Consider the following 72,089-nt stretch of genomic DNA (forward strand, 5'->3'; position numbering starts at 1 on the left):
AAACTCGAGAACGCGATCGGCCGAGCGCGTGTCATCTGCTAAAAAGGACGATATATCAGGCGACAGCTGTAGACGGGCGCGAAACGGAGTAAAATAGGGGCACTCAATTAAAAGGTGTCTGACCGTCCACAGCTGAGAACAGTGGGAACAGAGTGGGGGAGGATCGCCGCTTAAAAGATGTCGATGGCTAAAAAGACAGTGCCCTATCCGAAGTCTAGTTAAAATTACCGCCTCCCGACGACGGGTCCGAGAGGAAGAGGTCCAAGCACAGGGAAGAGTTTTCACGTCCCGCAATTTATTATGGGGAAGTGTCGACCAATGTGCGTACCATAAAAGAACAACACGAAGACATAAAACGCTCCGTAGATCGGCGAAGGGAATCGATCGAATAGCTGGCCGAAGAAGAGGGACTGCAGCCTTGGCCGCTATATCGGCCGCCTCATTTCCACAGATACCAACGTGTCCTGGGAGCCAGAGGAACGCCACCGAGACGCCTCCCAGGTGGAGCAAGCGCAGACAGTCCTGAATCCGGTGGACCAGAGGGTGGACAGGGTAGAGAGCTTGGAGACTGAGGAAAGAGCCGAGAGAATCTGAGCAGATAACGTACTGTATCCGCTGATGGCGGCAGATGTAGTGGACAGCCTGGAGAACAGCGTAAAGCTCCGCAGTATACACCGAACACTGGTCGGGAAGCCGAAATTGATTTGGGGTGTCGCCAACAATATAGGCACTCCCTCCACCTAACGATGTTTTCGAGCCATCAGTGTAAATAAATGTGGCTACCTTCATTTGTGCACATAGAGCAGCAAATGCCCGACGATAAACAAGTGAAGGGGTACCATCCTTGGGAAATTGACAAAGGTGACGGAGCAGGCAGATCCGGGGACGGAGCCAAGGCGGTGCTGTACCACAAGTTGTCAAGAAGGTTTTAGGAAAGCGGAAGGAAAGAGAATGGAGCAGTTGACGGAAGCGGACTCCCGCTGGTGGTAGGGAGAAAGGGCGGCCTGCATACCCTACATCCAAGGAGGCGTCGAAAAAAATGTCAGGGGCTGGATTAGCAGGCATGGAAGACAGATGGATAGCATAACAGAAGGACTGCTCGCCGATTGGACAGCGGAGGTTCAGCAATCTCAGCATAAAGGCTTTCCACAGGGCTGGTGTAAAAAGCTCCAGACACTAAACGTAATCCACGGTGGTGGATACAGTCGAGGTGCCGAAGAATAGACGGCCGAGCAGAGGAGTAGACTATGCTTCCATAGTCCAATTTCGAGCGCACTAAGGCGTGATAGAGGTGGAGAAGGACCACTCAAAATGGTTCAAATGGCTCTGAGCACTATGGGACTCAACTGCTGCGGTCATAAGTCCCCTAGAACTTAGAACTACTTAAACCTAACTAACCTAAGGACAGCACACAACACCCAGCCATCACGAGGCAGAGAAAATCCCTGACCCCGCCGGGAATCGAACCCGGGAACCCGGGCGTGGGAAGCGAGAACGCTACCGCACGACCACGAGATGCGGGCAAGGACCACTCGGTCCGCTCCCCAGGAGGTACCATTCAGGACACTGAGGGTGTTGAGGGACCGCAGACAGCGAGCCGAAAGATAGGAAACGTGGGAGGACCAGCACAGTTTTCTGTCAAACGTAAGACCCAAGAATTTAGCGACGTCCGAAAACGGAAGGTTGACAGGTCCTAGATGTAAGGAGGGTGGAAGAAACTCCTTACGTCGCCAAAAATTAACACAAACGGTCTTACTGGGAGAAAAACGGAAGCCGGTTTCGGTGCTCCAAGAGTGGAGGCGATCGAGACATCCTTGAAGACGTCGTTCAAGAAGGCTGGTCCGTTGAGAGCTGTAGTAGATCGCAAAATCGTCCACAAAGAGGGAGCCCGAGACATCAGGAAGGAGACAATCCATAATTGGATTTATGGCAATGGCAAACAGTACAACACTTAGCACGGAGCCCTGGGGTACCCCGTTTTCTTGGGAGATAGTACGGGAGAGAGTAGTGTTCACCCGCACTCTAAATGTGCGCTCTGTCATAAATTCGCGAAGAAAAAGGGGCAGCCGACCTCGAAAGCCCCAAGAGAACAGTGTGCGGAGGATGCCTGTCCTCCAACAGGTATCGTATGCTCTCTCCAGATCAAAAAATATTACTACTGTTTGCCGTTTCCGGAGAAAATTGTTCATGATATAAGTGGAGAGAGCAACAAGATGGTCAACTGCAGAACGATGCTTTCGGAAACAGCATTGGGCAGGTGTTAAAAGACTGCGGGACTCCAGCCACCAAGCTAAACGGCAATTCACCATACGCTCCAAAACCCTACACACACACTACTCGTGAGAGAAATGGGGCGATAGCTAGAGAGGAGATGTTTGTCCTTTCCAGGTTTCGGAACAGGAACGACGATAGCTTCCCGCCATCGTCTGGGAAAAGTACTGTCGGTCCAAATTCGATTATAAAGGCGAAATAGGTAACGCAGACTATGGGTTGATAAATGCAGCAACATTTGGACATGGATACCATCCGGTCGTGGGGCGGAGGAGCGAGAAGAAGAGAGTGCATGTTGGAGATCCCGCATGGAGAAAACAGTATTGTAGCTTTCGCGATTTTGAGAGGAGAAAGCAAGAGGTCGCACTTCCGCTGCACGTTTCTTCGGGAGAAACGCTGGCGGGTAATTTGAAGAGCTCGAAATCTCAGCAAAGTGTTAACCCAATGAGTTAGAAATTGCGACGGGGTCCACTAACGTATCAAGCGCGACAGTGAGCCCAGAGACCGGGGAGAAACTAGGCGCGCCTGATAACCGTCGAATCCGACTCCAAACTTCCGAGGAGGGAGTGAAGTTGTTAAATGAGCTAGTACAGAATTACCAGCTTGCCTTCTTGCTATCGCGGATGACGCGACGGCATCGCGTACAGAACTGCTTATAGCGGATACAGCTGGCCAAAGTAGGATGGTGGCGGAAAACGCGAAGAGCACGTCGACGCTCACGTATTGCGTCACGGCATGCCTCGTTCCACCAAGGAACTGGGGGGCGCTGGGGCAATGCGGAGGTGCGTGGTATTGAACGTTCCGCAGCTGTAAGAATAACGTCTGTAATATGTGTGACCTCATCGTCGACGCTAGGAAAGTGACGGTCATCGAATGTCGCTAGAGACGAAAAAAGTGTCCAATCGGCTTGGGCAAACTTCCAGCGTCGCGGGCGCATATATGGCAGTTGAGGCTGCAGTCTAAGGACACATAGAAAGTGGTCACTCGAGTATGTATCAAGGGCGAACCTTTCGAAGCGCCGAGCTAGCGGAACAGTACCGACCGAAAGGTCCAAATGAGAGAAATTTGTCGTGGAGGCAGACAAAAATGTAGGGACCCCAGTGTTGAGGCAAACTAGATCCGCTTGGTGGAAGACGTCTAGCAATAGTGAGCCACGTGGACAAGGATGTGGAGATCTCCAAAGCGGGTGGTGGGCATTGAAGTCCCCAACCAGCAAATAGGGGGGTGGAAGCTGACCAAGAAGATGAAGGAGATCAGCTCGTGCCATTGGTGTGGACGATGGAATGTATACAGTACAAAGAGGAAAGTTATATCCCAAAAGGGAAATACGGACAGCGATAGCTTGGAAGGAAGTGTTTAAGGGGATTGGGCGATAATGCAGAGTATCATGGAGAAGAATCCTCCATAGGCTGGAGTGCCTTCAACAGAAGGGAGATCAAATTGGACTGAAAATGGGGGAGAACAAAGGGGTCATGGGGACGCAGCTTTGTTTCCTGAAGACAGAAGATGACCGGCGAGTAGGATCGTAAGAGGATCGATAATTCATCCCGATTGGCTCGAATGCCGTGGATATTCCAGTGGATAATGGACACAGGGTGAACAGAAAATGGAGGAATGTGACCAAGGTTGCCGTCAACTCAACGACTGCTCAGAGCTTGCGACCGACAGCATGGAATGGCATTCAGCCGAAGGCAGAAGATCCTGATCCATAGGTTGTTCAGGAGGAGCTCCTGCCACCAGCGATCGGCTGGTTGATCGGCCGCCAGCAGTGCGCCTTGGAAAGACGGCCGAGGGCGATTTCCGCCAGGTGGTGCTGTACATGAGACACGCCTTGGCGGAGAAGGAGATGAACTGGGTTTCTTATTAGCCTTCTTGGAAACATGATGTTTAGATGAAGGAGGAACCGATGGCTGTGAAGTTGGGGTACGTAAAAAATCTTCACGAGTATGATCTTTTTTCGAAGTCTTGGTGTCTGACTTTTGGACTCGAGATTTAGAAGAACCTGATGAAGGGTGAGCCATAGAGTGGGCAGGCGAAAGTGGTGAGGTTGAACGGGCGATCTTTGCGCTGGCCGATCTGACGACCATGGCACTAAAGGTGAGGTCGCAAGTCTGCGTGGTCGCCTCCTTTGTTGGCCGAGGAGAAGCAAGGACAGTGCTGTATTTTCCTGTCTGAGGCACGGTGGGCTGTCGACTGGCGAATAACTTTCGAGCAGCGAAGGTCGACACCTTTTCCTTCACTGGAATTTCCTGGATGAGCTTTTCGTCTTTAAAAATGGGGCAATCTCGAGAGGAAGCAGCGTAGTCACCCATACAGTTGATGCAACGAGGGGATGGAGGTGGACAAGCACCCTCATGGGCATCCTTGCCACACATAACACATTTGGCCGGATTGGAACAGGACTGGCTGGTGTGATTGAACCGCTGACACAGATAGCAATGCGTAGGGTTTGGGACATAAGGGCGAACGGAAATTATCTCATAGCCTGCTTTGATTTTGGATGGGAGTTGAACTTTGTCAAATGTCAAGAAGAGACTGCGGGTTGGAATGATGTTCGTGTCAACCCTTTTCATAACTCTATGAACAGCCGTTACGCCCTGGTCAGACAGGTAGTGCTGAATTTCTTCGTCAGACAATCCATCGAGGGAGCGTGTATAAACGATTCCACATGAGGAATTCAAAGTGCGGTGCGATTCAACCCGGACTGGGAAGGTGTGGAACAGTGAAGTACGCAGCAATTTTTGTGCCTGGAGGGCACTGACTGTTTCTAACAACAAGGTGCCATTCCGTAATCTGGAACAAGACTTTACAGGATCTACAATTGCGTCGACACCTTTCTGAATGATGAAAGGGTTGACCGTGGAGAAGTCGTGACCTTCGTCAGACCGAGAAACAACAAGGAACTGTGGCAACGATGGAAGAACTGTCTGTGGCTGAGACTCAGTGAACTTACGCATGTGAGTAGACATAGTGGAAGATGAGGAAACCATTGCGGAAGAATACCCCATGATTACCGGCGTCTCCGATGGCGCGTTCCTCCCTTGTGGGGGCCCTCTCTGAGGGCACTCCCGCCTTAGGTGATTGTTCACATCTCAGGTCACAACTCTCGACAAACGGACGGAGGGACCAATCGGCACTTTCGGAAGGTATCAGCTCGGGTAATCACCCCTCCCTGGGCCTGGCCGTTACCTGGGGGTACGTACTTGTCCTACCTGTCTACCCGGGGCGGGGAATTAAGCGTTACCCCGTCACCGGCTACGCACGAAAATGCGTGGGTCGGCCTTCAGACATGCTCAGGGAGGAAGAAAGAGAAAGGGAAAAACAAAGAAAGGGAAAGGAAAGAAGAGAGGTCTCAAACGCTGCAGCGGAGAAAAGGGTAAAGAGAAGAGGTAAGGAAAAGAGGAGGACAAAGGAAGGATGAAGACATACAAGAAGGCGAAGAATGCGTTACATTTACGAGCGTCCGTCTCCGGATGTAGGCACAAACCATACTCCCAGAGGGGGCAAAGGGAAGGAAAGAGCCAGAGGTGAGGGGAGGGGGGGGCGAAGATCGGGGATAGGGAAGGATGCGGAAAAAGGAAGGTATGCAGCCCGAAAAGGAAGGAGGGCCACATTAGCTCGGGGTCCCGTGCTCGCTATGCACATATCCACAAAAGAGTTGTGGACCCCCTGGCGGGGGATCTTTGTCGGTGTTGGTCTGCCGTCGATTCTGATGAGAATAACTCTTTCACTGAACAGTTCACAGCCCTACTTTCCTATTCATAACAAATCCTGCTCCTATTAGATCATTTTCTGTTGCTGTTGATACGACGCTATACTCATCTAATCAGATTTTCTTGTCCTTTCTATTTCACTTACTGACCTCTATTATATCTAGACTGAGCCTTTGCATTTCCCTTTTCAGTTTTTCTAGGTTCCCTATCATGTTCAGGCTTCTGATATTCCACGCTCCGACTCTTAGAACGTTACTCTTTCGTTGGTTATTCAGTCTTTTCCTCGTGGTCACCTCCCCCTTCGCAGTCCCTTCTGCAGATCCGAAAGGGAGACTTTTCCGGAATCTTTTACAATGGAGAGATCATCATGATCCTGTTTTAGTTACAGGCCATATGGCCTGTAGATTGTATGCGTCTGTAATGCAGCGGTATTCATTGCCTTCCGCATCCTTATGCCGTTTCTCATTGCTGATTCTTCCGCCTTTAGGGGCAGTTTCCCACCCCTAAGGACAACACAGTGCCCTGAACCTCTTCCCTTCCTCCGCCCTCGTTGACAAGGTAGTCGGCAGAAGGAGGATGACTTTTTTAAGCCTAATGTCTTCGGCCGCCACTGTTGATTTAAGCTGTGTCTGGTTTTGAACCCGTGATCGAAGACGTTTTGATTACTAATCAATGGCGCTACCCCTATACCATGGGGTATACAGAACATAAAATAACTTGTCGGTGTTTAATAATTCAGAAGGTAATTGCAGGTAATTTGTGCCTATACATGCATTAAAGTACACATGTTTGCGAACAAGCCTAAAATCGTGGTACACTTCTAAGGTGGCTAACAGTTCCACGAGAAACACGCTGAGCCACAATTAAATACAATGTATGCCATCATGGAATATATTGCATTTAATTAATAACTAACAGCTACATGGCCTAACAAGTCCTATTGCTCCTAATGAGGCGGCCCCACATGGAATACAAATCGCCCACGGAATCCAAAACTCACCCACCAGCGCGTGAAGCACAAATTATACGTCACCCCATACCTACCTGAGGAAGACCCCTAGTACCTCACCGAAGACATCTAGAAGTAGAGTGGAACTGCCAGCACGTTTGCCTACCTGTAATCTCCCAACTTAGAACCTCTCACCACCAGACAAATTCTGTCCTACCATTTTGCGGTCCTTGAGTAACAGTAAATTTTCCTTCTGTAAGTATGTAACTTACTCGCTTTGTACTGAGACGGATTCCGGTAATTATCTGTTGTGGTCCTGGTATTATACCAACACACTTTATAGTATTTCCACAATAATAAGTTATATAATCTGATACTGATGTTTTCTAGGTGTGTATGTAACTGAGAATGGAATTCTGGAAAGTCTTTGACGTATGTTAAATATCGCGATTGAAAGCAACCTTTGTTCTAGGAATTTTATCATTCAGTTTGATAAATTACCACTGAAATCTCATTCTGTGAAATCTAATTTGAATATCTTCTCAAGGCGAATGTGATTTCATATGTTTACCGAAGTTGTGCTGCATCAGAACTGAAATGCGCTAATCACAGTACACTTACAAAAGCGTTCACACTTCCGTTCTCCCTCGTGACTGTAAGTAGCAGGGAATCCGCATTTGTGCCATTGCGGCGCTCTGTGTGCAGAATGAACAGGTTGTTAATTAGTGGTACTTATGAGATTAAATTACGTAATCAAATGAGTTGCTAGAAAGCCAACGACCCTACTGCAGCGTCTATTTAACACATCGTCCCTCACAATTCCCCAAAACTTGCGTAGAAATAAATCTTTAAACATGAAAACTGAGATTCAGACAGTTGCAAGAAAAACACTGAACGCGAACCTGAAACCTAAAAGCATGTGTTCTTAAAATCAGTTGTAACAATCCCTAACATTATTAGTCACAATCACAGTTAAAAACTCGTCGACAATCGGATGTAATCTAGCAAGATGTCTTCGGACAATAATATATTCTAGAAACGGCATTCAGTATCTCTACAAAATATCAGACCACATTAGCCTCAATTCCTTATAATTCTCTCCCTCCTAACATGAACAAATTACAAAGAGACTAGCCTTTCCACTTTGTAGACACCCCAACTCTTTGTTGCAGTAGTATTTGGTATGTTATCTCTGGTTGCTCTCTGTCTCGCAGCGTATCATCACGTAAATACATACATAAGTAATACTTGTTCCATAGATCAAGAATACACTTCGTAATGATGTGGAAGGTGTCACTTTAACATAAGTTTTCTTTGCACATATTTTTTTTTGTTACTACTTCATATCTAAAAATTCATCTATTGAGTAGAAGGAGTTGTCATTCAGAAATTCTTTTAATTTGTTTTTGAATGTTGGTTGGCTATCTGTCAGACTTTTAATGTTATTTGGCAAATGACCAAAGATTTTTGTGGCAGCGTAACTCGCCGCTTTTTGTGCCAAAGTAAGGTTTAACTCAGAATAGTGAAGATCATCCTTTCTTCTAGTGTTGTAGCTATTCACTTCGCTGTTATTTTTGAATTGGGATGGGTTATTAACAACAAATTTCATAAGAGAATATATGTATTGCGAAGGTTCTCTGAATATCCCATGTTCCTTAAATAAATGTCTGCAAGTTGCTCGTGGGTGGGCTCCAGCTATTATTCTGATTACACACTTTTGTGCAATGAATAGTTTTTCTATTAATGATAAATTACCCCAAAATACGATGTCATATGAAAGCAGTGACTGAAAATAGGCATAGTAGGCTAATTTACTGAAATTTTTATCACCAAAATTTGCAATAACCATAATAGCATAAGTAGCTCAACCTAACCATTTCAGCAGATCATCGATACATTTCTTCCAATACAATTTCTCATCAGTACACACAGCCAGAAATTTATAATATTTTGCCTTAGCAACAGACTTAGTTCATGGTCTATATCTATCAATGGTGTTATACCATTTACTGTACAGAATTGTATATACTGTGATTTCTCAAAATTTACAGAGAATCCATTTGCAGAGAACCACTTAATAATTTTCTGAAAGACATTATTTACAATTTCATCAGCTGATTCTTGTTTTTGGGTGTGATTACTATACTTGTATGATCAGCAAAAAGAACGAGCTTCGCATCTTCATGAATATAGAGTGGCAAGTCATCAATATTATTTTAAGAACAATAAGGGACCCAAGACTGAACCCTGTGGAACACCATTCTTGATACCTTCCCAGTCAGAGGACTCTACTGATTTTTTAAGACTATCTGTACTGTTAATCTCAGCCTTATGCATTCTTCCAGTTAAATATGAATTAAACCTTTTGTGCACTGTCCTACTCATAGCACAATACTTAAGCTTATCTAGAAGAATTTTATGACTCACACAATCAAAGGCTTTTGAGAGATCAAAACATATCCCAGTGGGTGATGTCCGATTATTGAATCCATTTAATATTTGATCAGTAAAAGCACATTCAGTATTTTCTGATGAAAATCCTTTCTCAAAACCAAACTGACATTTTGTCAGTACTTCATTTTTACAAATATTTGATGCTACTCTTGAATATATTACATTTTCTAGAATTTTGGATCAAGCTTTTAGAAGTGAGATTGGCTGGTAGTTGTTAGCATCAGACATATCCCCTTTCTTATGAAATGGTTTAACAATAGTGTATTTCAGTATACCTGGTAAAATGCCCTGTTTCAGTGAGCTACTACATATGTGACTGATAATTCTACTTATCTGTTGGGAATAAGCTTTTAGTATTCTGCTGGAAATGCCATCAATTTCATGTAAGCTAGTACTTTTTAGTGAATTTATTATTTTCCTAATTTCAGTAGGAATGGTGGGTTGAATTTCAATTTTATCAAATTGCATAGATATTGCCTCTTCCATATACTGCCTTGCATTTTCTAATGAGTAGCTGGATCCTATTTTCTCTACAACAACTACAAAATGATTATTACAAATGTTTTCTACTGTGACTTCTTATTAAGAAACTTTTCATTGAGGTTGTTAGAAATACGTCTTCCTGTGCTCTCGGTAGTGCTGTTTCCCTTTTAACAGCATTCTAATTTGTTTGAATTTTATATCATATGTACTAATCTCAGACATAATACACATAGTTCTGGACTTTATGATAAGTTTTCTCAATATAGCGCAGCAGTTTTTAAATGTTTCTCTGTTTCTGGATCATTACTCCTCCTAGCTATACGATAGATTTCCATTCTGTGTTTTCAAGATACTTTTATCCCTTTAGTAATCTATGGCTTTTTAGATGGTTTCTTACAACTACATTTCACTGTTTTCTTTTTGACAATGTTTTCAAATATACTCACAAAGGCATCATAAAATAGGTTAAATTTTAAATTAGCATCTGGTTCCCTGTGCGCTTCATCCCAATCTAACTGTTGCAAGCTTTCCCTAAAATTTTCAGTTCTTAAATCTGTAGGGCGCTATGTCATGTACTGTAACTAGCTGTGCATCATGATCAGACAGACCATTCGTAATAGGAAATGTTTATTTGATTAAATTTATCTTGGTCTACAAAAATTATCTATCAGTGTGCTTAATTCCTCTTCCACCCAAGTAGGAACATCAATAACTGATGTCAAATTGAAAGAACCAAGTAATACTTCAAGGTCAAACATTCTATCGAACTCTTTCAGTAAATCTACACTGAAATCCCCACAAACATTAATTTGCTTCCCTCCGTCTGACAGGTAGCACAACAAAGAATCAAAGTTTTTCAAAAATAGCTGAAAATTTCCAAATGGGTACTTATATACAGCTACAATTATAAAGGTACCATTATTTAGTTTAAGCTCACATACTTGTATTTTTTGCTCTACATAAATTGTTTTGTTTCCAAATTTTTCACACTATGACAGATTTTAATATATATGGCAACTCCTCCTCTCTCCATAGTGTCTCTACTTACATGTGCTGAAAGCTTATACCCACTACATTTTCCATTTCCATACTTGTGCCTATATGATGTTCAGACAGGCATAGTACATCTATTCAACCCTCAGTTTCTAAATCTTATAAACAAACAAGAAGCTCAACTACTTTGTTTTTAATCCCCTGATATTCTGACGCAATATACTAACACTATTTTTCACTGTGCTTTTATGAGAATATTGTGATATACTAACATTATTTTTCACTGTACTGTTATGAGAATTTTGTGATCTTTTAACATCCCTAGTACCCGTCTGTATGAGCTTCTCATTAAGCTTAATTTCAATCAATTTCGGCTGATTGGACACTTATCGTAGCCTAAAAACGAAGTACTCCCGTAAGCTTCAGTGGCCCCCCTTGAAGATTATGCCATCATCCCAGCCAATTTACCCTTCCTGTTCCTACTGAGATGCAGGCATTGTCTTGTGAATTCCCGCCTACCATTATCATCAATAGGAACCAACCCTATGCCTGACAAAGTAGCTGCCCGAAGCCTAAAGCTAAATGTTTTCACATTTTCAACATCATTCATGGTTTCATTGTATACATAATAAAACTCGAAATTAAATATGGTGGAAAACAGGTCACAGAAAAGGGGATAGCGTAGCTTGGGTGATATTACCTCAGTCTCTATCCAAACCAAAAATTTATATTGACAGTGTCATACGCGGGTGTTGCTGTCACGGAACCAATGAGGCCTGGCAATGGGCCAGCCCTAGCTCTCACTGAAGAGATTGCTGATGGTCGTGACTGCGGTGTCAGCTGCCTGATACGACTGTTGATGGAATATCGATATTTCGATTTAATGCAGCGTAAGGTATCGGTATATATTTACGTAGGCGGTATGTATTTCCTTGATATATCGAATCCAAATGGCGATATCGAGAGCCGATTTATTTTATGTTATACTTTTTCGCTATTTTCTAGTAAGTATTTGAAATTTTAGTTGAACATAATTTTACTTTCACTGTGTGAAGGATCTTTCATCACGTCCAGGCTTTCTGTTTGACTGTGTGAAGCAAGTATAGGTAGCACAAAGAAGAGGTTCGATTGCACCGAGGGGTGGTGATGTGAATGGAATAACAATATTTCCAGTATGAAGGAACAGCACACCAGTTGCGTTTTAAAAAAAAAATGCTTGGCGCAACTAGTGTGCTGTTTCTTCACATCAGCATTTTTCGAAAACGGCTGCTGAAAATGATGAACAAAAATTTAAATGACAAGATTGGACATTGGTGGAGACGTGTGAAGTGAAATGCTGACGTAATCGGCGCTCGGTGCTACCAAGAGAAATTACAAAGTTTAGCTTCACCACGTACTTTTCCTACTTCACCACGAAAAAAGGTTTATTTCAACATGAAGCCAATGACAAATAGAGAAAATAAGGTATATGAGCTTAACTGAAATGTAAGACTGCATGACAATGCACCATGCACACAGCTGTTAATTAACAACACAACAATCGGCCAGAAAAATATTCTAATATGAGCTTTCCATCTAAGTCCAATTATTATCCTACAAAATTTCAAACTGAGTATTTTCCTTTCAATTCTTGCTCTGTGGAGGGTAGGCAGGCTGCTAGCTCGTTGATTTACAGACTATATAATAATAAATCAATGCTTAAATTTATAACTCTAAAATCGGCAGTGTAGTTACAATGGCCATTCCATTTTTTTTTTTTTTCCTTTAATATATCGGTTACTTCAGCGGTATATCTAGGGTTGAAAATGGTATTTCCTTAAACATCGATAAATCGGATTCCCGATATTTTTAAAAATATCAACTGACCTACTGTCTGATACCCACCAGGCCAGAGGAAGGCACTACCGCGATAGAGGTATCACCCACTGTGCGCCAACGTATTCGTATTTTTTCGTCAATTACGGTCTATGCTGTTGTTCAGACTATCAAGTCTAAGCAGGGCTCTTCCAACTGCTGTTCTGTGTTATTTCCCGAATGTGCTCTCAAGATTATCTTCCCCGACACATTCATTCACGGTGTATGATGCTGATTTATATGCAAACTTCTGAGCGCTGGAGAAAATAATGTGTAGGTTTGCCTCCATCGCAGGTATTAAGCATAAAAACATATTCAGACGATCAGTAACTCACCTTTTCAGCATTCAGAGACAGGACAAGGTGGTTTCCTCGTGCTGTGTACCAGGGAAAGTGGGAATTCAAGATAATGAAATAACATCGCAATCTCAAAGAAGAAAAAGCAATCGGTGTTGATAATATGCCTGCAGAATGACTGAAAAATTTAGGTAGCAAAATGTAAGACAGAGTAATACTTGTAAATCACTACTATGAAAGAGGAATCACGTCAGAAGACTTCGCACAACAATAACCATTACAATTCTTAAAATAGGAAAGGCAGCTAAATGCACCAAATACACGACACTACCAGTGTTATTGCATACCTCCAAAATATTAATTAATATAGTTAAGGGCAGTGTAAAAGGAAAGGTAGACAAGTACACTATAAGACAAGAAAACGACGCACCACGAGGGAATATCCGAAATGGACGGCAATCACTAGAATTGATATTCGTGTACAAACTAAACAGATGATTATAATTTCAGAAAAAGAACTTCACAAGTTACTAAAAAAATATTCAACAGCCTACAAAATGGAATATGTCCAGCTGGAATATGTTCAGCTTATGCAAACAGGTGTACTACAGCGAACGAAGTTTCTGTAATGTAACAAGCACCCGTGAGCGACATAAATGAGGATGTGGCCTTTTGCACAAGGTGCTCTACGTTTTTAAATATTTTAGTTATGACAAACCTGTTATAATGTGCTGATTTTTATCCACTTAGCGTGAGGTTCGACGTAAAATCAACATGTTTCACAAGAGAAAGATTTTTAAGACCTGAAGATGATAGCAAAGTCTGTCGAAACCGTTGTCTTAATTAAAGAAGTATTTTATTGCGACAAAATAAAATAAAATCATAAGGACGGCTGTAGATGTTTTTATTTGCTGTCACGATACCCAGTATCGTGTAGGGCCCCCGTGAGCTCGTAGAAATGCCGCAACACGACGTGGCATGGACTCGACTAATGCCTAGAAATAGTGCTGGAGGGGACTAACACCATGAATCCTGCAGTGCTGTCCATAAATCCGTAGAGTACAGGAGGTGGAGATCTCTTCTGAACAGCACGTCACAAGGCATCCGATATCAATAATGTTCATGTCTGTGGAGTTTGGTAGCCAGTGGAACTGTTTAAACCCCGCAGAGTGTTCGTGGAGACACTCTGTAGCAATTCTGGACATGTCGTGTGTCGCATTGTCTTGCTGGAAATGCTCAAGTGCGTCGGAATTCACAATGGTCATGAATGAATGTAGGTGATCAGACAGGATGTTTATGTACGTGTCACCCGTCATGATCGTATCTAGACGTATCACGGGTCCCATATCAATCCAACTGCACACGTCCAACACTATTACAGAGCTTCCAACAGCTTGAACGAACAGTACCGTGTTGACATTCAGGGCCCATAGATTCATGAGGTTGTCTCCAAACCCACACACGTCCATCTGCTCGATACAATTTGAAATGAGACTCATCCGATCAGGCAACATGTTTCCAGTCATCAACAGCCCATTGTCGGTGTTGGCGGTCCCGGGTGGGGCGTAAAGTTCTGTGTCGTGCAGTCATGAAGGGTACATGAGTGGGCCTTCGGCTCCAAAAGACCATGTCGATGATGTTTCGTTGAATGGTTCGCACGCTAACACTTGCTGATAGCCCATCACTGAAATCTGCAGCAATTTGTGGAAGGGTTACACTTGTGTGACGTTGAACGATTCTCCTCAGTCGTCGTTGGTCCCTTTCTTACAGGATATTTTCCCGACCGCAACGATGTCTGAGACTTTATGTTTTACCGGATTCCTGATATTCATGGAACATTCGTGAAATGGTCGTACAGGAAAATGCCCACTCGGAGATGCGTCCCATCGCTCGTGCGCCGGCTGTAACACCACTTTCAAACTCACTTAAATCTTGATGACCTGCCATTGTAGAAGCAGCGGCCGATCTAATAACTGCGCCAGACACTTACTGTAGGCGTTGCCGACAGCGGCGTCGTATTCTGCCTATTTACGTATCTCTGTATTTGAACGCGCAAGCCTATAAAAGTTTCTTCGGCGCTTCAGTGCATTACAGAGCACTTAAACGGGTAGAGCTTGTAATAATTACTACGCTGCATAGATCGCTACCTCATGCCTCGCAGCAACAAAAACAGTAGAAAATTCCGAAAACCGCTGATGGAGGATTCTACAGTTGAGACGGCCTAAGAACATCTCTGTCAACTCGCATAGCTGTTGCAAGGTTCCAACTGCGAAGTGCTAACGGCTCCAGGCGAAAATTGTACCCGTATATAGACCCGTGAAAACACAGGAGCGCTGCCATAGGGACGTTTACAAATTTGCGTTACAGCTTTCGCAGAGGTAATCCCATGATCAATAAGAGTGGAAAACCAAGAACGAACTGCTTGGATTAAAAAGTGTGTAAGACACGGATGTAGTCTTTTGCTCCTACTGTTCAGTCTGTTCATCGAAGAAGCAATGACGAAAAGAAAAGAAACGTCAAGACTGGGATTCTGTTTGAATGTGACAGAATATCAACGATAAGATTCACTGATGAGATTCATGTCTTGAGCGATAATGAAGAATTCCAGGATATGTTGAATGGAATGGTCTAATGAGCACAGAATATGGATTGACAGTAAATCGAAGAAAGACATAGCTAATGAGAACAGCGAGAAATGTAACATCAGGATTTATGACCACAAAGTAGATGAAGTTAAGGAACATTGCTACCTAGGCAGGAAAATAAGCCATGACGGATGGAGCTAGAAGGACTTAAAAAGCAGACTAGCACTGGCACAAAGGACATCCCTGGCCAAGAGAAATGTACTAGTATGAAACATAGCAGACGTAGGCCTTAATTTAAGCAAGAAATTTCAGACACTCTACGTTTGATGCACTGCATTGCATTGTATGGCAGAGAAACATGGACGTGGAAAGCCGAAAATGGGGTGCTACAGAAGAATACTGAAAATCAGGGGGACTGATAAGGTAATGAACGAGGAGGTTCTCCAGAGTATCAACGAGGAAAAGAATGTATTGGAAACTCTGACAAAAAGAGCTGCATCACACCGATCAGGAAACTGATGAAGCTGCCGCGCCCAGTGTAGTTTCCTATGACCGGCAGGAAAGAACGAACGATCAAGTTTGAACACACTTTGTTATAAATAAAACACCTTCTTGGCGTGCACTAATTTCCAAATGCTAGAACAACAAGAAGCACAACAATCCTTGTGGTGGCAAAATCACGAGAGTACAAGACAAAGAAAAGAAAATAATAACCGAAATATAATAGTCTACACGATTTCTACTGAATGCTGCAGTGAGTGTCTACTATGCTAGACGAGGCGTAGATATCGGCTGGAGCTGTTCACTGTAGGTACACGCTGCCTGTCTGACACTGCTGGCGTGCTTATAACATCGATTCGGCAGAATGCTACACATAGTCAATTAGTTCCAATTGGTGGATCTCTGTCACATGGCATTTCACAAATTAGTTCCATGTGTATCCGGAAAGTCTGCTGTTGTTTTGTCAATATCTATGTACCTTTTCTTTCTTTTTTGAAGAGGTAGGCCAATGAAATCTTTTTTAATTTCAAAATAGCATTCACTGCCTCCTCCTTCAGCTTTTGAATCAGAAAGTATACATTTGGATGTTTCTGATTTATTGAGGAGTTCAGTTTTCTATGCCAACCTTCGGCAGCATTCGTCGTTCTGAGCTCTTGAAGGGAGATCGGCAGCCTACCTTGCTTGTCTGTTGTGCGGACCCTCTAACTGATAAGGGGTCGCTACATCACCCAGCCCACTGCAACTGTTACGGACCAACTAGCAAATTACGACGATGAAATGGAATTGCGATTTCGGTTTCTATTGGAGAAATCGTTTAAGGGCTCCCTTATAGCTCTTCAGAATCTGTAAATGTTGGAACAAGAAACGAATACAATATGCTCGTACTGGGGAAGGAAGTCGGCTGTGTCCTGTTGATAAAGAACCATTCCGTCATTTGCCTTTTACCATTTAGGAAAACTATGGAAAACCTAAATGTGGATATCCACAAGGAGATCAGAACCTCGGTTCTCCTGAAAGGAACCTGGAACTGAATTCTTTGCGATGAAAAAAATAGTATTCCCTTATGCTACATTCATGATTTATGTATGTCGATCCATGTGAGAAGAAACGTTCTCTTGGATGCCAAAGGTTGCCGTATATTGTATTTACAGTCTTGACCCCTTACCCCTCCCGCAAACAACTATACCGAGTTGCCAGCAATAGTCACTGTCCTCCCTCTGTTACAATCATTTGTGTCAGCTTTGCTGCATAAACTAAACTTTCGTTATGAAATGCCTAAACGGAAACATATTGCCCTATCTATAAGAGATAAATACGAGATTAATCAAAAGGTTAGAGGGAAGAGCATCTGCGACCAAATTCGCTAATGATTAAAACATTCTTAGGTCAACAATTATGAAAAAAAGACGAGAATCAGGAATTTAAGTCGTAATGCTGTGAAACTCGCCACATCCACGGATCTAGACGAAGCTGTTAACAGGTGGTTTATGCAAAATAGACCATAAAGAGAACCTGCCTCTGGTCCCATGTTATGTGAAAAGGAAGTTTTTATTAATGAATATTTTGGAGAGCAGTCGAATTTTAAAGCAAGAATGGGCTGGTTAAAACGCTGTAAGTCAAGAGCTGGCATTCAAGAACCTCAGCTACAAGGAGGAAACTGTCTACTGATTTTGCAGCAGCTGATTCTTTCAAAATCAAACTAAAGGACATATTGAGGCAAGAAGAAAGTCCGGCTTCACGTCGTGAATTAGCAACAACTGATCTTAAAATAAGTAAGAAAGTGGTACTGCTTTAACTTCTGCTAATGCTACTGGTGCGCTCGACACGAATAAAAGTAAGAAACTGCGTTGTTTGAAACAGATTAATATATCTGTGATGCCTATCGTTTACACCTCACAAAAGAGTGCCTGGATGAAAAATCCGCTTTTCACGGAGCGGTTTGTGGAAGTTTTTGTACTCTCTGTAAAAGTTAATCAGTTAAATAATGGCAAAAAGGAGAAAACATTACTGCTCCTTGACAACGCACCAACTCATCCACCACGTGATAACGGAAACGGAAAGGATGAGTTCATAGAAGTGATTTTTCTTCAACCTTACATTACTTCCTTATTATAGCCCACGGATCACAGCGTTATTGGCAGTTTCAAATCGTATTACAGAAACTAATTGTTATGTGAATTATTGTTGGAAAGAAGAGGAGGTATAAGAATGACTTAAGAAATTATAGAAATATCGATCTGACAGGAACACCATAGATGATCGGAGCTGTATGAGGTAGTGTAAAGAAAGAGAAATAGAAAGAAGCTTCGCGTAAAATTTTGTGTACAGTGAAAAATTCTCGAGGTCTAATTGAAAATGACGAACAGAATGGTATGTCCGAAATACTCATATGCTAAAAGAGTGTGACGAGTGTCGACAATGCAGACCCAAGGTACCAAAACATGCAAGATAGTGAAATTGTAAACGCCGTCATCGATAAAGCTGATGACGTCTGCGTCGTGTCAACTTGTGATCCAGGAAATGAAGACGAAAATATACACGATGGTTCCAAGAATTTGCCTTACGTTGTTTTGAAGCTCAAGATGTAAGCAGCCAATATCATACATCTGTCCTGAAAATAAAAGAGCGTGACCTAACTGCTCGTAAACCGGTAAGTTTGCTTAAGCTACATCCACACCGTACGTGCCGAGCCGCGCAGCGCCGCGTCGTGCACAAACGCGATATGCAGAATAGCGTACAACAGCGCAGACGAAGACAGAACAGCACAGAATGGAGCAGAGTGTTCGTAGGCTCACGGCAATGTTCCGGTGTGCGTACGCATACGTCAGTAAAAATGCAAAATGAGAAACTTCGTCCAAGCAGAGCGCGCACGAACGAACCACTTCCTTTGATGCACCGACAGTGCGTACAGCTAATACGTTGTTGCTGAGAGCGGCGCGGTTTGATGTCCACACACCGGCCGCGCCGCACTACGCCGAACCACTTTTCTTGGTTTTGCGCAGCGCGGAGTGGCCGGTGTTCATGCGGCTTTAGACAGCCAAATGAAAGATTTTTTTAAGCGTTAATTCTATACGTATATACTGTACATGTAAAATACATGTATTACATTTTTTGTTTAGTAGGCTGCGCTGCAGACCTTCCTACTGTACTTTCCTCTGTAATAATAAAAGAGATTCATGTTATTATAAAAATATGTAACTTTTATTGATAAACTGTTAAAAAAGTATATGGTTCAGTTATCCAAATAAACGAGTTTTCCGAACACCTCTGCCCCCTAATTAATACAGATAACCGACGCTCTACTGTACTTTATCACTCTATACCCTGTATCATTGCCTCTAAATGGAAAAAGCGCGCTAAATAAATATTTTGTTGTGTGTGAAAAGACACGAAGTGACAAAAACACAAAATCCAGTAAACTAAGATAATTGTCGTGTCTACGATGCAACAAAATCAAAGAAAATCAATGTTCACTGTTAAGAATAATTGTGTAAAGACTGTGACACTGCTGTTCGAGTCCTTGGAAGAATAAGACTCAGAATTGTATGCTAACATTTTACTACAGGAATGGAAAGTTCTGTGATGCGATAATTTCCGTTTGTTATCTGAGAATATAATAATTCTTCGTTAACATAAAATAACTGATTTTATTTAATGTTCATATGTGTGTAAAGCACCTTTCCTCCGAGTTATTGCCATTTTCATTATAGCAGATGAATCTTAATTTTGGGCGTTACGGCCGCTGCTAATAATGCCAACGCACTCTTTCAGGGAGAACGCACGAACTTCATCTGCCAAATTTCATTCATATTGACTTTGCGTGTAGGGCACGACCAGGACTTCAACGTATGTAAACAGGAAGAGGCTACTGTCAATCGTTTCCGAGAAAATCGAGTTTGAAAATTTTGGGTGGCCTACATACATACTCTGAATGGTTGCTAGCATTCTTGAAGCCCGGGCTAAGCTAATACGTGGTTAGTTTCATGTGCATACAACATCGAGCAGAATAGAGAGATAACTTCTACACAAGACTGCACAACAATTCAATCAATCGTACGCTATGAGTTGTCCGGTACGCACAGTACGCCGCTAGAGTGATCATCGAGTACAGTTTTTTAATGCAAACTAAGTTCGTTGTGCAACAGACAAATTGGAAAACTTCGTATACGTAAAAAAAACTATCATCACACTTTCTGTGTGTTGCAATAACAATTATTGTATTCCATGTTTCTATGATCAACATGATTACATGTAATAGTTGTGACAAATTTAGATGCAATTATGTAAATGAAAGTCCTATATTAATTTGATTGGCAGTTCTCGTGTATCCTTTTTTATTTACAATCTCCTTACGAAAAACTATTCCTTTTTTCAGGACAAATGTGCTGCAAATGATAAAAGAACTACTAAATATTAATAATTTGTACAGTCACAATAAAACTTGTTAGAGTTACGTGGGAATGAAAGAAAGTACCATCAGCGAAATTCGATCCAGGGACCTCGCGTTTATTAGACTAAGAGTTTACTGTCCTTTTTTGCCTCGCGTTCCTGAAACTTACCACTTGATGAGTTTTTTGTTTTGTTTTTTTTTTCCTTCTTCTTTGACAGCAAATTTACCAGTGACGAATTGGTATCACCTATAAGAGGTCAAGCATGTACATAAAATTCATTGGAAATATCGTCTAGTACCGGGGAGTTTTGCGATCGTGAACCAACAATGAAGCGATATATATCATGGCGAGAAGAGACTGAAGTTCGTCTTAAATGCAGGAGTAAACATGTAGTCCAGGAGAGGAGTAAATGCATCAGGGACGATCGTATCAGTAACAGGTACATTAGAGAGGTCGGCAGAGTAGTTATGGAACTCTCTGAATGTGTCACGTTGGGACATCAGTACGGGACCATCAATGTGAGTGAGGGATGCGATACATGCTCTTCTTCAGAGCGTCCCCAAACGGGATAAAGTGATATAAGGAGGTTAGTTCATCCTGTAGAAAGGAGCAGGATTTTGATCGTACTTTTAAATCCTTCCATTTGTTGTCTCTCTAACTGAATAAGCTTCGTCTTAACGTAGCGGACATCCATAATACGTAAGGGAGCTTCTCTGGCAGCGTCGTAAAGTTGTCGCGAGACGTAACAATAAAATTCCTGGGTCCGACGGAGAAGCCTTGCCCTCCCAGGGCCGGAACGGATCAAAGCTTTTTGGAGCAAAGGTTTGGCATGCCCTGAGCGCCATTGCATAAGAGAAGGATAACGGTCCCGTGAATACGAGCTAAGGGCTCAAACCTCTAGAACGAATATCTCAAGGGAAGTATCCTTTAAGAGGGATGTTCAACATCCAGGGGAGGCGAGCACTATGGGACTGAACTTCGGAGGTCATCAGTCCCCTAGAACTTAGAACTACTTAAACCGAACTAACCTAACCTAAGAACATCACCCACATTCATGCCCGAGGCAGGATTCGAACCTGCGACCGTAGCGGTCGCGCGGATCTAGACTGAAGCGCCTAGAACCGCTCGGCCACACCGGCCAACGATTTATAGTTACAACCAAGGAACAGTGATCAGTGAAACAAATGGGTATCACGTCTATCGCTAAGAGCTGCCCACATAAATAATCGGAAAGATAAAAGCTATCGAGTCTGCTGCTGGAAGTAGTTGTGAAATACATATACCCATTGCGTATTTGCGAAGAGCGCAACAAATCATCCAGTTCCTTACTTAAATTAAAATTAGGTGTTCGATCCACAGCACACAACTAAAATCTCCGTCTAACAGAAGTTCCTGCGGTGTTTTATGAAATAAACTATATTCTCCCTATAAAAACTTGCATGATCTGTGGAAGGTCATAAAGTGGAATTAAGAAGCCTATTCCTCAGCCGTTACCGAGAACTTCGAAATCAGTCAGCGGTATTACCTCTCTCTAAGATAACACGGTACCAGTAGACATTTCGGGAAACACATTAAAGAAAGCAGAAAAGGCGGAAGTAGAGAAATGGTCAAATAACTCTTCTTCCAAAAATATCACATTTGCACTTGAATCGTACATAAATTGTTGGAGCGCCGTAAGTCTAAGCTCGGAACTAATTCTGTTCACATTCAAGGTGAGAAACGTATGAACTGGCATCTATTTATCACCGAAACGCAGCAACTGATAACTTACAAGTGACGTTTAAAGTCATGTATCACAGTTCATGGCAGAATCAACGGCTGAATCTGAATGTAAAGAGGAGGAGCCTTCTCTTTCATATTCTTTCTATGTTTTTCTTTTTAGCGATGCTGCGCACTCCGGCTGAAAGCACTGTGTTTGCGGCTGTGCGGGAAGGCGACTGCCGCAAGGAGCAATGTGGTGGCGAAGGGGGGGGGGGGGGGGAGGGGTCATGCGGAAATTCGTATCAAGTTCAGAGAATATGCCCCACTCATCCATAGGTGGAGAGTGTGGCTCCTGGAAATCAACGGAAACGAAAACTGACGGTACATCATGTATCGCCGCCGCGTGTTCCATTGGCACACTTGTGCCGATCTGGTTCTGATCAGCAGCGGCTTTTGACGTGCTTTCCCCACCTGTGGGAGCAGAAGAAGGGTGGGAGTATGTTACAGACTCAGGGATGTCTGGCAAGTGCTTCGATACAGTACGGAGCTATGAAAGAGGTCTTCCTCATGTGATTCCGAAAAAGCAGTCGCGGTCTCGGTCTCGGGAATCATATCGGAGGGGTGCTGGATGCTTTCGAAACTTGAACAGCAACCGACATGTTATCATCCGGTCTGAATTCGGTGATGCGAGAGGCCCCCTCCAACGGAATCTTTCCAGTAGAACGGAGAAGAGAAATCGTCTGACGGCTCACCATCTTGCTCCCGTTTACACAAGTTTTGAGACGGAGGTGGTGGCGGGACGGAAGCTACTAAGGCAAAGTCCCTTCACGAGGTTAGCAGTAGAAATGTGAGCCATCACACGAGGGTTCGCGTTAGCCCTCAGAGACTTGGTTGGGCACAATGGCTGTCACTGGGGGAACCAGGTCCGCTAAAGTTAGCTATGTTGTTCACAAGCAGATTTCAAGATGCAAGCAATTTGAGCAGAGGTGTCCACTCTCGTTACATACGGAACAGGTCCCTTCTTGTCCCGTGTTATTAGATGTACCCGGTATCAATACACCTGCAAATGAGACCACCATGTCCACGGATCGAACTCCATTAAAATCTGTAAACAATGCTGAGCGGACCAGCGTTTCCTACTACATTCCGTCCGTCCCCAGATTGTAGCAGGCCGGCCTTTAAGAAATTGTCATCAAATTCTGGTAGAAGGTTAAACAACCTAACATTCGCTTATTCCACCTCCGCGTTCTCCAGAATAACCACACTAGTAGAGCCATCGCGGTGAGTGAAAGGGACTTCTTGTCCGTGGCGCAAAAGGAGTGGTTCAACCTACAGCGTATCTAGAAACTTGGCATGAGACACATACGATTCAGTAGAGCAGCAAGCCGTGTGAACCTGCTCTGGAGTGACCTTGATCGTACCTACAAGCCAATCATGAATTTCTAAAAAACGTGTCTGCACACGCCTATGGACCTGTAAAAACTTAAACCGACGGTACCTGTGCGTGGAACGTTCCTGGGAGCCATGGACGGCATCACGGCGCAAGACAACGCCGTGTCAAAACTGAATCACATACACGAGACGCCGAGAGACAAACAACGATGTCACGCACTCAAGTACTCACACAACACTGACGATAAACAAGGAAGCTTTCACAGCGCTACGCTAGAGGCGGGAATGGGCAGAACCTACTCGCCTAACGCACGAGGCGGGAATGACTCACTCGTCTGCGGGCTGTTTGAATACTTACTTTTTTTTCCTTTATTGAATTTCGATACCCCCCGAAGGTGGCGGGCTGGCAGCAGCTTAGTACGCTGCTCTGCAGCCTACAGACTTTTTAAAACGTAAGAAGAGAAGAAATAATAAAAGCAGGCGATAAAACGGTGACTTAAATTGTAAAACGCCGGAAAATTGTGGAAAGGTAAAACATAAAGCAAAGGGTTGGCAATGCTAATAAAATACGCAGGAAGCAGACAAGTAACATAGTAGACAGACAATTAAAAAACATGGTGACAGTCTGGTTTCTGTTCGCAAGAGAAGGAGGGAGTAGAGGAAAAACGAAAGGGGGGGGGGAGAAACCAAAGGAGGGTGAGGACTCATAAGGGGGAGGGGGAGGGCAGGGCAGACGCGAGAGGGAATGGGAAAAGGCAGAGGAGGGAAATGCAAAAGGACTCGGGGGAGAATACTTACAACCGTACAACGAATACAAAGACGCCAAAGGATTTCAAATCGATTTTCTCGAAAAACATTGAGAGTTGCGTCTTCATGCTTAAATCGGTGAGGGAAAGCTTTTACGGTTCACTAGTTAAAGCTAAGCAGCACCTGAGAAAAATTAAGCGACCTATTGTTCCTCCGATTTCCTCGGAAACGTTAATTGGTGGAACTGAAATATTCCTCTCCACTGCTGCATTGTTAAATCACGCTAAATAAATATCGGCAGCGTCGCTTCGACCCGCGAGACAGTGGTGAAATTGTCGCTAAACTTATACCACAAATTAATATCCTGTAGCAATCCAATTAGTTTCAGAATACTCTCAGATCCGACCACAAGGATGGGAAACATACGTCGCAAGCAGTCTGTACACTGATTCCGTCTCGACAGCACCCGCCGACAATTACAGTTGTAAATGAAACAGGAAAACAGTTGAAAGTCAGAAAGGAAAAATATGTGCACGCACAAACTAGTGATGGAGCAATCTACTAGCTTTAACAACAGATTAGTTAGTGGATTTCTTTATTTTCTCACCTTCAGTCAGATTTTCCAGTCGAATGCAACGACCGAATGAAACTAGTCTGTACGGCCACGTCAGCTATATGAGTGTCATGCACTCACTCCCCGGGCTTGAGTACTTTCACTTAATGTCAAACAACCTACTGACACAAATCTCTGAAGGTTAGGTCCGTTATATGAATGTATCCGCTCAGTCTCCGGGTGAGAGTAGTTTCACTTAATACTTCTTTTACCTTTTCAGTTACACATAAGAAAGACCAGGGTTACCAACTTTTTAGAGACATTTAACGTATCTTTCTTGTGTTGCTTGAGGCTTTCCCGACGGACATGTTGTGTATATGGTTCTCGGGCGAGACGTCGGATGTCATAGTGAAAACTCCACAATATTTCGTCAGCGCAACTGGCCGACATCTTCAGGTGCGACGAACACACTGCTAAGGCAGGTTTTTTATTTTATTTTTTTTTTTACTTTATTGTTATTTTAACACCTGAACAATCAGGTAGGCTGGCAGCGGCATGCTACGCCGCTCTTCAGCCATAGTGGTGACAATAACAGTACAAGAACGGAGAATTAAAATGAACAGAGTGATGGGCAAAAAATAGTGGTCACAGATACACAAAAAACATGGAGCCGTTCATACGCGACGATAACGACACTGAAAACACGTTGACACGGCGCACATAACACTGAAGAATCCGACGCCACAAGTGAACGTAGAAGCGGGACGGCGGACACTAATAACACAAAACGACGTCACACACACGAGACACAGATGGCGATGATCTCCGGCGCGCGAAAGTCCACGTAGCGTGTGCGAGTTCGGGGACCTGCCAAGAGGGGAAGAAGGGTGAGGGCGGGTGGAGAGGGTGGAGAGGGGAGAACATAGATGCCAATGGCTGAGGAGATGGGAGGAGGAGTAGAAGGTGTTGTATAGCTAGAGAAGGCCAAAATGCACGCTATAAGGTCACGCAGGATGGCGTGAGGTCTGAAACAGGATACGTAATGAATGCTATAAAGAAAAGTACGTAGCTTCTGGAATACTTAACTTATCATTTGTATACATCGTTCTTGATGAGACATGCTTCATACGATAACTATCAATTGCTATGACGCCTTGCTAGGTCGTAGCCATGGACTTAGCTGAAGGCTATTCTAACTATCTGCTCTGCAAATGAGCGAGGCTTCGTCAGTGTGCATCGCTAGCTAAGTCGGCCGTACAACTGGGGCGAGTGCTAGTAAGTCTCTCGAGACCTGCCGTGTGGTGGCGCTCGGTCTGCGATCACTGACAGTGGCGACACGCGGATCCGACATGTACTAATGGACCACGGCCGATCTAAAGCTACCACCTAGCAAGTGTGGTGTCTGGCGGTGACACCACAGGACAGGGGAGGGGAGGCCCGGGGGAGGAGTGGGGAGAAGGGGAGGAGGGATGGAGGGTGCCCAAAGGAACAGATACAGGAAGAGGGAGGGAGGATCAAAGTTGGTAGGAGGGGTAGATGGAGGGGAGGAGGACATCATCAGGGAGGGGGAGCTGGCGGAAGCCACCTTGGGAGAGGGTAAGGAGGGTGGAGGGTTGGAGACTGGGTGGGACGTGGGAATACAGGCGCGGCAGCGGGCGGGGGTGGGAGAGGATCGGGGAGACGAGCAGGTGAGGAGGATCGAGTTTACGGGATGCGTACAGGATCGGTATCCTTTCAAGGAAAAGGAGGAGGTGGGGGAAGGGGATGAGATCGTACAGGATCCGCGTAGGGGGGGGGGGGGGGGGGAGACGGATGCGATAGGCGAGGCGGAGAGCATGGCGGTCAAGGATTTGGAGGGATTTGTAAAAAGTAGGGGGGGCGGAGATCCAAGCCGGATGGGCATAACAAAGGATAGGGCGGATGAGGGATTTATAGGTGTGGAGAATGGTGGAGGGGTCCAGACCCCACGTACGGCCGGAGAGGAGCTTGAGGAGACTGAGTCGGGAGCGTGCCTTGGCTTGGATTGCCCGGAGGTGGGGAGTCCAGGAGAGGCGACGGTCGAGGGTGACGCCAAGGTACTTAAGGGTGGGAGTGAGGGCGATAGGACGGCCATAGATGGTGATATAGAAATCAAGGAGTCGGAAGGAAGGGGTGGTTTTGCCTACAATGATCGCCTGGGTTTTGGAGGGATTGCTAAGGCAGGACGAGGGCTCCCCATTTATGCCAGTTTTAGGCAGGAAGTGCGCATGCGTGGAGGCGTCAAATTCGATGGCCAATAGCGACGATATCAACTGATAGCTGGAAGGACAGTAACTGGCATAAATGGGGAGCCCTGGTCCTGCTTTAGCAGTGTGTTCGTCGCACCTGAAGATGTCGGCCAGTTGCGCTGACGAAATATTGTGGAGTTTTCACTATGACATCCGACATCTCGCCCGAGAACCATATATACAACGTATCTTTCTTTTTTGAATTTAAATGGGTTGAAACTCTGTCTCTTTATTTGGGTCGATTTCCATCCATCACCGATAATTGTTTTTCTGTAAATGATCTGACATAAACAAGAAGCACAAAGGATACATTATTTTTAAATCTTTTGTTGTTGACCATTTGCTTTTTAAAAAATATACTGTCACTTGCTGGAAGCTTTCTTTTTCGAAAATAATGTTTCTCATTACTTGCTAATTTTCTTAGAACTTCTTTGGTTAAAGTAGTTTCTGACATTCTCAGACGACAGTATGATATTATTAACAATTACCGTTTAATGTATATTGATGTAAGCTATGAGAGGAGCGTCCTTCAGTTGTCATAATAATGTTTTTCCAGATAAATTTGCAACAGTCTCAGTTTGTTCACTAAAGATGAAAATGGCTTGTACTAATGCGTGCCCATCTCCTTGTAGAGGTCAGACGTAATCCTTCTCGCGATAGGCTATATGCACTACTGGCCATTAAAAGTACTACACCAAGAAGAAATGCAGATGATAAACTGATATTCATTGGACAAATATATTATACTACAACTGACATGTGATTACATTTTCACGCAATTTGGGTGCATAGATCATGAGAAACCAGGATCAACCACCACTGGCCGTAATAACGGCCTTGATACGCCTGGGCATTGAGTCAAATAGAGCTTGGATGGAGTGTACAGGTACAGCTGCCCATGCAGCTTCAACACGATACCACAGTTCATCAAGAGTAGTGACTGGCGTATTGTTGCCCGGCCACCATTGACCGAACGTTTCCAATTGGTGACAGATCTGGAGAACGTGCTGGCCAGGGCAGCAGTCCAACATTTTCTGTATCCAGAAAGGCCCGTACAGGACCTGCAACATGCGGTCGTGCACTATCCTGCTGAAATGTAGGGTTTCGCAGGGATCGAATGAAAGGTAGAGCCACGGGTCGTAACACATCTGGAATGTAACGCCCACTGTTCAAAGTGTCGTCAATGCGAACAAGAGGTGACCTAGACGTGTAACCAATGGCACCCCATACCATCACGCAGGGTGATACGCCAGTATGGCGATGACGAATACACGCTTCCAATGTGCGTTCACCGCGATGTCGCCAAACACGGATGCGACCATCATGATGCTGTAAACAGAACCTGGATTCATCCGAAATAATGACGTTTTGCCATTAGTGCACCCAGGTTCGTCGTTCAGTACAACATCGCAGGCGCTCTTGTCTGTGATGTAGTGACAAAGGTAACCGCAGCCACGGTCTCCGAGCTGATAGCCCATGCTGCTGCAAACGCGATGTCGCCAAACACGGATGCGACCATCATGATGCTGTAAACAGAACCTGGATTCATCTGAAATAATGACGTTTTGCCATTAGTGCACCCAGGTTCGTCGTTCAGTACACCATTGCAGGCGCTCTTGTCTGTGATGCAGCGTCAAGGGTAACCGCAGCCACGGTCTCCGAGCTGATAGTCCATGCTGCTGCAAACGTCGTCAAACTGTTCGTGCAGATGGTTGTTGTCTTGCAAACGTCCCCATTTGTTGACTCAGGGATCGAGACGCGGCTGCACTATCAGTTACAGCCATGCGGATAAGATGCCTGTCATCTCGACTGCTAGGGATACGAGGCCGTTGGAATCCAGCACCGCGTTCCATATTACCCTCCTGAACCCACCGATTCCATATTTGCTAACAATCATTGGATCTCGACCAACGCGAGCAGCAATGTCGCGATACGATAAACCGCAATCGCGATAGGCTACAATCCGACCTTTATCAAAGTCGGAAGCGTGATGGTATGCATTTCTCCTCCTTACACGAGGCATTACAACAACGTTTCACCAGACAACGCCGGTTCACTGCTGTTTGTGCATGAGAAATCTGTTGGAAACTTTCCTCATGTCAGCACGTTTTAGGTGTCGCCAGCGGCGCCAACCTTGTGTGAATGCTCTGAAAATCTAATCATTTGCATATCACGGCATCTTCTTCCTGTCGGTTAAATTTCGCGTCTGTAGCACGTCATCTTCGTGGTGTAACAATTTTAATGGCCAGTAGTGTATTAACGTTGCACATAGGTTGTGGATCATATATTAATAAATCATGGGATACATCAAAGTATTTCCTCGTTTACAACGAGAAACACGATTGAACATCGTTAACGAATTTTTCCAGTTACTTATTCTTCACACTATCGCAAATTAAAGCCCAAAGAGTTCTACACCAACGAGACGAGAGGTAAGGCAATCCGCTATAAAGTTTTAATTTTTCAGGAACTTAGAGCTGTAATCACATTTTCTGTAGCTAGTCTGCAACCAGTTTAATTGCTTTTTTTGAATATTTGAGACCTCATGCGTCGACGCAATCAGACCCTAGTCTTGTTGGCCTGTTGGTCGTTGGTTGTGAGCATCTGGCCGTACGGATGCATAACGACACGGGCCGAATTCCAGTTTACTACCCCCCTCCCCCCCAACCGATAGCTCTGCAGACCCCATTCACTCTCAGTCACAACAATTCCAATCAACCTGATTTTGCTTTCCCACTGCAGTCGACATCAGCATGACAACTCAACCCTGCTTTTTTCATAATGGGGAGTTCCACTTGTAAGGAGCAAAGGAAGAGTGTTACAAACATCTTAATATGAGAGGATAAGAAGCCAAATTTGTACATGACAAACCTTCTTGGTTGAGAAATATAGGCACATTACAATTGCTGGAAGTGACCTTTCCCCCCCCGCCTCCCCATCTGTACATTCAGTACAACACAGCTCTGTATGTTCGTGAATATTACTCCTGGAGTGTTGGATTTCACAACGTGTTCGCACTTACCTTGTCGACGTCGAGCATCTGGGCAACGTGGTAACAATGAGGTTCCGTGAGCTGTGTGTGGGACACGTGTTTCAGTGTAGCATAGCTCATTGTTCGTTGTGCTCTTTGCACCTTTCTTCTCTCAGTCCTGTTTGATTCTGACGTTTTATCGATATTCAGTGGAAGAACCTGTGTTCCTTGTGAAGCAATATTGGATAAGTGGTTCCTTTAAGACAAGTCGGTGACTGTTTTTAGAACTTTTCGACATAAACCATCTAAACTCTGCTTCAAGGCTTGGACACAAAGCTGGAGACAAAGGGAACATAGATCTGCACGGTGGGAGGTGCAAGCTTTGTCGAAGGAATGTGTGGGTGAGACAAAGACTCGATTGTTGGTGTCGCCCAGAAAATCACTTGCGTTTAATCACCCCCCTCCCTCTCCCCCTTTTCTGTGGGGCCATCTTAAAGGTAATGTTTACAAGAACATATCACGCCCCTTCGATGACTGGCCTGAGAATATCCGTCCTGAAATCGAGGCAGTCGTGCCCAATACTCACTTAGTAACATTCACGAGCAAGCAGCGCCATGTTGAAATTCATGTACGTGAGGTCACTTTCATCACATCTCGTAATGTACCTTTATTTCTTAGCCATACAAGTCTGGTTTCATATCCTCTTTTATTAAGATTTCTATAACACTTTTCCTAGAGCCCCTTACGAGTGGGACATCCGTTATATAGGGCATACTGCTTGTAACCTCACAACTACGAAGATTATTTTAGCCAATGCTCACTATTTGTACAAGTTTCGACACTAGATCGATACTCAGTAGCCCATTAATACCGCTTTTCCAATGGATGAATGAAAATATACAAGGACTCAACATTTCATTCTGGATCAAACTACAGGATCAATTGGGAGAGTGCTATTGTATCTTTGTAAACACTGAAAACTTAGACACCTACTTGAATTTGTTTACAAGTCATAGTCGAGCCGTGATAATCATTTTCGACCTGTGCCGGTACATCTGCCCTCAACATTTCGCTTTAGAAAGAGCTGAGGGCGACGATAATTAACTCTGTATCAGTTTGGTACTGAAATTAGTTTCTCTCACTGTTCCTTTTCGCAGGTACACTTCATGAAAGAGCCGATCGTTCTAAGAAATGCATTGTATTCTGCACCTGAACTTCAGCTGGTTAATAGGTTCATTTTTAGGGTGGGCAAAGAGATTAGATATAACGAAATTGTATCCGTTTATTCTCCTACAATCTGCCCCTTAATTATTTATAAATACCAGTGCGCATCCCGTTATCGTTCGTAATGACTGTGTATTCAGCAGATAAAACCTTCTCCTCTGAAGCGCACTCCACTTCATACCTTCACTAGTTCTCGATTGTTTTGAAGAATTCTCACAAGTTCCGAAGTTTCCGTCTCAGTAAAGGGAACTTCGCGGCATTTTGTGAAGACCGCAACAAAGCTTTGTGCTCCTCTTCGGTTCGAGTTGATGGCAGTTCCACGACTCCCTGTGGAAAGAACTTTGTCTGCTCGACTTCCTTTCACGAACTGCCTGAAAGAAAAAGATGACTACAATATTCTTGAATGTCTTCCATATAGGGATTTTTTCGGCGAATTACGGATACCAGTTTCTATGAACTGCTACCTAATTACAAATTCTCTGAAAATTTATACGGAGCATCTATTTATAGCCTGTATTCCTTTAAAGGTTATCTCGACGATCTTGACAGAGTAAATATAATTATACTTAGAAAAACAGCCTATATTGCACAAATTACATTTATTGGTTCCCGATTTTAGTCCAAAAGCAGACCACCTTTAGACTACACTCTGGAATACATAGTGCTACAAATACTGAGGGACACACAAATACAATACAAGTAATACAATAAAAGCAAAAACGTAGACTGTGATCTAGGGTAGCGTTTTGATCCGGACCCGAGTTCGAATCCCGTCACGCTTAAATTCTGAATAAAAATCATCATCAATGGCGGCCAAAGATTTTCGGCTTAAGAAGTCAGACTCATTCACTAATGGCCTTGTCATAGTGGGCGGCAGAGCGTACAGAGATTCAGGGCACTATCTTGCCCTTGAGGTGGTAAACTACCCCTAAAAGGGAAAAAATCAGCAATGATCATCGGCATGAGGATGCAGATTTCAATGGAAACCACTGCACCGAAGACACATAATGTGTATACACAGGACGTGTGGGCTGTAATTCAAAAAAGTGCCATGATGATCTCTCCACTGGCAAATAATTCCTCATTATTCGCCCATCCGGATCTCTGGGAATGGACTGACAAGGAGCAGGTGACCATGAGAAAAGATTGAATAAGCATCGAAAAGATAATGTTCTACGAATGGGGGCGTGGAACGTCAGAAGTTTGATAGTAGTAGAGAAGCTAGAAAATTTGGAAAGGAAATGCTAAGGCTCAGTCTAAATATAGCGGGGATCAGTGATGTCAAATGAAGAGAAGACAAGGATTTCTGGTCAGGTGAGTGTATCAACAACAGCAGAAAACAGCATAAGTGGAGTATAATTTCTTATCAATAGGAAAGTAGGGCGGAGAGGAAGCTACTGTGAACAGTTCGGTGATGGGTTGTTCTCATCAGTATCGACAACAATAGTTCAGTTATACATGCCGACGCCAGATATACGTGGCGACACCGCAGGCCGACAATGAAGAGACAGAGGAACTATGTGAGAATACTGAATGGGTAATTCAGTATGTAAAGGGTGATCTAATAGCCATGGGGAATTGTAATGTTGTTGTAGAGGAAGATGCAGATGAAAGAGTTACGGAGAATATGAGCTTGGTAGTAGGAATGAGACAGGAGAAAGTTTATTGAGTTCATCATTAAACTTCAGCTAGTTATAGCAAATAATTTGTTCGGGAATCACAACAACAGAAGATGTAGTCGCGAAAGGCTAGGAGATACGGGAAGATTTTACATTACATTATGGACAGGCAGAGATTCCGAAATCAGATACTGGGGCATTGTAAAACGTACCAAGGAGCGGATGCTGATTCAGATCATAATTTAGTAGTGATGCAGAGGAGGCTGAAGTTTAAGAGACCAGTCAGCAAGAACCTGTGCGCAAATGAGTGGGACGCAGAAGTCAAGGAATGAAGAGATACGCTTCTCTGAGTGTATAGATACTGCAATAGGATCGGCTCAGTACGCAGTTCAGTTTAAGAGGAATGGACCTCTCTAAAAAGGGCTATCACAGAAGCTGGAAAGAAAAACGTAGATACAAAGAAGGTAACTGCAAAGAAACCATGGGTAACAGGAGAAATACTTTAGTTAATCGATTAAAGAACAGAAATGTTCAGGAAGATTCTTGATTACAGAAATTCAAGTCAGTAGAGAAAGAAATAAACAGGAAGTGCAGGAAATCTAAGGCGAAATGGCTACATGTAAAATGTGAAGAAATCGAAAAAGAAATGATTGTTGGAAGTAATGACTCAGCGTATAGAAAAGTCAAAGCGGCCTTCGGTGAAATTAAAAGCAATAGTGGTATCATTAAATGTTCAATGGAAATATCTCTGTTTAATGCAGTGGAATTCCCACTGAACTCTTAATGTACCCTTTCTTTTAATAGAAGCTTTCACTTTACCTTTGCACCTGTCCGCTCTTTCCTCTGCGAAACGAGAGGAGAGAACGTCTTCTTGGAAATAGTACATCGAAGGCCTCAGTTGGGGGAAAAACGAGTCTATCGACGTTACAGAAAAACAAACTGGGATCTATGTAGAAGAGATTGGGGGGGGGGGGGGGGGCAGTATTAGAATCAGAACTGAAATGAGCTTTGGAAGACTTATGAACGAACAAGTCAGAAGGGATAAATGACAGTCCATCAGAATTTCTAAAATCATTGTGGGAATTGGCAACCAAACGTATAATCACGTTGTTGTGTAGAAATTATTAGTCTAGCGATATACTACCTGACTTTCGGAAAAACATCATCCACACAATTCTGATGATTGCAAGAGTCGACAATTACGTGAATTATCGCACGATCAGCTTAACAGCTAATACATCCAAACTGTTGACAAGAATACTATACAGAAGAATGGAAAAGAAAGTCGAGGCTGTGTTATATGACGATCAGTTTGGCTTTATGGAAGGTAGTGTCAGTAGAGAGGCAGTTTTGGCGTTGCAGTTGATAATGGAAGCAAGACTAAGGAAAAATCAAGAAAAGTTTATTGGATTTGTCGATCTAGAGAAAGCGTTCGACAATGTCAAACTATGTAAGATGTTCGAAATTCTTATAAAATAGGAGTAAGCTATAGGGAAAGACAGGTAGTATGCAGTACATACAAGAGCCAAGAGGGGACAATAAGGGTGGAAGACCGAAATGGAACTGCTCGAATTAAAAAGGATGTAGGTCAGGGAAGTAGTCTTTCGCCTCTACTGTTCAATCTTTACGTCGAAGAAGCAATGAGATAAATAAAAGGAAAGTTGAGAACAGGAATTAAAATTCAAAGTGAAAGGATATCAATAATACATTTCGATGATGACGTTGCTATCCTCAGTGAAAGTTAAGACCAATTTCAGGATCTGCTGAATGGAATGACAGCCTAATGAGTACTGTATATGGACTGAGAGTAAATCGAAGAAAGATGTAAATAATGAGAAGTAGCAGAAATGAGAATAGTGAGAAACCCAGTGTCAGGGTTGGTAAACACTGCCTAGGTAACAAAATAACCCATGACGTTTGGAGCAAGGAAGATTTAAAAACCGGACTAGCACTGGCAAAAACGGAATTCCTGGCCAATACAAGTCTACTAGTATCAAATGTAGGCCTTAATTCTAGGATGAAACTTCTGAGAATGTACGTTTGAAACACAGCATTCGATGGTAACGAAACACGGACAATGGGAAAATCGGAGAAGAAGACAATCGAAGCGTTTGAGGTGTGGTGTCAAAGAAGAATGTTAAAAGTGTGGTGGACTGATAAATTCTCCAGAGAATCGACGAGAAAAATGAATATATGCAAAACAGTGACAAGAAGAATTGACAGGGTGATAGGAGATGCGTTGAGGCAGCGAGAAATAACTTCCACGGAACTAGTGGGAGCTGTAAAGGGTAAAAACTGTAGACGAAAACGGAGATTGGAATACATCCAGCAAATAGTTGAGGACATTGGTTGCAAATGCTAACCTGATACAGTATGAAGAGGTTGGCACAGGAGAGGAATTCGTGGCGGACCGCACCAACCCAATCAGAAGGCTGATGACTCAAAAATAAATAAATAAATAAAAATAAAATGAAGTTATACACAAAGTTGATGTGTGGGGACGGATCCATGGAGTAGGAACTATAAAAGTCTCCAGATGCTGTCAGTTTCTGGAAAGGCAATGGTGTGGTGTGATTAAGTTCCCTCTTTACAAGTCATTCGTAACCTGTGGAATGAATGCTTATCTTATACGTGACGAATAACTTAAGTTACTAACTGAAAAATGATATCTGCTAATCTGGCCAATTGGTTTTAAGATTAGTCAATAGTAAATTTATTTTACTAAGAATTAAAACAAAAAATAGCATAAAGCCGATAGCTTACACTGACTTGAATGGGACAAAATGAATGAATAAGGTGCCACTGGTTACTTAACAACGTGTATAAGGTGTCTACAACTTTTTAATTTTCTTTTTTTGCCTTGCCTATGGTATCAAATATCAACTTAAGTTGTTTATTTAAAGTTTTCATTGCTTAATAAATCATATTAAAATGAAAATTAACATAAGGATCCAATTACATCGCTATTGCACTGCCCTCTGCAGAACTGTTGAGTGGTACTTAAGTAAATAAATTAGTGAAATCCAAGTGAACTATCAATTAGAAAATAAATGAAAAACTTGGTTTAGTTTAGAGAGTTACATACTGGCAAACAGCGGGCAGAACAGCAGAGCAGAAGAGACAATGACCGTGAAGTCAGCAAGTTCCACATAAGCGGGCGCTGTCGATTCAGCCATCAGGGCATCGCACGACCGGCTCACGTGTTTCTCAGTCGTCACATGTGATCAAAGGCCCTTGCCTACATTCCAAGAGCCAATGACCGACGTTAAGAAGATTCTTCGAGAAGCTTCTCAACGTGACAGAAGAGGCAATGACCGTGAAGTCGTTCACCTCCAGTAAACTGAAGTGAATAAATGCGCGAGACGCAGTGGGCCCGAGAGGGGAGAGACGAAGAAGACGAAGAAGTGAAGAAGCGTAGCAGTAGTTTTCAATCAGTTTCGGTGCTGAAGACCGTCATGCAAGAAGAGACTGCATCATGCACAGACGCACCAAGTCCGCCGCTGTAATGGAATAGCAAGCAGCAGCCGCGACGCCAGAAGACAGAAGTTAAAAGGTATTTGAAGTCTGATTTTTACATACCCAGGTGACTCGTGAGGACGGGAAGGAGACGGCCTCACATCAGCAGTCACCCGTGAGCTGGGATGAAGATCTGACAGCCGAAGACTGGCAAGCGGGAGTCCGTTGTTCGAGTCCAGGACACGCTCCGCTGGCCGACGCACAACACACGCGGCCGCTTAGAGAAGAGAAACACTGGGACGCCACATCCAAGGTATCACCATCCGATGCATGACTTCTCTCGCAATAATTAAACGGGCCACCTCGCGCTGCGCGTCTCCAGTCAGCTAGGTGAGACGGAGACACGATATACACACTGCCACGCGTAATCAGACGCCGCCGCCGCCGCTGCCGCAGCAGAAGACTTCGCAGACACAGTTGCCGCTCTCCGAGCCAGAACATCGAGTAAGAAACAGTTGTACAAATCTTCAATAAAAGTTATCTTATGTAAAATGATGTTTCATTCGACCTCATACCCGAGCCAAGGAAGAACCCACCCTGGCCACATGTTGTTAAGAGAGAAAAAATAATTAATTTAGTATTTTCACCCTGACATAATGCTTTAGAATGGTCATCCTGACAACTGTCTGTCATCAAAAGAGAAAACCCAGTTACATTTAGTATCAGAACTGTTACAGAACTATCTTCATGCAAAAGACTCTTCCGCTTACTTAGCAACGTGTAACATATCGATAACGTTCACTTCGAAAATATGTAAATAAAATTGCATACACTCAATGAAGCCAAGGTATTTCGTAATTATACGAATATTCGGTCTGCAGCGATGCGTGTGCTGATTTAAAACTCCGTGGCATTTCAAAACTGTGTACACCAGTTCACCTATCAAAGCTCTAATCGCGAGGCGTCCGATGTGGAGTTCGAAGGTTGACGGTGAGTTGTTACCAAATTTGAAAGTATGAGGCCGTGTAGTGAATCGTGATTCGTAATAAAGTCGGTAGAGCAGTTGCCTGCGAAATGGAAAGGTCTCAGGTTAGAGTCACATGATTGACAGAAACTTTAGGCCACTATAGACACCAGTTCTGGCATTTATCTTACAGACAAGGTAAAGTAGCTGCATCTATTGGCTATCCTCACACATCACAAAGGAGGCATTTATTCATGTTTACTTTTGTTTCTACACATTTGTAATGGCTAAAGCAATTTAAAAGCCGTGAAATGGAAAATATGCACACTGATTTGTTTTATGTAACCAAAGGATTTAAAAGTTGGTGGAAATATGTTGACACTGAAGTTTATGAAGAAACCTCATTAAGAGGTTAAAGGCTAAGAAAACTGCTTAAAGCATTTATAGTTTGCTGTAATTATGCTCTTTATGAAGAGTACAGTAGGCTGCCACACGTCAATATGGAAGGTTTGGCTATAAAGTCGACGTAAAAGTAAATAAAATATGATTTTGTCCGCATGTAATAAATTCCCTCAAGCAAACTAAGTGTGGAGATCTTTGTGCTTCAACGCCATGACTGTCCCATATGGGCCTACGGGTACAGGATCTCGTCGTAGCACGTCGCTGGAAACTCAGTCTAACACCTAATGAGTACCACTTGGTCCCGCTCTTGGAAAAAAAATTTCAGAGAGACAACGCCATGACATCGGAAAAAACGGCCATTATTTGTGTCATAATCCTTCAGAAGTGAGATACTAATAGCAGATTTTTGTATGAATGGAATTCAGAAATACTCTATAAAATGCATGACACATAAATGCTGAATTCATTTATATTTTATTCCGTTCGGTTTCGGTCATGAAACATGCTCACGATACTGTATGAAATACAAAAAAAAAAAAAAAAAAACATGATGTCAAATGCAGAATCGAAATAACCTACAAGTTCACAAGATTATTTCGAATGTACCCACAGAAAAATTACTTATTCAAAAAATTAATCTTCAGCCAATATTACATGTCAAAACTAAAAGTGTCGTTCATTTAGAACATTACGAGCATGATATCTGTGTTAAGAGGAGCTAACTGAAGGTAACCACCACGAGAAATACACTGGAGTTAAGGCCCAAAACTCTTAGTAAAAAATTCAAAGATGAAGACTGCAACATACATTTGTAACGAAACGGTATCTTCAAGAAGCAAAATTAACAAAAGAATTTCAATTACATTATGTAAGTTTTTCTACATATCGATATCAACATTCTTTACTGTCATAAAGATTAAAGACTCTTTATAGTAAAACATAACAAAGTTATCAGAATAGGGTAAATACCATACTGCAAATATCCAGTTCATGTTAACATATATAGCTAAAAAGTTTTACCTCAATTCTTTTAGGAAAAAAGTACCATTCAGTAACTAAATAATTATTAAATCCAATATCTGACAAATCTACAGCAAAGGTAATCAGAAACTGTCATAGTCACAACCCTGCGAAACGATAAGAACAGGTATGACCGATTAGTGGGCTATCCCATGACATAATTTGTGTCATTATCCTTCAGAAGTGAGATACTAGTAGCATACCAAATTAACAAAGAAAGTGTATTTACAAAATCGTAAGTAAGAAATTAAGAATGATACAAACATTTGACGTGACTTTTATGTAAGAGTGCTTTAGTAACATTGCCTTTTTTCACCAAAAAATGTACAAAGGACCGTGAACATGGTTTATGACTGAAAATGCTGGGATTAAAACATGAAAAAATTCTGCATTTGTGTGTCACGAATATTATAAATTATATACAAGCTGATGACTACCTTAACAAGATATTTTAATCCAGAAATAGTTTGTTCATGGTCTACATCTACATCCACGTCATTACTCTGCTAGTCACAATAAAATGCCTGGCAGAGGGTTCAATGAACCACCTTCAAGGTGTCTCTCTACCGTTCCACTCTCGAACGGCGCGCCGGAAAAGCGAGAACTTGAATTTTTCTGTGCGAGCCCTGATTTCTCTTATTTTATCGTGATGATCATTTCTACCTATGTAGGCGGGTGCCAACAGAATGATTTCTCAATCGGAGGAGAAAATTGGTGATTTAAATTTCATGAGAAGATCCCGTCGCAACGGAAAACGCCTTTGTTTTAATGGTTGCCACTCCAATTCACGTATCATGTCTGTGGTACACTCTCCCCTATTTCGCGATAATACAAAACGAGCTGCCTTTCTTTGAACTTTTTCGATGTTATCCGTCAGTCCCACCTGATGCGGATCCCACACTGCACAACATTACTCCAGAATAGAGCGGACAAGCGTGATGTAAGCAGTCTCTTTAATAGACCTGTTTCACTTCGAAGTGTTCTGCCAATGAATCGCAGTCTTCGGTTTGCTCTACCAACAACATTATCTATGTGTTCGTTCCAATTTAGGTTATTTGTAATTGTCATCCCTAAGTATTTAGTTGAATTAACAGCTTTTGGTGACTTATCGCGTAATCAAACTTTCTTTTAGTACTCATGTGAATAACTTCACACTTTTCTTTATCCAAGGTCAATTGCCACTTTTCGCACCATACAGATATCTAAATCATTTTGTAATTCGTTTTGGCCATCTGATGATTTTACAAAATGGTAAATGACAGAATCATCTGCAAACAATCTAAGAGGGCCGCTAAGATTGTCTCCCATGTTTTTAAAATAGATCATGAACAATAGAGAGCCTATAACACTTCCTTGAGGAACGCGGGAAATTACTTCTGTTTTACTCAATTGAAATAAGTGTCTTAGCGTTGGTACAAGTTACGCTGAAAAGTAGATTAAGCGATACGCTACATACAGTAGTAAAATTGATATAAAAGTCCGTTTGTATTTTTTTAATACAGAACAAAAAAGTTTGAAACGAACTGTCAAATGTTTGTGAGATGGTTTATCTAAAAGTATGAAATAAAACTGATTACATAAGCGTTTGACACACCTTTGAATGGTGCTCGAAATCAGTTATTTTACCCACCTGACGTAATTCAAATGTTTTAATAATAATAACGGACTCACAAAGAGTGAACATGGAAATTTTATTACTTGCTGGCAAATATGAAATAAGTCGGACGACAATAAAAGAATTTTACTTATGTTTCATTTTATGTAATTCTCTGGCAAATTTAAAGTGGTTTACTTCCATTGAAGTTTATATACTTAGTTCACATAGATGGCGCCATGCAACCAACCGATGTGTTCATACAGCCTGCATTCCACAAATTGTAGTATTCAATGCTATGGAAGAAGCCCGGCCAACAGGCATTACATACATTCGGCAAAAATAATAGTGGTATGTAATATACAAACCATACGAGTTAAGCCATTACTTGTAACTTTTTATGAAATCATCTAACTATGTACTTCTTGTATTCATAGCACTGAGAATGGCTGGCTTCTAGCTTAAATCTAGATCTGCCAATAAAACCACAATTTACAACACAAAATTAATTCTTCTCAGAAAGCAATGACACGAAGGGTCCCAAAATTCAACTCAATCACGTACTGTAGTTTTACTCCAGGACTTGTTCGGCATGATGTCCATGTTGACTAGACTGTGACATGCTCGACTTCTCACCGCTCTCGAAATGTGACACGCTGCGTTCGTCTTATTCTGCACAGTTACTCAGCTATTTTAAATTCACTGCTGCAGCTGTTTTCGTTTGCAACATGGTACACGAGCTCCTTGAGACGGCCCCAAAGGCAGAGGTCTAGGGAATTGAGGACCGGAGATCTAGCGGGCCAAACAATTGGTCCCGTACGACCTGTCCCCTTACCGGGATCAGCAACTTTGAGACACTCACCAGCTGCAGCATGGTCGCGAATCGAACAGTGATCCGATGATAGAACATATTTCCTTTACTTCACGTCTATGGGAATAATTTTTTTTTTGTCATAAAACTGCCAGGTTCAGTCCATGATGACCATCTTCATATCTGCAGCAAAATATGGGAAAAACACAAATACACTAGCAGAACGTCTACAGGTTAAAGCAATAAAATAGACCAAAATTAAAAGTATTACCAACATGCATGTGCATTTGTGAGCTTTAAATATGAAGAGTCATACTGTTTCATAAAAACATATAGTAGTATACTGCAGCCATAGTGGCATCGTCAAATGTTAAACAAAAGCAGCGCCTGCATCGCCAAATACTTATAAATAACAGCATACGCAAGAGTCATCTTCTCAACAGCACTGCTGTTCAAAACAAACTGCCTTACAGTAGCCACAAAATGTTTGTGTTGTAAGTTCACCAGATGTCGCTACTGTAGGCATACACATATACTTCAGTAATTAATTGTACAACGCAATATCTTTCTTTTGCTGTAACGGCGTGCCACAGGGTAAGCGGGGCCCTCCGGCGGCCACGTTCCTCTAACCACTTCTCGCCTATGCGCTACCAGAGGGCGCTGATTATGTGCGGCAGTCTGTTTTCTTTCATTGTGGCTTCTTTAGCTATTTGTTTTATAATTTTTATATTATTCTGTGCACTCTGAAAGCTGTTTGTTATTTATGTTATTATCTATAATATAGCCACTTGATAGTACGTCAATTACTGCCTCTTAACTTTTTCCTTTTTAACACTCTAACGCTTGTAGAGTTTTATTTCGTCCCTTTTTATTACTGTAATGGCTCTGGCACCTACAATAGCGACGTTGCTGAGCTTACAGAACAAATGTTTTGTGACTACTGTACGGCAGTTTGTTTGAACAGTAGTACTGCTGACAAGATGACTCCTGCATATGCTGTTATTTATATATATTTGACGATGCTGGTGCTGATTTTGTGTTTAAAATTTCACGATGGCACTATGGCTCCAGTATATTAGGACTCCTTTTTTGTAAAACAGCTACGCCTCTTCACATTCAAAGCGCACATACTTTGCATTATGGTTTATTGTTTTGTTTAAGCTGTAGGCAATCTGCTAGTGTATTTGTGTTTTTCCTCTATTTTGCTGCACGTCTGAAGATGGTCATTATAGACCGAAACCGGTAGTCAAACGACAAAAGAATTTCGGTCATAGACTTCAAGTAAAGCAAGTTTATTTGAGAAACTCTCTTGCCTCCCCACACCGTCGGCAAAGCAACATGAATCTACATGCAGGCGAACAAGACATGCCAAAAGCCTGACTGGCCCATGATGTAAAACGTACCAAAAATGACACTACGCGTCATAAGTTGGAAATAAAGCAGTTTCAGAGAAAAACTTTATTTAACATTTAACTCTTATTGTGGTACATACGTTACACACACGACGTGTGTACAGTGACTTTTGAATCACCCTGTGTACAAAGCAAATATGTATTTCCGACTACTACAGACACTTCATACATATAACGAAGCGAAAATCATTTGGCACAAAACTAACAGCCTATTTTTGTTGTTGTTGTTGTACATGTACCACATCTCCTAGAATGTAATAGCAAATAAGGAATGAAAGAAAACATAAAATTTGACTAAATAAGAAACAATTGCAAAACATTAATGAAGCTTTTCCCGATTTCTTATTACACCGAGTTTCTTTCTTCCTAGAAAGGTATGGTTACGATAAAATCTTAGCTGTCCTCTATAACACAAAGCAATCTACATTTATTTTTGTTTTCTTACGTGTTATTGTTACATGTCCCATTCCTTGTAATTTTGTTCATCAGTAGATGGAGAACCAAACCGTTAGAGATTAGGACACAAAGTCGGCTGCGCCTGGGCAAAGGGAAAAGTTGAAAATTTGTGCCGGACCTGGATTCGAACAAGGGATTCCCGCCTGCTAGGCAGATGTTCTGCCCACTGAGCCATCCGGACACAGTGGTCTGTTCAACTGCACGGACAACCTGGCTGCTGGATCAAAATGGTGTCTGTTCTTTCGGTCATGTCCGAAAGAACAGACTGTTCGCTCCGATCGCACATTGTCATCCATAAAAAAGGAAGTCTGGGCTGAATGCAACCTTGAAAAGAGGCACGCAGTATCACCATAATGTTTATCGGTTGGTGCGCCATATTGAAAGATTTGGAGGCCACTACAACACACCATAGTACCTGGACCACCAAAACGATCATGTTCGACAGTGCTCCTGGGGGCATTATATGCCCTCTCCTCTTGCCATAAGAGTGCACAGGCAGTATTGTCGATCCCGTTCGTTTTGGTGGCCCAGATGTTAAGGTTTGGGAAGGCATAATGTTTGACGGGCTTTCTGACCAGCAAATCTCTGAACACAGTACACTCACAGGTCAACATTGTTGTAACACTGTGCGTCTTCCCCATGCGCGGTTTTTAGGGATGCATTCGGAGCTGACAATCTGCGACCGCATCGATTATCGCAGGTGGAGGAGCTCTTGGAACGAGAGGAAATTCGGCAGATGGTCTGGCCCACCCATTCCCACAACATGAATGGCATCGAGCACGTGTGGGGCACGTTTGGGAGACTGCATGCAGCACGTCCTACGATCATCCCGCAGTCTGGTGAGGAGTACAACACCCTACACGAGAACCCCTTACCAACCCTGTGGCCAGCATGGGAGAACATTGCAGAACAGGCATTTCCGTTGGTAGTGATCACACCGAAGGCTAAGAACGATATCTCATCTTTTCTAATACCCAGGGGACCATCTCGAAACGCGGTGACTTCAGCGTAATTATTGTCTTTGAATAAAAGTGTCATTTCTGTTCACCTCATTGCGTATTTCTTTCCGTCTCTTGCTAAACTACACTCATGCTCATAAATTAAGGGTAATGCTGATACATAGTGGAACAACGGTGTGGTGGGCGGTTTGCATGTTTAAATCACCTTGGGACATGACCATGCGGTGCATTTGAACTGCAGTCGTCGCATGATGGCGCTGGCAGCAGTGCACATACGCAGAGGTGTGTTGATGCTTATCCGAGCACGGTGCAGCGAGTAAGCGTGCAGACGTTTTCAGACGTGCTAATGATGACCGTGTGTTGAAAATGGCTCAAAGAAAACATACCGATGACGCTATGAGGGGTAGAGTACTACGGCGACTGGAGGCTGGTCAAACAGTGTACAACACAACAAGAAGACCGATATCTCACCATCAATGCCCGCAGACAGCCACGGAGTATTACAGGTAGTCTTGCTCGGGAAAATACCGCAGCCACTGGAACACTTGTCTCCAGACACACAGTCTACAGACGACTGAACAGACATGGTTTATTCGCCCGGGTACCTGCAAGGGGCATTCCACATACCCCATGTCACATTAGAGCCCGTAAAGCCTGGTGTCAAGAACACAGTACATGGTCATTGGAACAGTGGTCCCAGGTTATGTTCACGGACGAGTCCAGGTACAGTCTGAACAGTGATCTCGCCGGATTTTCATCTGGCTTGAACCAGGAACCAGATACCAACCCCTTAATGTCCATGAAAGGGACCTATATGGAGGTCGAGGTTTGATGGTGTGGGGTGGGACTATGATTGTCTTTGACAGAGGAACTGTAACAGGTCAGGTGTATCAGGACATCTTTTTGCACCAATATGTCCACCTTTTCCGGGGTGCAGTGGGTCCCACCTTCCTCCTGATTGATGATAACGCACGGCCCCACCGAGCTGCCATCGTGGAGGAGTACCTTGAAACAGAAGATATCAGGCGAATGGCGTGGCCTGCCTGTTCTCCAGACTGAAACCCCCTGGAGCATGTCTGGGATGTTCTCGGTCGATGTATCGCTGCACGTCTTCAAACCCCTAGGACACTTCAGGAGCTTCGACACGCACTGGTGCAAGAATGGGAGACTATACCCCAGCAGCTGCTCGACTACCTGATCCAGAGTATGTCAACCCGTTGTGCGTCCTGTGTACGTGTGCATGGTGATCATATCACACATTGAAGTCGGGGTACACGCGCAGGAAATAGTGAAGTTTTGTAGCACGTGTGTTTCGGGACTGTTTTCTCAACTTATCAGCAATACCGAGGACTTACATATGTGTGTCATGTGTGACCCTATGTGCCTATGCTATTAGCACCAGTTTTGTGTATTTCCACGTTGTGTGGCACCACATTCTGCAATTATCCTTAATTTATGAGAATGAGCGTATTATGTATGGTTCAAGCTTCATTGAGCTGCGTTACTTGTCAGTGACACAGCATGCGAGAGTTTCTTTGGCGCTAAGTTTTTCACACCAGTGTAGTTTCTTCTTATATTGCAATGGTATTTGAGAGGCCTCACTCTTCACCTATTCCGTACGATTCTTCTTTTCATATATCATGCGTCAAGATAATTTCTATCGGTTTTCTGTTTGTTTTCTAATGCCTCGCCATTTTTACACTACCTGTGTACATCGTTTAAATTACACGAAGTGTCGCGATGCAGGCTCACGGATTCATAACTGACACAAAAAACCACTAGACCGTCATGCCACGCAGAAACGCTACACAAATCCTCAGCATAAGCTCCTCTGCAAACAGATAATTCGTCGAATAAATCCCCTTGCATATCAAAGCAACTGACTGCATCAGTTCTCGTGGGATCGGTGGAAAGCTTTGTGGGCATTAGGGAAATCTTCGGCAAAAAGTAGAAAACGCGGACACAAGCTAATTAACTAGTATCCGACAGAAATGCTTTGTCCAGGCATTTCCCGGTTCTTTGCGTACACAGCACGGAAGCGTTCGCTGCTCTTTATCTCTCGCTGCGCTTCTATCGATGAAAGCAGCAGGGCAGAGATTACGAACGGTATTCATAATCCGAGATCACAAGCGTTGGTACTTCTGCCCCCTGCTTGTGCCGCGCGAAAAGTTCATGAAGCAAGAGGAGCCTTTTATCGCCTGTATCAGATATTCGTCCACGTACTAGTGACAATACTCTTTCTGATTGCAAAGAGATGAACCTGGCTGCAAAAAGGCCTGGGTCAGATATTCGCCCAGATACAAGTGACAATACTCTTTCTGATTCTCCTGTGGTAGCACATTTCAACATTTTCTAGTCTCGTCTTGTCTGAACTGTTTCTCATCCACATGTGGTTTCCGTACAAGGTCACACTTGACAAATATCTTCAGAAAAGACATCCTAACGCTTAAATCTATATCCATGATAACAAATTTTTCTTCAGAAAAGCTTTTCTTGCCATTGACGGTCTACTTCTTTTCCTCTTTACTTTCTTTACTTTGGTCATCATGACTAATCTACTACCTTTATTGTCCCATTCTCTAACCTAAATCGCTAAGCATCGCCATATTTAATTCGACTTCATCCCGTTACTTTTGTTTTAGTTTTGTTGATATTTATCTTACAACCACTTTTCAAACTCTTTCCATTCTGTTACACTGCTCTTCCGAGCCATTTGTAGTCTCTGACAGAATTACAATGTATTCAGCTTACTTGAAAGTTTTTATTACGTCTCCCTGAACTTTAATTCCCTTTCTAAATTTCTCTTTGGTTTACTTAACTGCTTGCTCATCGTATAGGTTAAATGACTGCAAGGGTAGGTTACTAAACTAATTAACTCCCTCCTCATTCACTGCTTACATTTCTTTTCCTTCCCCTCGACTAACATTCTGATTTCTGTACCAGCTGTTAATCCCCTACTGAATTTTATCTACTATACCTTCTACTTTTCTAAGAGTGTACTCCATTCATCATTTTCAAAAGCTTTCTCTCCGTTTTCAAATGCTACAAACTTAGATTTTTATTTTTATTAACCTATCTTGTAACATAGGTTGTAGTTTCAGTACTGCTTTGCGTGCCCTATATTGTTGCACCATCCAACTGATTTTCCCGACGTCGCTTTCTACCAGTTAGTCCATTCTTCTATAAATAACGTGTGTCAGTATTTTGCAGCAACGACTTATTAAATTGGTAATTCGGTACTATTCACTTCTGTTATCATCTGCTTTTTTTTCGGAATTGAAGTTACTACACTGTTCTTGAAGTCTGATGGTAGTTCGCCTGTCTCATGTATCTTACATATACACGATTACATAAACAAATAGATAACTACTTAAATAACTATAATACAAAAGTAACTGACAAATAAATTTAAATTTGAACGGCTGATACTCTTTAACTTAAATTGAAAGTCGTCAAGTTTTAGCTCAGCTCGTCTGTTACTTTAGTAAAATGTAAATTCGTCAATACTGGTCAGTGTTGACCAGGAGATCAGTAACAAGTGACATGACCATCTGCAAAGGGTGTCATCTCTATGACTGTCAGTTAAAACAGAGGACAAATCTTCGGTAAATGAGCTGCTGCCCTCTGGTTTGAAAATCACATAGTCTAGTAAAATGTGATGTACTGTGATCCGTACAGCACAAGCACCGCCAATGTGTGATGCTTGTGCCGTAACAAGTTGAACAACGTGAGGTGCAGTTTTCCAAAGAAAAATTGAAAAACATCTTGAAAATAAATTTTTTTGAAAAAAAAACGGCAGAATATTTTGTGAAATGATTTGTCAGCAAAGAAAAATAAAACAGATTAGGGAAACATTAGACGCACCTCTGAATGACAGAGCAAATGAGAGCCGATTGAGAATTTTAAGGTTACTTTATTATTTACAATCTCAGAATTTCAAAGAATACCAAAGGATTATTCTACAGGCCGTGCAGCCTGCTGTTGCGTGGTCTTGACGTATTTCTGTCATCTATGCCCGAAGCTGTAAGCAGCTAAAGGACTAGATTTCACTATAATTTCATTCTTCAAGAGCTGCAAGATCACCAATGACATCTGTACAGATACCAGCTTCATATAACAATTTCTCAGTCTCAAACACTTCGCAGTAGAGAATCATTCAAATATAAGGGACGAGAATTTCGTGCTGCCCAAGAAATAATATCTTCCTTACAAGTTCTATCGAGATCAATGTTATTTCTCACTAATATTTCCAGATAAAAGAAATGAATATAAAAAACTGAATAAAGTTGGAACCGTAAACCAGAGAAGCAGTTCTAGCCGATTGGCGGGTTCTTCTTACAAAGGAATGGTCCAATCTGACATGTCGAAATCCACACTGATGCTTTTTATGCAGGAAGAAAACAATGATAGAAATGCACTGTCAAAAATTTAGATGCTAAGACGCACTGCAACTATTTTATACGTATTAAAGTTATTCCTTTTATTTTCACATGAAGATCCGCTTATGGCACCGGTTTGTACTGCCCTTCCCGTGTAGCGAACGATCGGCTGTCACAGGAGGAAGTATTGTAACGTAGTGCTAACATCTGGAGGGACACAAGCGAATCTGAAGCGCCTGAACCGTACAAAAACTGTCACGTATCACGAATGTTTTGAATAAGAAGAAGTTCATACTGACAGTTAAAATGTTGCATATGAACTCGTAATTCTGACAAAGGTGAATATCAAGGGAAAATAAATCACGATAGTGCTTGATATTACATTACATATGACTTCCGTCAGTCGTGACTTAAATATTGAAATGAGATATTGTCTTACACGTACATCAGTTTATAACAGTTCCTGTAGAACTATTCTTATAATAGTGAATAAGTATGTTTTGGTAACGATGAACAGTTCCTTGTATATTCATAATAGTCTTTACAATGAAGCCAAGTGTCACTAGACAGAAGAAAACAAATATTATCCTTGCACTAGCTACCCATGACGAATGTAAAACTAATGTTTTCAGGCACGTCACAGTAATTACTAATTTTATTTCGACAGAACTGCGCTGGAGTAAGAAATGGTTCTAGCCGTTGCTTTGCTTAATGTGCTGCATACCGAGCATATTTAAATCAATTCATGAAATATGACAATTCGGACTTCAATGCATAAATGAACGAAATTTAAGAACACCATTCTCCTGAGGAACCTCAAGTGACACGTAGGTATAAGAAATTATACTGCCCGAAAATTTCTTTAAAAATACTTTCCACAGTCGAAAAAAATCCTATATCGAGAGTCACTCTTGTTATCCTGATTGAATATGAATTACATCAATAGTCCTTTCGTCGTCCTCCAGAAAGACAGACGTATCGTTAGGTCCAGGTCAAAAGTCCAGCAAAGGCAATGAAATAATTTCAGAAAGTGGTTAGAACCCGTTTCGAATGAAATGTTACAAATTATTCTTTCCAATTTTTCACGATTTTGAGAGGTCGATTACAAAACTTTTGCCACCAAACAGTCTTTTCTTTTATTTTTGATCCCAATAATCCTTGAGGTCCCTAGAGACAGATATAAAGCTGTCGCAACCCTAATTCACTAATACTAGTCACAGTCATTGTTGTATGTGAATGTGCCTCGGCATTTACCGATTGCGCAACAGACTGTCTTTTTTTCACTTCGAAATGATAAAGTGCAGTTCGCTCCCAGTTCTTTCACGAAACCTGACTGACCGGCAATAGCCACAGCAGCAACTTTATCATCCGCTACGAATTAATAGCATCTTCTCTATACTTTCACTTGAAGTAAACTTAGTTCATTTGCGACTTCCTATACTGTACCGTTTCCTCAAGCTGTTTAACCATGATATGGAAGGCTCGAAATGAACATCGTTCATCTCGGCTGCGATTCGGAGGGTCCTGTCTCGTAGGTCAACATCAGTGACAGTACTCTGCCTCTCAGGAGCTGCTGTACATGTTCATACCTCACGAAAAGTCCTCAAAAGAACTGTTCCTCAGGTCATTTATTCACGTTTAGGGGTTTACGTTGATTATTAATGGGGGAGAGGCGGGGGGTAACAGGAGTACCTGGCCGCCCTTCTCGGTTTTGCGAGTTTCATTTTGGCGCACATTTATTGCTCCGTATAAGTCTTTCTTGCACTTATACAGTTCACAATCAGATTTTACGAAGCAAAATCGGGTTTGCACATTGCATAACATTAGGCGTCAAACACAATGAATATTAATTCAGTTTTATCTCCATTGTTAACACTTACGCTACTACAAAAACAACTGACACTTATTATGAATATTAAATGAGTTGAAATTTGAGTGAATAGCAATTGCGCACTGTTGTTTCAGACTGTCAACGAAAGCTGAAATTCCGCATTACAAATTACGACTGCGCCGAGGCGTGTTAATCTGTTTACTCATGCGCTGTCAACCAAGCAAATTTGCCTCTATGTTGCGCATGCGCAGTCCGCTAGGGGGTATTTATTTCAAAATGGTTCAAATGGCTCCGAGCACTATGGGACTTAACTTCCGAGGTCATCAGTCCCCTAGAATATTAGAACTACTTAAAACTAACTAACCTAAGAACATCACACACATCCATGCCCTAGGCAGGACTCGAACCTGCGACCTTAGCGGTCGCGCGGTTCCAGACAGTAGCGCCTAGAACCGCTCGGCCACCCCGGCCGGCGGTATTTATTTCTCCAGACGCCTGGCGAGCTATGAATTTGCCAGTTTTCAGTATTTTTTAAAAAGTACTTACAGTACACCTTGGCAGCTAAAATTTTGGCGGGGTCTTTCTTTTGGTGTATTCTCCTCGAATAAAAATTTCCGCGCACGTTTTGACATGTCGGGTTGGACCATTTCCGTATCAACGCTCTTTCCATGTAAGAAATGCACCAGCGTTCCAGCTGTTAAGGTACTTTGTTTCTGATTTTAAATATTTAAATAGATGATTCTACTTAATAATATTGACCACATTTCTGCCTCAACGTTCGAGCTGAAGTTTTTCATACCGAGGGCAGCAGATTCTCTCTTTATTTCAATTGATACGGTAATCAAGCGAATATTGAACTACTTTTTGTAAGTTTTCGTAAACTATCCGACTTGTTTCCTAAATTTTTAGGAAGACATTTTTGATATTATTTGGGTGGCTGGCTCATCCACGTTTTTTATGAGTAGCCTGCCAGTAACATTTCCCCGTGTAGTTCTTTGACCTCTTGTCTTTCTTGCATTCTGATTATAGTTTTAGCACGTTTCGCGATCTTACATTATCTTAGGAGATGTGACATAGTGTGGTTGTGTGGGTGACCGTGACTGAGGTTAGGAATGAGTAAACGTAATTCTATTGGCTTACTGCTCATTGTTTGGCCACATTATTTCCTACTAATTTCTGTATGGGCGCTGGTAACCTTGTCACTGAGTCCCCATAAACTACAATTACACACACACACACACATCCTCGTAACAGTAAAAGAATGAGATTCAATGCGACTCACATACTGATAACATGCTTGGATATTCCAAGAGTAAAATCATATGAAATGGAACTGACAGAGCAGGTGATCTGCAGCGCAGATTGAAACGGTAGTCAGCAATAAAAATGTTGACATCCAGAGGGTGTTTATTTATTACAACAAAGGAGAACACGGTTCCTAGACATGGCGTCTGTTATGGCTTTACCGTTTGAATGTAATATGTTATTAAGTCATTATTCAACATTGTTGCGTTTTGGTGGAATGTACTTTGCACTGGGGTTTGCGCACAGGTGGAAGTCAATTTAAAAGCTATTTTATTTAATATTAGTAGACTACAAATACACTTTCACCAAACAAAATACACTCTAAGACAAAAAAAAAAAGAACGACGCCACGAAGGAATTATCCGAACAGGATGGAATCGGTAAATATAATGTTCATGAAGAGACAAAAAAATTATTAGAATTTCAGAAAAATTAGATGATTTACTCAATGGAAAGAGCTTCACAAATTGATCAAGACAATAACGCGTTAGTCCCCCTCCGGTCCTTGTGCAAGCAGTTACTCGGTTTTGCATTGATTGATAGAGTTGTTGAATGTCCTTATGAGGGATATCGTGCCAAATTCTGTCCAATTGGCGCGTTAGTCGCAATCCCTAGGTGGTTAGCGTTCAAAATGGTTCAAATGGCTCTAAGCAATATGGGACTTAACATCTGAGGTCATCAGTCCCCTAGACTTAGAACTACTTAAACCTAGCTAACCTAAGGACATCACACACATCCATGCCCGAGGCAGGATTCGAACCTCGGACCGCAGCAGCAGCGCGGTTCCGGACTGAAGCGCCTACAACCGCTCGGCCACAGGGGCCGGCGGTGGGTAGAGTGTCCTGCCTATCATGAACTAAACGTTCTTAATTGGGGAGACACCTGGAGACCTTGCTGACAAAAATAGAGTTTTGCAAGCATGATGACCAGCAATAGAACCCTCTCGCTGTGTACGAGGAATAGGGCGGGGGGGGAGTAGCATTATCTTACTGAAATGAAAACCCAGGATGGCCTGCCATGAGGGGCAACAAAACGGTGCGTGGATTATCGTCGACGTACCGCTGAGCTCTAAGATGCCACGGATAACAACCATATTGGTCCTGCTGTGCAAATAAACGGCACTGCAGTCCATCACTTCTGGTTGTTTGGCCGTCTGGATGGTAAAAGTCAGGTTGGTATCCAGCCTCTGTCCGGGGCGTCTTCAGACATTATTCGGCCTGGAATCTCATTGAACGAAGTAGAAGTGTCTTCAGTGACGAGTCCTGCTTCGAACTGAGCGCCAGTGAATAGCGAAGACTTGTCTGGAGACGCCCCAACGGCGGTGGGATACCAACCCGACTTTCGCCCACCGTATATGTTGCAAAATTGACCTGTTTCAAACTGGTTGTGCACCATGTCCTGTGCAATGGACAGCTGCCAATAGCCATTTTTGTGGTGTTTGGAATTAGTCCTAAGTGTGGAAACACACTCAGGCCACTGTAGTGGGCGTGCTCGACTGGTGATGTTCCCTAGGTAGTTTCTGCTGAACAGTTAAGACTTGCAAGTGCTCGGATAACACAGTGGTATCTAAGATGGCGAGCATGAAGCGAAAACGACAGGCATCATCTGTTATTACTCGTGGCTGTTTCTGTGGGCGTTCATCAAGGTTGGTAAATACATCTACATTTGTTGTCTGGTGGTACTGCTATATATTATCAAATTTTTACAGTTTTTATATTTTTGTAATTTTTGTAATGCATTGTATCAGTCCACTCAAATGGACATCGTACCTTACAGGTCTTACTGGACTCTGACCGTTATGTGGCACCTTCCTGATCAAAGACGCAACAGACAACGTGATTAGCCGCGCATTATCGATTATTGATACATTTTAGTGATTATCATTGGATATTTCCAGTGAGAGACCTCTTTGTGTCATTTTCGATTCTGTCAGTTTCAGAAGGTAATTGAACGCAATTTAAGAGTGCTAAGAGAGTCATATGGGAAGTGTTGTGGGTCGATTCCTGGCATTACATGCCCACAAATGCCGAAACAGGAGATGGTACTTGCACATTTTCTTCCATTCCATTAATGTGACTATGGTTGACTGTTTGCTTCTGCATAGGCAGTCTGGGAATCAAGTTCGACACATTGACTTCAAGGCATCGGTAGCCAGATGTGTTGTAAACATAGGAAAGCTTGAAAAGGCCCCAACAAAGAGAGGGAGACCATCAGATACGCCACAAACAAAGAAAACGAGGTCCGTTTCCACAGCGGCCGAGGATGTCCATTTCATTGGCCGAAACTAATGTACATCAAGAATTCGAATAGATGCCACAACATAAAGAACCGTTGTGTCCTAGCTGCTTCGACAATTTATATTCAAGACGGGCAGACTGCTGAATTTGTGATGAGGTCGTCACATGCACAGTGTCCACTCCAGCAAAAATTACAACAATGAATAACGTATGATACTCTGTCAGCACTTCATGTGTTTTACTTAGTGAAACCGGCTGCATCCGTTTTCTCAAGTCTATTCGTGAATGGTACATCACAGCGTCAACATAAAATTTAATTTACGTTCCTCTGTTCAGTAATTGTTGGGAGATTCTAGGTCGATATTAAAAGTGCTAGATTTACACAATTTTTGTTGAAATTAATAATTGTTTCGCAACTGTACAGTTAAGTATTAATATTGCTTCGACTGTGTCTTGGCTAGATCATGAGAATAAGATGAAAGAAATTATGTCGCTTATAGAGGCATATAGAGTTATTTTTTCTCATTCCAGAGGCAAATGGTATGAGAAAGGAAACAACCACAGGAGAAGTGGGACAGAACCTGGTATCTCAACTTTGTAATCATATAATTTATTTTAAGAGATCAACAAGTCTGCAAATTAAGGTTATTCAGATGTTTTTATTTTCAACAACATAGTATTAGTATGGTTTTAGTGACAAATAAACCACCTCAACAAAATAATAACCTCATTAAGTAAAAAAATACCTTGTTTTGCTCGACTCATGGGGTACACGTGGTTTTTAACAGGAAATTTTCAAAATATTACACTAACGTAGCCAAAGTTCTCAATACCACTATTCAACATGATTTTTTTATTTTTGGGTAATTTTCATTGTTCTTGAAGTACTTTTCTGCGTGGATTTCAGATCAGTTATTAGTTTCTGCTATTATGAACATTTTTTCACAAATCAAGTAAACTTATTTTTCATTCAAATCTATGTTCTACAAAGAGAAATTTTATTGAAAATAAGGGAAATATTATGTCAATAAGATGGGGTTGTTGGGCTCACTTGTCTCACCCAACTAACTGTTAGTCAGGAAATTATATAAGTCATTGTTGACCTACTATGATGTTATAAAGTGATATTTGTATAGTTTTGCAGTTTCATAGAAGTACGTTTTCACAAGTGTTTGAATAACCGAAACATATTCTGTTACGTTTGTGATAGATACATAATTCCTAAGCAAAGACAGAACATTAATAGTTTCGTGAAAAACATGACGGCAGACTAATGTGTTACGCTAAAAAGAGATGGCACTGGAGATGGGAGACAATCAAAGAACACAAGTCCCGTCCCTCGTCAGAAAGAACTTGATGCAATGAAACCAGTGAAGGGAAATAAAATTTTCATACAGTTATTGTGTTTTTGGAATAATTATTTGCAATTTAAGTGAACATATACGACTGTCTACTCTAATGAAGTGTGTAGCGATTCTACAGAAGGTTATAAAATAATTTTTCACACAACTCAAAAATGTTACCTGTCAGAATAAAAGTGTGAATTCATCTAAAACTTCTGACGTTATTTGTACAAAAATCTGATGTTATAGAGGAGATTCAAAATCAGATTTGAAATTAGAATGAAAAACACTTTATGTATCATCTTAGTCATAAAACATCGTCCCAAAAGCTTTTTTAAAAAATGTAGCGCATTTTCCTAATTAAAAACAGAAACACATGTTACTAAAAAAAATATCGCCGAAATTTTCCTCATCATTGGAATATGGTTCACAAATCCAGCACGACGAGGCAAACACTCGAGCCATCCTTCCTTCAATAATGTGAGTGAACGTTGCCTACTAAAAAATATGTAATCCTCGTCGGAATCAAATTCGCCTGATAAAAAGGAAGAACGTTATTTTTCCATTATCTTTTTTGACTCGATGTAGTCTCTCCATTTGCATATTCACCCTTTTTACTACTTGGACCTTTTAGTTTTTTCTTTAAAGAGTTCTCGTTTTGGGTTCCTGGTTTTTTCTGTAGCTCACAAATCACTTTTGCATGGAGAGGAGATCGGTATTACTATTTTTCTCTTTTTATTTCTATTGATGATTTTCTGTGCGCTTTCTACAAGTTCAACCTTTGCGAGAGACATTAGAAACGTTGGAGACACAGGGAATGACGATGCGTAACTTTAGTTCCATCAGCCACAATTTGCCCGATATCATTTCTAAAGTCCCAGGAACGGTTACCATTTCATCTCGTGATTCTGGAAATTTTTCGGTTGTATAAGATAAAGAAACTTTGTCTTGGAGAACTTTGGTTTCAAAGTAATTCATCTTTAGACTTCTCAGCTTCCGATGCTTCCCATTATGGTGCTTAGCCCTGTAGTTGTGTTTACTTCTTTGAAGAGTGGTGGTAAAACCGTGTTGGCCCAGATTTGCCCCGCTAGGTGTACACTGTATTACCCCAAAGCGCAAAATCGAACAATACGTGGCATTGGAAAGTTAGTATTCACAATATATGCATCATACAAACTTTGAAATCCACTGGAAAACATACTTAATTATTTTAATTACCTAGCAGATAACGTTGCTCTTCAAAATTCTGCTCCAATAATCGGCAACATCGAATTTCATCATAAACATTAAAAAGCTCAAGAAGGAGAAGGAATAGATGCCTTTTAATGACCAATATCTGCAACTCCCAGAAATGGCGGCTCCTAATGGTTCTGTAGTCAGACCAGTACCAACACTTGTCACAGAAATCTGGAGGTATCCTGTTTGACCAACACAACCTTGTTGACCTGCATATCCGGCTTCACCCAAGTTTCCACTACTGGTACGGATGTACCGTCAGTCATGCAATTTTCAACGGCTTGCGAGGTATTTATGTGGATACAGAAGCAGTTGTGTGAATATCAAGACCTTAGATGGGAAATCAGTCTCAAGCAAAGAAGGGAAGGCTGAAAGATGGAGAGAGACTGTACAAGGGAGAAGTGGAAGAGGACGTAGGTGAATATGAGATGACAGACATGATACTGCGCGAAGAATATGACAGCGCACTGACACAACGAAGTCGAAGCAAGTTCCCGGGCGTAGATAACATTCCGTTACAACTATTGATAGCCTTGGGAGAGCTAACCGTGGCAAAAATCTTCCATCTGGTGAGCAAGATCTATGAGACAGGCGAAGTTTCCTCATACTTCAAGAAAAATATAATTCCAATTCCAAAGAAAGCAGGTGTTGTGTGAATATTATCGAACTATCAGTGAATAAGTAATTGTTGCAAAATACTAACATGAATTCCTTACAGAGAATGGGAAAACTAGTAGAAGCTGATTTCGGGGAAGACCTGTTTGGATTCCGGAGAAATGTAGGAACAGGCGAGGCAATACTGGCCCTACTACTTCTCTTAGAACATAGGCTAAGGAAAGGCATCCTAAGTTTATAGCTTTCGAAGACTTAGCGTTTAACAATGTTGACTGGAATACTCTCTGTAAAATTCTGAGGGTAGCAGGGTTAAAATACAGGGAGAGAAAGCCGATTTACAATTAGTACAGTAACCAAACTGCAGTTGTTACAGCTGAGGGGCATGAAAGTGAAGCAGTGGTTCGTAAGAGAGTGAGACAGGGTTGTAGCCTACCTCTATGTTATTCAATGTGTACATTGCGCATCGAATAAAAGAAACAAAGGAAACATTTGGAGTAGGAATTAAAGTTTATGGAGATGAAATAAAATCTTTGAAGTTTGGAGATGACTTTGAAATTCTGTTCAGAGGCAGCAAAGGACTTGGAAGAGCAGCTGAATGGAATGGACAGTGTCATGAAAGAAGGCTATAAGACGAAATCAACACAATCAAAACGAGGATAACGGAATGTAAACGAATCAAATCAGTTGATACTGGGGGAACTAGATTAGGAAACGAGACACTTCAAGTAGCAGATGAGTTTTGCTATTTGGGCAGCAAAACAATTGACGTTGGCCGAAATAGAGAGGAATTAAAATATAGACTGGCAAAGGCAAGAAAATCGTTTCTGAACAAGTGAAACTTGTTAACGTCAAGTCTAGATTTAAGTCTCAGGAAGTCTTTTAAGAAAGTGTTTGTGAGGACCGTAGCAATGTATGCCAGTGAAACAACGATGATAAACAGTTTAGATAAGGTGAGAATGGATGCTTCTGAGATGTGGTGTTACAGAAGATAAGATGGATGGATCGCGTAAATACTAAATATAATTGGGGAGCAAAGAAATTTGGGGCACAACCTGACTAGAAGAACGTATCGGATGGTAGGACACTTCTAAGATATAATGGATCACCAATTTACTACTGAAGGGAAGTTAGGGGGTAAAAATAGCAGAGGGCGACCAAGAGATGAAACAGTATGCATGCTCTGAAGGATGTGGGTTGTCGAAATTACTCGGAAATGAAGAGGCTTGCACAAGATAGAGTAGCATAAGAGCTGCATCAAACCAGTCTCTAGACTGAAGACCACAACAAGAACAACAGGTATGTATAGTCTTATGAATTTGCATGAAAATCTTTCACATATTCATAACTACTTAAACAATGTTCTTGGTTAACTGCACAATACAACCATTTGGGCGTCTGTCTAAGTTGTTGGTTTTATTTACGTCGATGGTGTCGACTACGCTACGATCTTCATTGCCATTTTTCTGTACATAGTGCGAAAACGCAAGAATTTCATTCAGTGTGTGACTAGTAGTATAAAGTAAACGAAATACACTTTGAAACGTGTAACTTTTAGTTTTTGGGCGTCTGTCTAAGTTGTTGGTTTCCCTATTTGCTTTCGTAATCCTGAGTTCAGTTGAGCTATTGTGGCCTTCGTGCCACTAAGACGGAGGGCAGCATGAACAGAGGGAAACCAAAAGATATGGAAAGAAAACATTACTGATGCTGCAGCCTGTTGTCAGTAACGAGAAAATACATTTGTACAACCTTTTAGACAATTGCCACTGGGAAATCTGTTGAACATTAATTTCAAGTTGTCGAACTGAGGCAAATAATATTGCCTCAGCATAGACGATTTTTTTTCAGTAAGAGGAAGGGGATATAATTATACGAAAACGAAAGCGTCGCTTCCTAGTAGGTGTACGCTCCAGTTACACAGTAATTAACAGAGCTGTAAAATGGTCGCTACAACAGGCGTTGCTGTGAACGCGCGGATACTGAATTAAATTAGAACGCGGGGCATTTGTCCGTCGAATTCAAATTATAAAAAAGCTTTTTAATGAAAATTACAGCGTTCCGAAAGAAATATCGCAGGCGAAAGTAATGATTTTAATTATTTTTCGCAATTATGGGAATATCTGCTGGTATTTCGGATATATCGCTTGGAAAGTGCGCCAGCTTCAGTTACGTTCTGATAACTGAACTTTATAACTGTTTTCATGCCGCCATATTTAAAGTATACCGTGAATAGTAAAATAGCGCTATCCAAAACCGGTGCTACGGAAACTGTAGTAAATCACGGAGTATGGATGACATAGGTGAACGACGGCTGTAGGAATGTGTACGGGCGAACAGACGTGCACCTGTTGAGCAGCCAGGTGAACCAAGCGGCTACCAACAGTGTCTCTTCTACGACAGTTCAACGAACGTTGGTGCTTAATGGCGTCTACAGCAGGCGCCTGCTTCATGCACCCACAATGACTACTTTTCATCGGCGACGAAGGCTGGAATCTGCACGCCAATACCACAGCTGCAGGTTCACTGCGTGGTGAAAGGTGGCGTTTTCTGATGAATCATGTTTCATGTTCCATCAGCGTGAAACGTCTGAAAGCAAACATCGTGCATCAATCGTCAGTAGGCTGCAGGCCGGAGAAGGGAGCGTTATCGTCTCTGGAATGTGTCCGTGGCACTCCGTGGGTGATCTCGTTATTCTGGAAGCCACAGTGGATCAACACGAGTATGAGTCTATCCCTGGGGCCATATCCACCTCGGCACTATAGCATCTACCAACAGGACAGAGCAACGTGTCGTACAGCTTACAGTGCATGTATGTGGTTACTTCTCTGGCCATCTCTCTCCCCGGACTTAAATCCAATCGAAAATCTGTGAGACCACGTCGAATGCGCTGTTTATACCGTGTATCCTCAACCGAGAAACCTAGTGCAGCTGCTCACAGCACTATAGTCAGTATGGCTCCACATCCCTATCGGTGCCTGCCACTTCATTGATTCTCTTCCTGGGTGTCCCGCAGCTGCCCGCGCTGCAAGAGGTGGTTACTCATGCTTTTGATAGGAGGTCGCATTAAAGTGACTGCATAGTTTTATATTAAAGCTATTTGGAATGAATTGTTAATTACTAAAATACAAAATTTTAAGGCCAATAAAATTCTGTATATTTTTAAAACCACTTATTTAACATGTGGTTGGTGAAGCTATAGTACGTTTGTCGTGCACCACCTTGTACATTGAAACAGAAGAATATATTTTACCATGGATCACTGGGTATTTGCGGCCGAAGTGGCCGTGCGGTTAAAGGCGCTGCAGCCTGGAACCGCGAGACCGCTACGGTCGCAGGTTCGAATCCTGCCTCGGGCATGGATGTTTGTGATGTCATTAGGTTAGTTAGGTTTAACTAGTTCTAAGTTCTAGGGGACTAATAACCTCAGCAGTTGAGTCCCATAGTGCTCAGAGCCATTGGAACCATTTTTGAACTGGGTATTTGCAAAATAACTGAGTTTCAATGTACTCCGTTATTTCTATGGGGTAAGAACCTCATACCACGCAACAGTAGTCCAGAAGAGAAAGCACATATGTACAGCAGCCAGTTTCCTTAGTAGATGTGTTGCATGTTATTCCGTTCTACCAATATAACGCCGTCTTTGTTTCACTTTCCCGACAACATTTTCTATGTGATGATAAAAAATTTTAAGTTATTCGGAATGGTAGTCCCCAGCTATTTAGTTGAAAATATAACTTTTAAGTTTGTGTGACTTACCGTATGACTGAATTTAACGGATTTTTTTAGTACTAACCTTTCACTGTTTAAGGTCAACTGCCACTTTTTGCAAAATGGCTCAAATCTCTTAAGCCCTATGGGACTTAACATCTGGAGTCATCAGTTCCCTAGACTTAGAACTACTTAAACCTAACTAACCTAAGTACGTCACACACATCCATGCCCGAGGCAGGATTCGAACCTGCGACCGCAGCAGCAGCGCGGTCCCGGACTGAAGCGCCTAGAACTGATCGACCGCAGCGGCAGGCTCCATTTTTTGTACCACGGAGATATGTGATCTTATTCTTTTTGCAATTCCGTTTGATCTTTTGATGCCTTTACTAGACGGTAAACGGCAGCATGTCCTCCCCCGGCAACTCAGTGGTCAGAGGGACAGAATGTCAGTCCTAAGGGCCCGGGTTCGACACCCGGGTGGGTCGGAGATTTTCTCCGCTCAGGGACTGGGTGTTGTGTTGTCCTAATCATCATCATTTCATCCCCATCGACGCGCAAGTCGCCGAAGTGGCGTCAAATCGAAAGACTTGCACCCGGCGAACGGTCTACCCGACGGGAGACCCTAGTCACACGATATTTAACGACAGCATCATCTGAAAGCAATCTAAGAGGACTGCTCGGGTCGTCTTCTAAATCGCTTATATCGCTTAAGAACAGCAGTGGGCCTCTAAAACTTCCTCCGAGAACCCTAGATATCACTTTACAGCTACTTCGGTTGCAGTACGAGAGTCAATGCTTCCCACACAGAAAGGGTACCAGGGAAGTTTTGCAGTACGGCTTTATTTAGTTAATTTTTTCGAAGTAATTTCCGCCACATTGAATACATCTCTCTATCCTCCGAAACCAATCTCTAAACTAGTTCTCCCAAGGTTCTGTAGGGAATAAGACACAGTCGTTGTCCCAAGTCCTCAGAAGGTCCTCATTACTTGAAAAGTGCGCTCCTTTCAGTTTCTTTTTCACATGCGGGAACAGTCCAACGTCACAAGGGGCAAGGTCTCGACTGTAAGGAGGGCGCTCAACAAGTTTCAGTCCTGTACCCCCGCAAATACTCGGTGCTTGCTTTGGCTCGGTGAGTTGAAGCGTTGTCCATTCTTGACTTTGGTCGCAGGTTCTTCAAAGATTGGATGACTTTGGGCAGCACTGCTCAGTTTACCACTTGGCTGTAACTGTCTTCTGTGTGTCCAAAACAGCACGTTCCACAGTTGCACCCGATTTAAAAAAGAAAAAGATGAACTACCATTTTCTTCTTTACTAATCGAGATTTTCTGACAGTTACGGGTGTGTTACAGGTGTGTCGTCATCTTCAAAGACCTAAACTTCGTTCTGACTCTTAGTTGGCACGTCATAGTAGTACAGCCAAGTCTTGTCACCAATCACGATGTCATTCATACGCTGAGATTGTCCCTTGGAAAACTTCTTTAATATCTCCTGGCACCAAGTCATACGTCGTATCATCTGCTCTTCAGTCAGTCTACGCGGCACCCAGGGACAACAAAGTTTCTTTATTCGCAGAATCGAACGAATTGTTGGCTTATTTAGCCCTAAGGGCTTCTCTACCTGCTTATAGATCACTCGCCTGCCTTCTTCTAGCGTTTTCCTCCATAACCGATGAGCGTGGCTTCCCGTCCTCTCTGCGTCCCCCAGAGTGGAATTTCCACTTTGGAATCCTCTGTACCACCTGTACAATGTGAACACACATCACCGAACGTGATTCATTTCTACGAAGCACTGGTCTATGTTTAAATCATGCGCGAAATTGTACCGCAAAACTGTCAGAATCTCACTTTGTGACAACAAGGCCATAGGAAGCACTTCAAACTAACCTTGGTAGTGAACGACAGCGCCCACAGACTTGGCACAGCGGCAACAATTGTAAGTATGAAGTATTCTCAGAACACAACAACGATCAGCCTCCTGCGACTTATTGCAAAACTTTTATGGTACCCTTTTTACTGGTAATACTATAGTGTTGATTTGAGATTGAGGGTACGTACAACTGGAAATGTGGGATTTACATCATCTTCGGTATAGTTTGAAACGTATTTATTGGTCAGGAGTACATTCACGTTTTCATGCAGCGCGTAATCAAAAGGAAACATGCTGCATACAAATACGTATGTGTACTTCAGCTCATTGAAGTTTCTCCGTGAGAAACTGGGGAGAAACGCAGATCATAGAATACAAATCATTGTTATTCAGACGCACGTGGTATTCAGTCATATTATCAGAGGCACTTACCTTGATAACAGTTGCCGAAAAGAAGTATTTTGCGCCAGGATTTTGTATCAGTTCTACTTTTTCGACAATGATCAAAGTTCGTAGTGGACGATGCTTTCAGCCGAAGTGTGAATTTCGAAGATTTTCACAAAGTGAGACCCACAAAAATGAGTTTTTAAAGCAGTAAACAGTTAAAGTACAGTGCTGCAATAGGAGGAGTAAGACGGTAGGTGACGGGATATAAATTTAAAGTTTTGATTGAGGTTGCAAAATTTAAAGCTACAGGATTGCTCGCCTCAACACCGAATGAAAGAATGTGCACCATCCTGGGACGAAAATTCTACTTCATCGAGAGACATCAAAAGATATTTCATTCTACAATAACATCAAAAGCCATCTAAAAAAAGTTAATCTATTAGAGTTTAAATCAAATGAGGGTGGTAATTTGCCTGATATCTCGGCGCGAGGTATAGATTTTGTTGAAATGAGCACGTAAAGGCTCAAACCGAAAAATGACTAGATTCACATACTTTGTACTTTGAACGCTGGGACAGATTTTCATTTAATATTCATGCCACTAGAGGTAATTGGTAGTTTTACTCGGCAGTGTTCTTGTTCATCCAATCAACGGAAGTAGGAAAATTTCCGTGTGGGTGAAGGATCAATTAAAGTCAATTAATAATAACGTTCCTTTCACTGATGTGAAACTGACTATTCTGAGTAATAGGAACCGTCAATAACAACGTTTTTTGGCGAGTCGAACGTTACAGTTAATTATGAAAAGAGAACACGCAGCATATTGTATTGAGGGCGGCAATTCCAGTTACTAACAGTCCTTTAAATGGGGCTGCAGTAGATGATTCCATTACGTAGTAGAACAAGGCAGTAATTGTGGTTTGTATGTCTGTTCTTTATTTATTCTTCTGACACAAAAGTAGTTATATGGATTAAGAGTAAACGCTGTCCTAATGCGATGTGATATTCGATTCTTTAATTGTTTTTATTTATGTTGTTGTTGTTACGAACTTTAGACAGAAGACTGGTCTGATACAGCTCTTCGCGCTAGTCTGTCAATAAAAAGCCTTTCCTTCTCTGAATAAGTACTGCAGTCTGCTCTATTTTCTCCTGCTTACTGAACTGAGTGGTCTGCATTACCACATTAACGCTTCCTCGATGTGTTATGATGTGTCCCGCCAATCGATGCCTTCTTCTACTCAAGCATCCATAAAATTCTTTTCTCCCCAATTCTGTTCAATACCTCCTCATTAGATGCTCGATCTGTCCATCTAATCTTTAGCATTCTTCTGTAGCGCCACATTTCAATAGCTTCTTTCTCCTTTTGCTGATCTCGTCGTCCACGTTTTGCTTCCTACAAAGCAACACTCCATATAAATTCCTTCAGAAAAGACTTCTTAACGTTTAAATTTATATCACATGTTGAGTACCTCTTCTTTTTCAGAAATGCTTTCTTGCTATAACCAGTCTACATATTACATTCTCTCTAATTCGGCCATCATCAGTTATGTTGCTGCTCAAATATCAATACTGATCTACTACTTTTCACGGCTCATTTCCTAACCTAGTTCCATCAGCATCGTCCGATTCAATTCGACAACGTTCCATCACCTTCGTTTTAGTTCTGTTTATGTTCAGATCACAACCGCTTTTCAAGACACCATCCATTCTGTCAAACGGATGTTTAAAATCCTTTTTTGCCTCCGAGAGAGTTACAGTGTTATCGGAAAACAGAAAAATGTTATGTCTTCTCCTTGAACTTCAGTACTCTTTCCAAATTTCTCCCTGGTTTCCTTTACTGCTTTCTCAGTGCACAGACTAAATAAGAACGGAGATAGGCTACAACCCTGTATCAGTCCATTACCGACTATTGCTTTCCTTTTTTGTCCCTCGACTCTTGTAACTGCTGTCTGGTTTCTGCACAAGCTATAAGTAACATTTCTCTCTCTGTTCTTTGTGCCTGGGATACCATCAGAATTTCAGAGTTTATTCCAGACAAAATTTTCAAAAGCTTTCTCTAAGTCCAAAAACTGTATAAACGTAGGTTTGCTTCTTTTCAGTCTAAGATAAATAGAAGAGTCAGTATTGGCTCAAGTCTTCCTACGTTTCTCCAGAACCGAAACAACTTTTCCCTAGGACAGCTGCTGTCACTTTTCCATGTTATACATAATTGGTGTCAGTATCTTGCGCCCACGACTTGTTACGCTGACGGTTCACTAATATTCACATTTGTCAGCGAATTCTTGAAGTCTCAGGTTATTTCATCTGTCTCCCATATCTTGCGCAACGGGTGGAATTGCTTTGTCACAACTGGCTCTCCCTAGGGTCGCAGTAATAATGAGGGAATGTCGTCTACTCCAAGGGCTTTGTTTCGACCTAGGCTTTTCTACGATATTCGCTTCATTTCACTTGTATAGGTCTATATAACTTTGTTTTAGGCTGCATCTATCTTTCTATTTGTTGTGTATGATTTCACAACGTTACATTTGTCCTTGGCCGTTACTGCATGAGCATTTTGAACTCTCTGTAAATCTCATTTGTTATTCCTTTTCACCTGCTTCATCTACTGTATTTTTATGTTTTCTTCTTCGGTCACTATAATCTTTCTTTCATCCTAATCACAGATTTTATGCCGCCAGTGTGAATACATTCGCACATTTCAAATAATTCATTATATCTGTATGTCTTGTCTGCTGAGACAATGCTCCCATCCACATTTTTGTCGACTTTCCATTGTATGTGTAATCCTTCATTGTCTCCCAGCATTCATGCACACGTTCGTGTCATTCAAAATCGGTCATCTGAATCTGTGTTGACTCTCCATACAACATCTGCATCAGTTCAAATATTGCTGAAATATAGACTTCGCAATAAAATTTAGTACCACCCTATAATCCTCCTGCTCTTCATGCAACGACCGATTCTCTCACTGTCTCTCTCTCTCTCTCTCTCTCTCTCTCTCTCTCTCTCTCTCTAGATCATTCTTCTTCTGAAGTTGTTAACATGAACTAACGCTTCAAACTACTTTTAATGTCTAGAATTGAGAAGGATACGCCAGATAAACGGTCGTGGGTTTTTCAAAAGAGTCTAAAATGCAGAAGGTCACTGATAGTTGTAAAATTTAAGAAGAGAAGAACACCAACAACATTTGGATCGATTTATAACATGGAGAATGATGCTCACGGTAGAAAGCAACTGTATATAAGATTTTTAAAATTTAAAATAACAGGGAAATACAAGATACAAATAAATAGTACTAACGAAGAACAGTGGGTAAATTATTACAAAGGGTTATGGTATGACGATACAGCACAAGAAACTGAAACTGAACCAGTAGATTGTAAGAGATTACATGAAATTTACTCTGACGAAACAACCATCTTCCTTAACATTACTTCAGAATAGAAAAGCGGAAGAAATCGATGGCATTAATGCTGAATTGCTAAAATATGACGACTCATTGTACAAATACAACTGCTACATGTCTTAAAAGAATGTTGGAAGAGAAAGAGTACCCCAAAGACTGGACGACGGAAAGAGGGGTATCAGTTTTAAAAAAGGAGATGAAAGTCTGTGCAGTAACTACAGAGGAATGAATATAATGAACTCAGCATACAATATATATGTTAAGATTTTAAACACAAGCCTTAAAAACATAACAGATGTAATACTGTATGAGGAACAAATGGTTTCAGGAAAGAACGTTGTACAGTAGACGCACTCTTTATTTTACAGCAGATAATAAAAAAAACGCAGAGAATGTATTAAGGAAATACACATTGCTTTCATTGACTTTTTAAAATCCTTTTGACAAAAGCTGCGGAAAATAATAACGACCCAGGGATACATGAAACACCTAATAAATGCAAGCGAGGGTAGATTAAAGTCACCACTAACTATAATTGTATGAGTCGGGTACGTGTTTAAAATTAAACTCAAGTTTTGTTAGAACCTTTCAGCAATTTTATCATCTGAGTCGGGTAAAGCAGCAGACAAAGATAGAATTTCTGAAAGCCTCGGAAATCGCGTGAAACAGGAGGAATTATCGAAAGTAGTGACAGGTCAGTACGACATATTCTAAAACAGATAGGAATAGGCAGATTGTCAATGGAAGGAGAAATATTATTTAGTAGGTATATAGACATAAAAATACTAGTACATTATAGGTAAAATCGGATATATCGATGGACTGATGACTGCTAGATGATAATAATAAAGAAAATGAGTCGTTTTATGCACGGAAGTTATTATCTTCCGTTGAAATATCAAACAAATCGTATTGCTTACACCCGAGGGTATGGGCAATATTCCAAGCAGGTTTAAACGTATTCATGTAAATGGAAAATTATATAACTATTTAACTATCAACTAAAAGCATTTTGTTTCTTCGTTTCCCACTGTAATAAGGCGTACAGACACGTTACGATTTGTACCATCATATTTTTAAAACTGAAATGTTTGGCGGCCAATACTTCCCAACGCTTGCTGAAGACTTAAATTCCCTTGTGCTCATCACTATTGGCAATTGTTTTCTTACCCCCATTTTTCTCAGAATTTAGAACATCTTGCAGTTTTACTCGTACATTTTCTAACGCTTTTTCCTGGTCGATAAATTCTATGAACTTATCTTGATTTTTCTTTAGTCTGGCTTCCATTATTAACCACAACGTCAGAATTGCCATTCGGGTGCCCTTACGTTTCCTAAGGCCAAACGTCATCTAACACATTCTTAATTTTCTCTTCCATTCTTCTGTGTATCATTCTTGTCAGCAGATTGGATGCACGAGCTGTTAAGCTGGTTGTGCGCTAATTCTCGCACTTGTCAGCTCTTGCAGTTTCGCAATTGTATGGGTGATATTTTTTCGAAAGTCAAATGGTATGTCGCCGGACTCATACATTCTACACACCAACGTCAACACTCAGTCGTTTTGTCGCCACTTCCCCCAATGGTTTTAGAAATTCTGATGGAATGTTAACTATCCCTTGAGCCTCATTTGATCATAAGTCGTCCAAAGCTCTCTTAAATTCTGGTTCTAATACTGGATCCTCTATTTCTTCTATACTGGATCCCCTATTTCTTCTATACCCACTCCTGTTTCTTCTTCTGTCACATCGGACAAATCTTCCGCCTCATACAGGCCTTCAATGTACTCTTTCCACCAATTCGCTCTCTCCTCTGCATTAAGCAGTGGAATTCCCGTTGCACTCTTAATGTTACCACTCTTGCTTTTAACTTCACAGAAGGTTGTTTTGACTTTCCTAAATGCTGATTCAGTCCTTCCAACAATCGTTTCTTTTTCGATTTCTTCATTTCGTCTTAGCTTCCCTGCACTTTCTATTTATTTATTTCCTCAGCGACTTGTATTTATGTATTCCTGAATTTCCCCTGGCATTTTTGTACTTCCTTCTTTCATCGATCAACTGAAGTAGTTCTTCGCAGTAACCTTCTTTGTTCCTATGTTTGCCGTGCGGGATTATCCGAACGGTCTAGCCGCTGCAGTCATGGACTGTTGGGCTGGTCCCGGCGGAGGTTCGAGTCCTCCCTCAGGCATGGGTGTGTGTGTTTGTCCTTAGGATAATTTAGGTTAAGTAGTGTGTAAGCTTAGGGACTGATGACCTTAGCAGTTGAGTCCCATACGATTTCCCACACATCTGAACATATTTTTGTTCCTGTGTTTTTCTTTTCAACTTCCATGATTGTCCTTTTTAGAGATGTCTATTCCGCTTCAACAGTACTACCTACTGAGCTATTTCTTATTGCTGTATCTATAACCTTAGAGAACTTCAACCGTATCTCTCCATCCCTTAGTAGTTCTGCACCGCACTTCTTTGCGTTTTGATTTTTCCTGTCTAATGTCTTGAACTTCAGCCTACTCTTCGTCACTATTAGATTGTGATCTGTGTCTGTATCTGCTCCTGGGTACGCCTTACAATCCAGTACCTGATTTGGGAATCTCTGTCTGACCATGGCGTAATCTTACTGAAATCTTCCCGTATCACCCACTCTTTTCCGAGTATATCTCCTCGTCTTGTGATTCTTGAACTGAGTATTCGCCATTACTAGCTAAAATTTATTACAGAGCTTAATTAGTCTTTCTCTTTTCCAAGACCATATTATTCCGTAACCTTTTCTTTTACTCCTTCCCTTATAACTACGGTCCAGTCCCCCATGACTTTTAGTTTTTTTATCCACCTTTATGTGCTGTATTAGACTTTCAATATCTCATATACTTTCTCTATCTCTTCATCTTCAGCTTGCGATGGTGGCATGTATACCTGAATTATCGTTGTCGGTGTTGCTCTGCTGTCGATTTGATGAGAACAACGCTATCACTAAACTGTGCAGTGTAACACACTCTTCGCCCTACCTTTCTATTCATAACGAATCCTCGTTGTACCATTTCCTGCTGCTGTTGATATAACCCTATACTCCTCTGACCGGAAATCTTTGTCTTCTTTCCATTTCACTTCACTGACTCCTAGTATATTTAGATCGAGCATATGCATTTCCCTTTCCAGATTTTCTGGCTTACCTACCACACTCAAGCTTCTGACATTCCACGCTCCGACTCGTAGAACGTTATCATTTCGTTGATTATTCAATCTTTTTCTCATGTTCGCCTTGTAAAGATACAGCCTTCCCCAAGACTCTAATGAATAGACTGATACCGCCTTTTTTGTATGCATCCGAGTGGCTATCGGACGAGTCAGTGCTTCCTAGGGACTTGTATGTATGTCTTTATATATGTCATTCTGTCCAATTTGCTAAAACACTTGATATTCATCGTGAAAGCATATAGAATCTTTTGAAAGGACGTATATTATCGTGATTGTCAGGTGATTGTTGTCATTAACAAAATTATGTACGGGTGCTAAGTTAGATATTTAATCAAGAAATTGAAGTGTTAAATATGTGGCGGCAATTATTAAGAGGCTGTGGAAATCTTGGCTTAAGTGTCTGGTGCCTCTAATTACCTTAATTGTAGTTGATTGGTGGGTTGACACAGAGAACATTACTATCTTGAGAAACGATTTCAAAGTTATTACCAAGCGACGTATTTTCATTTGTTGTCTATTACTATGTCCCCCTCTGTAATTAATATCCTTTGTAATTACATTTCTAATTATCTCTCCAATTGTTTACATCACGCAACTTTCCTATTTTCAGAACTCGAGGCCTTATTTGTAATTTTTACATATGTAGTCAGATAAAGCACGAGATTTGTACCGTCATTGAATGTTAGTAACCAAATCCAAACTGTATATAATTACGTAACTAAAATAACACAAGAGACATTATTGTAATTAAATTTCAGATCGATTATCGTATTTAAAACTAGTGATGAAACTATAAAAATTATGTCAGTTAATATTGTATTTTATACCTTATTCGGCTGCAACGTCAGTTTCTTTACGTTTTGTAAATTTTAAATGTAACGTCAAAATTGTACAAAATTAATAATGGGTTATTTTGAAATTTATTGTTAAAATTCTATATAAAGCAAAGCAGCGATGCTGCGAGAGGGTCAGTTGTTGAGTTGTTGTTTTGTCAGTCAGTCAAAGAGGCCTGTGAAGTATGTCAGTCAGTGTTTTTGTTAACGTTACGAGTATGCAGTTCAGCTGTCAATAAATTTTGTGAAGTTGGAAACTGTTACATTCTTTCATCAAATTAACTCCAGGCAGTAGAAAGTTAAGTTAAATGTAACGATCCGAGCGGAACGTTATAACCTGCCCCCTGGCAGTCCCCTCCCGGAGATCTGAATGGTAGACTATTCCGGAATCTTTTGCCAATGGACATATCATTATGGCACTTTGTCAATTAGAGGCCACATGTAACGATCAGTAAAGTACTTTGTGTATGTACCTTTGGATATAAATTGTAGTCCTGGACTGACCGGAACGAGCTTCGAAGCATTTCTCATCTGACCCTGTCTGTCCATAAAGATGCATTATAATAAAATGCTACCTCCATCGCCTCGGGTAAATCTGACAGCCTTATTATACGACGGTCGTAAACCTCCCCGAGACGCTTCCCAAGTTCTGTGCTTGAGCCACCAGGAGCCGTCTACAGTGGTAGCGCGGGTTTTTCCAAGAGCACCGAACCTGCCGCCTCACGGCATTGACGAGCTGCTGAAGATCTGCCGCAAAGTTGCCAACAGTTTATGTCAACCGCCCTGGCAACTGGGTCGCTTATTCTACTAGGATGCTTCACAGAATCGTCAATAACGAGAGAACGGTGGAATTTTTATATTTTTTTCGAATTGGGGAATTTAGCATTCATAGCACCCGTCACGTTGCCACTGACTAACATTACCCTGTCGCTTTACTAGACGATAGAAATGAAACTGTATTACCTTTATCAGAGGTATAATCATTCTTAATTGTGACCGTGGTTGTCAAGCGTAAAGAAAGTAGACGGCGAGCTATACTGCTGCGAGTCACTCTCTACATTTCTATGTTTAATTTAACACTGATTATTCTTTTACAGCATGTTGTGCACATCCTCAGGTGTTTTTGCTTAAGGAATACATGTCATTTAACAAGTTTTGCTTCTTTTCTCTAAAAACTAACGAAGAAATTTTTTGCAGTATGCTATTTATATACCGCCTGCGAGTAGTAAAACAGGGAAAAGGGAGCCTCGGAAGACGATGAAGTGCAAACCACTGTTAACAACTGTTTTTGTTCTCGTTGTTGTTACTGTCGTTGTTGTAGAGTTGTAAGGGGAGTTGACCTACACTTGACTAAGAGAAAGGGTCGGTTAATAGGACTCATTCAGAAGCATCAAGGAATCAGTAGTTCGGCATTTTATGGACGTTTGGGGGGGGGGGGGGGGGTTACTGTAGAGGGATACACAGGTTTGACTACCGTAAGCAGGTTCAAATAGATGTAGGTTGTCGTAGTTATGCAGAGCTGAAGAGATCTGCACACGTTATACTAGCGCGCAGATCTGCATGAAACCATTCTTCTGACTGTCAACCACAACAAGAACATAGCTCATAAGTAATGTACGACTTTTCCTACTCTTCTTCATTTTTAATAGAACCACCGGCCATGTTAAATGCTGAGTGGTGGTTGTGCTTACTGAATTCGTAAGCTCAGTAACTG

This window comes from Schistocerca nitens, chromosome 9, assembly GCF_023898315.1.
Source record: "Schistocerca nitens isolate TAMUIC-IGC-003100 chromosome 9, iqSchNite1.1, whole genome shotgun sequence".
Taxonomy (NCBI): domain Eukaryota; kingdom Metazoa; phylum Arthropoda; class Insecta; order Orthoptera; family Acrididae; genus Schistocerca; species Schistocerca nitens.